At 47.2% G+C, this 72,089-nt stretch overlaps 1 protein-coding gene across 1 annotated transcript; it reads right to left on the reverse strand.

Annotated features, from left to right (window-relative positions):
* Positions 1 to 1,169: 1,169 nt before the first annotated feature.
* LOC138452935 (zinc finger protein 84-like) lies at positions 1,170 to 53,945 on the reverse strand. The gene is made up of 2 exons (XM_069605297.1): positions 53,861 to 53,945; positions 1,170 to 5,160 (listed from the first exon to the last, which is right to left on the reverse strand). Exon 2 carries the CDS (start codon positions 4,261 to 4,263, stop codon positions 2,704 to 2,706), a length of 1,560 nt encoding a protein of 519 aa, XP_069461398.1. The 5' UTR covers positions 4,264 to 5,160; positions 53,861 to 53,945; the 3' UTR covers positions 1,170 to 2,703.
* Between the last annotated feature and the right edge of the window lie 18,144 nt (positions 53,946 to 72,089).

Raw genomic sequence — 72,089 nt, forward strand, 5'->3', positions numbered from 1 at the left:
GTAGTTCAAATGAGGCGGCCATTATTCAGGGGGCACCAGTACCTGAAATCTCAGTCTGGTATATTGTCAGCTTAAAACCTCCAACCTGACTGCCATGAATTTGTCCTCAAGGATGGCCACAGCCCTATCCTCGGTCTGCCATTCACATTCCAATCTTTGTGTGCTACAGGCCTGGAGCTGGATACAATTACATCTTTATCTATTCAACGCGGATGCCGCAGTTCTCTACTTCTTTACTGGGGCCTGGGAAAGGGGCTATTTCTGCATCTATGCTACAGCAAACCATCATGCTACAGTAGGGGCACCCAGAATACACTCAATCCAAAATATATAGCAGTGCCTCAGTCGCTCGTACACCCTAGCCCGGTCTCTTTAGACCTACTTCCACCCAATGCCAATTCTACTCTGAATATAACCACTACAAAATACAACTCATGCCCTATACGTGGGCCTAGTTTAAGCCGCTGCTTATCCTATATTTTCTTGTACAAACTATCATGTGTCAAGCATCCAACTATAATTCTCGCATGTCTACTATCATGTTTGTGACAAGCTAGTACATCTTCCTCATTCTGAACCTTCTGGCATTGCTGGGATGCTGCATGAGCATCCCCAACAACAGGACGCCAATTTCACTGGCTTTTGGCCTTAAAGTGTTACTAAGTGTCGTAGTGTTTCTTAAACATGGTACTTTTATCTCTATTTCTTGAATTCAGTGAAGTGTAGCATTTCGGTTTGGAAAGGCACTATCCCAGTAGTGATGAGGATTGTTACTCATGTTATCAGCAATCTCTGTTATTATACTCAAACCCAAACAATTATTACTGTCATTTATGACAGAGGAGGATCATAACCTAAACAACAGGAACCTCACAGGTATGTCAGAGAAAATAACCATTTATATCATTAGTAGGAGGATGTAAGATCAATAGTAGTGTGCACAATGTAATATATTCTACCGCTCAACCCCACTCTGAGGATATACATGAAGTGTGAAACCTATGCACATGTAGGTTTGCTTCTGTTTTAGTCTTTCCTCAATCATGAACTGTTGTGAGATAATATGCTCTGTTTAATACACATTTTTAGAAATCACGTCATTGGTGAGTTATCAATTACTCGTAAAACATAAAGATTATTGAACTTCTACCAAAGACCTTACAACAGGGTAAACTGAAAAACAAAACACTTTCCTTTTATTCTATACATAAATCATACTTCAAAAAGCTGCCTGTCTGATAATAAGGTTTAGTAACATTACTCTCCAAAAACAGCCTGGGCCCAGTGCAGGAGACATTGTAAGTTGTGGATGTTTTGGGCATCCGAGTTGTCCATTTGTCAACACCTTTCATGAAATCCCCATTTCGCCACAGTTCACAGATTTCCTTGAAAGTCTTTGTTTAGAACAAGTATATGGCTTCACTCCGTGGGAATTTTTTGTGATGTAGGAATAGGTCAGGATTTTGCTTGAAACCCCTAGTGTAATTTCTCTGATGCATCACAAGTTTCTCATTACGCTTGAAAGCTTTATCATATATAGAACATGGAAGAGCAATTTCTCTGGTGCAGCCCTATTTAACCTTTTTGCGTGAAAGACTTTTTGCATTCAGAACATGCTTATGGTGTCACCCCAGTATGATTTCTCTGATGTCTCAAAAGATGACTCTTCACCAAGAAAGCCTCATCGCATTCAGAACATGTATATGGTTTCTTCTTATTGTGATTTCTCTGATGTATGACAAGTGCACCCTTTTGTTTGAAAGACGTATCACATTCAGAACATGACTATGGTTTCTCCCCAGTGTGAGTTGAAAAGTTTACCATTTCCCTTGGAAAGTCTTATCACATTCAGTGCACGGGTATGCCTTCATCCCAGTGTGAGTTCTCTGATGTATAACAAGTGTACCCATTTTTGTTTAAAGACTTATCACGTTCAGAACATGAGCATGGTCTCACCCCAGTGTGAGTTCTCTGATGCCTCACAAGTTCACCATTATGCTTGAAAGTCTTATTGCATTGATATATGTTAGGTTATTTATAACATGCTGAATACACAGAGGTTTCTAAACGTGGACCAAGGATCGAAACTGTGTTGCTCTGTGTTATCTTGCTTCCAAGGCGAGCACATTGCAGCTGAGCTGTCCTCCCCAGCATTGAGGAAATATATATGGTTCCTGCCCAGAGCGATTTCTCTGATGACTCAATAGTTCACTCTTTTGCTTGAAAGCCTTATCCCATTTAGAACAGGAGTATGGTTTCACCCCAGTGTTATTTCTCTGATGTCTCAAAAGATTACTCCTCTTAATGAAAGCCTCATCACATTCAGAACATGAATATGGTTTCATCCCAGTGTGACTTATCTGATGCATGACAAGGTGATCATTTCGCTTGTAAGACTTATCACATGGAGTATGGTTTCACCCCAGTGCGATTCCTCTGATGACTCAATAGTCCACTCTTTTGCTTGAAAGCCTTATCACATTCAGAACATGAGTATGGTTTCTCCCCATTGCAATTCCTCGGATGACTCAATAGTCCACTCTTTTGCTTGAAAGCCTTATCACATTATTTGTTTCTGTAGAGGCCTTGTACCACTCAAAACGTTGAGCTCTTTCTCTTCAGTGTGACATCTCTGATGTTGCCATAAATACCCTGTTTCATGGAAAGTTGCTTCACATCCAGACAATTCAAAGGGGAACTCCATTATGAGGGTTTTTTTAAATAAATGATTTCTTTGTAATGGAACTCCATTGTGTGATTTCTCTGATGGCTCAATAGTTCACTCTTTTGCTTGAAAGCCTTAGCACATTCAGAACATGGGTATGTCTTCATACCAGTGTGAGTTCTCTGATGTATGACAAGTGTACCCTTTTGTTTGAAGGACTTACCACATTCAGAACATGAGTATGGTTTCACCCCTGTGTGATTTCTCTGATGTATGACAAGTTGATCATTTTGCTTGAAAGCCTTATCACATTCAGAACATGAGTATGGTTTCACCCCAGTGTGAGTTCTCTGATGAATGACAAGTTTATCATTTCGCTTGAAAGCCTTATCACATTCAGAACATGAGTATGGTTTCTCCCCAGTGTGATTTCTCTGATGAATCAATAGTTCACTCTTTTGCTTGAAAGCCTTATCACATTCTGAACATGAGTAAAGATTTACCCCAGTGTGAGTTTTCTGATGTATGACAAGTTGATAATTTCTCTTGAAAGCGTTACCACATTCAGAACATGAGTATGGTTTCTCACCAGTGTGATTTCTCTGATGACTCAATAGTTCACCCTTTTGCTTGAAAGCCTTATCGCATTCAGAACATGAGTATGGTTTCTCCCCAGTGTGAGTTCTCTGATGTATGACAAGTGCACGCTTTTCTTTGAAAGATTTACCACATTCAGAACACGAATATGGTTTCTCCCCGGTGTGATTTCTCTGATGACTCAATAGATTTTTCTTTCGCGTGAAAGCCTTCTCACATTCAGAACAGGAGTATGGTTTCTCCCCAGTGTGAGTTCGATGATGTATGACAAGTGCACCCCTTTGTTTGAAAGACTTGCCACATTCAGAACATGAGTATGGTTTCTCCCCAGTGTGAATTCTCTGGTGTATGACAAGTGCACCCCTTTGATTGAAAGCCATATCACATTCAGAACACGAATATGATTTCAACCCAGTGTGAGTTCGATGATGTATGACGAGTGCACACTTTTCTTTGAAAGACTTACCACATTCACCACATGTATATGGTTTCTCCCCAGTGTGATTTCTCTGGTGTATGACAAGTGCACCCCTTTGTTTGAAAGACTTGCCACATTCAGAACATGAGTATGGTTTCACCCCAGTGTGGTTTCTCTGATGAATGACAAGGTGATAATTTTGCTTGAAAGACTGATCACATTCAGAACATGAGTATGGTTTCTCCCCAGGGTGATTTCTTTGATGTCGCAATAGATTAGCCCTGTTCTTGAAAGACTTATCACATTCAGAACATGAGTACGGTTTCTCCACAGGGTGATTCCTCTGATGACTCAATAGTTCACCCTTTTGCTTGAAAGCCTCATCACATTCAGAACATGGGTATGGTTCCCCTGCAGTGTGATTTCTCTGATTTATCAGTAGATTATTTGTTTCTGTAGAGGCCTTGCAGCATTCAAAATGTTTTTGCTCTTTCTCTTTGGTGTGACATCTCTGATGTTGGCATAAATAACCTGTTTCATTGAAACTTGCTTCACATTCAGAAAATTCAAAGGATAACTCCATTATGAGGGTGCTATTTGTTAAATAAGTGATTTCTGTGTAAGGAACTCCTTGCCCAATTCAAAATATGTACATAATGATCTGAATCTCTCCGTTAGTCTCACCAGGTCAGGTGCAGTGTTGCACACATGAAAGTCAAGAAAGAACCCCAATCCTCGGCCAGAGCAGGTAAGTCTGAAAATAAAAGAAAGCTTGTGCTTGCAATCTTTCCATGTCAAGAACGTAGTTTCTAGCCTGGCAGTCCTGTTTTTTAGGCTTTAATTACTGCCAGCTGCCACTGGAACATCAACTGCTACCGACTAGCACCACAGTAGGGGTGCCATGGATTCTGAAGCATCAAGTCCAAGGCTGGTGTTGAGCGCCTTTTTCATACTGAATGTGGTGCAATGCATGAAAATGCACTGCCTCTATTTGTTATGTTAATTACTTTTGTTAAGCGCGCACTCGCCGAAGCATCTTGGCGCTAAAGATGACTGGTAGGATACAGAAACCAATAAACAGTAGAACAGATAAGTGTTTAACAACCGACAGAGTTTTCAAAGTAGCAGCCATTTCCATCTCCACTGTTCATTCATATTCTCTCATATTTTCTTGGGAAGCTTTTATGATGATTGTATTTGTTACATTTTTTATGGATATTACGATGTAATTTGTTGTGTTTTTTATGCTATGTCTTACCTAAATAAACTTTATTTGACTGGACATAGGAACCAGATGTTTCCTACAAAATCATTAATGATTGCCCTTTTTTTAGTGAAATTTCTTCAGAGTCTGGGAAATATTTGTCCAATAGTAAGAGGCTTGAGGCTGGGAGTGACTGCCATGAGCAAGAAAAACTTTCCAAGACCCAACTTCTTTTAAAATCATTTCACTGTTTTCCATGGTTTCTGCTTTGTTGCCCTGTTTGAACGAAAAGAAAAAACAGGTTTAGTGTTCCATAAGTGGTAAATACATATTCCTGGTTTTAAATAAAAAAAATGAAAAAAAGACACTTTTCAGCTTATGAAATCCTGAACTTCTCTTAAAAACACTTATGGACACAGAGTTAAATGGATAGAGTAAGGTGCCCTCAATATCATGGAAAGGATTAACACAGAAATCAAGAACCCTGTGACCCATTGACCATTCCCACATCATGCCTTGGCACATAATCAATACAAGTGTGAACCACTAGCCCACAGCTATGATTAACACAATGTGGTCACTGAGGTCTGGGAAATGGCCCACATGTCAGTCGTGTAAACAAACAAATAGACAAGGCTATTCCGAATATATTATAGACCCCTTGAATTATTCTCTAGGTGATTCACATTCAATTTATGTCAAGACATGTCTGTATGGAACAGTGCACGTTCATTATTTCGAAATGGCAACATACAGTGAAACGTTCACAAAAACTAAAAAACTAGCGACATTGTGAAATACATAGCATGTAAATACGGTAGGGACTAAAATATGGAGTGAACAAATCACATTTCTACTGCCTAACACTTGAATGGGGTAGGCTGAATCTCTATGTCAGGTTAGTCAAACAAGTGCAGTAGTTTACAGTTAACGCTGCTCATATTCTTGGATTGTCGACACAAAGGTGTTTCAGCCTCAGGAGCAGTTCCTGTGTTCCTTGTCTGTGCTCTAAACAAAAAAACATATGGATGTCTGATAATTAAAATGGGGTGTATAAACAGATTTCTTTCAAATTTCAATAAAAAGGTATTATTAAACCTACAATGGGACACATACCGTACGTGCATACTCAAGCATGTATAGTTGGGTGGATGTAACTCAGTATCCAGGGCCAACGGGTATTGTCTGAAAGCAAATAACTGAATATGTCAATTACCGCCTCAGCCTGGGTAAGGGTCTACGGTACCGGTCTAGCATACTATAGATGGAGGAATTTACCTGTTGTTGTCTTAGTGTCAGACTCAGAAAGTTCTCTCTTAGTGAGGTTCCTAGCGTCATGTGGTGGACTCCATCTGTGAAATGACGAATGCCAGTATATATCTGTTAGGCCACTCAATGGTAGTTGTCAGGGGACAAAATATCTGGACAGGGCATGTACCAAAAACTCTCAATGTTCCCACTTACCATGAAAGGCGGTCATGGCATTAACACTGCAGTGCCCCTTTCCTATTAGCCTGGTGCTGAAAAGACACATGGTGGAAAAACAACTGGGCACCATGGTCTACCTATTAGTCTCATATTAACTGTATTCATCCACTTTCAAGGGGTGAAGAAACTCCTCTCTCCTCGTGCTAATTCTCAGAGAGTCCTCCTTTATTGTAGTGTAGGGGAAAACACCTGATCCATATGGACGGCGGTGGAAGTACCGGTCAAGTGCAAGCTATCAGTGCAGGGAGCCGAGTGTGGAAGGGTGCTGCGGACCAACAATGCTCTAAACCCTAGAGCTGTGAATTAACCACACACATCAGACTCAAAGTTGGTACCGATCTGCTGGAGCTCATTGCTGTGGTCAGAAGATTCCATGCGTGTCTCCCTGTGTTGATTATAAGCATTGCCATGCAACCGCAGGGAGCACAGTCATTCCTGGCGGCCATGTTTTAATGGTAGGTATCGTGACAATGCACTAGTCAACGGCCTGTGAAGTGTTCCAGAGCCAGGCTGCTATAAAACTCTTCGGATATATCTCTGAATTTGGCAACAGACAAGTAAATAATTGTGTGTTGCAATTTGAAATGAATTTTAAAAATACATTTTTTGTTTTGGTTTCAGTCACGTTCGGACTCCAGCCCTCCAATCCAAACTGGGAGGGTGAGGGTGGAAAGGGGAGAGGGATGTGGTTTAATGAGACCCATACATCGCTACGTGAATAGCTGGAAAAACAGCCAAAATAGCCGGGCCCAATCAATGTTACAGGAGCATACTATTGTGCGCTACCCTTTCACTTCTCAGTGATGCACACCCTAATGGTCTCCTGCTCACATAGTGTGTAACTGCAAGATGTCACAGAATATCGCCAGAGCATGTTTAACATTTACGTACATACTTTCAAAAAGAAGGATGCTTCTCTCATATCTACATGTATGTCTGTGCAAACTTACTCATAACATTTTTTCCTTAATGAATATGTGCATATAGTAATCCCCGGTGTATAACATTGTTTTACAGATTTTATATACTGGCTGCTGGTATTTTTCTTCATATTTACATGCGCATGTCTTAGACGTCCTACACACCATGGGCAATCCATTAATAAACCAATTGATAGGACATATACCTATCAGTCGGTCAAGGCTGTTTGGGATTATGCTGGGAAAGGGGCAGCCCTGCATCCCCCGACCCCAGGCGCTTTAAAGTAAGGTGAGATGCATTCAAGGCACTGTGTTGGGGGGACAGTGAAAGGGATGCCTTCCCGTTGAGCAGGACCTTAGGCTAATGTAATCAATTATAGTGTGCTCATACGGTGTGGCCCAAGGTGAGGGCGGCATCGCTATGTTGCACAAAAGGTAGCAGGCGCTCCTCTCCATAAAGAACATGGCGTGATAACCTGTTCTGAGATGACAGTTTGCAGCACACGCTTTTTGCTCACTGTACCTTTCACAGATGGGAAATAACTATTTGCATATCAGTCTTTGTCCCACCCACATGGGCAGTCCAGCACCGAAATGCTATGGCAATTCCTCTCTGAACAAGAGTACCGACAGCAACCCCATACACGTGTTTCAGCCTTGTTGGGGCTCATCAGTGAGGTGAAGCTGTGCCTCTCTGAGTACAGTGAGCAGGGAGACCACGTCTGGTTGCCCCCAGGTAACTTAGGGTGACCAACCCTTAGTTCCTTACAAATATTTCACAAAAGGTAGCAGGCATCGCTATGTTGCGTAGATATTAATAATCATAGGTAGAAGAGAAGGATTGAAGTAAAGGTGGTAGTACATGCACTAGGCCCAAATTCACGAGGCTACAGATATCACCAGCCATGCCTGAGCTCCGACGAGGACAGTTCGCACCCCCACCCTCCGCACTATTTATTCATTGTCCTTGAAAGTGTTGCAAAGATGTGTATTTCACCCAAAAGGAATGCGCCCCACAAGGCTGTGATCAGAGGCCGGCGACTGGTATGCGTGTTCGCTCACTTTGGCCAAAACGTGACCCGGCACTGTCCCGAATGGCCACGAGTTATAGCCCATATAACTAACTGAACCCTAAGATCCCTGAATTCCATGACACCAGGGGACCTTTGACCACCAACCCCAAAGTAACAAGTCTTGAAATGTTCGAAGAAGGTGGACGGGATACGTCGTTGAAGCGACAATCATGTGATTTGTATTGCAACATGCTGGGAGGGATACATTAAAGTTCAAAATGATGGCAGAGACCTTGGAGTCGGATGTCAGAGAGGGAGTGAGTGAAATGTGTGTGTGAAGTTAGAGTGCCCTGGAACCTCCCGTCTGTCTGTTTTGAAGCCTGCCAAGTGCACAGTATGAGTGATAAACAAGCTGTATAGTAAAAGTATAGTTCATTTGTTGTATGACCTTCAACGTGAGAAGATGAGCCCCACAGTGCCAACATGATGGAAGACAGACAGACTAGGCTGGGGCCAATAAACCTCCATCCCGTATGGATAAAGTCAGCACCTGTATAGGGTCCATCCAATCATCCGCACAGGCGTTTACCATATGTACTGTGTCGCTTGTGACAATGTTTTGTTTTATACGTTTCTGTTTGTTCCTTTCTTTGGCAGAACGTTCTTTGCAGCAGAGTTCTTTGCTGTTGCCCTCATTTGTGCATGAGATTAAACTTGTAATCCTTACAAGATCGACTTGGGCCTTTCTTACCTAGGGGGTTGTATTTGTTCTGGTGTGAGCGTTCAGGGGCGTCCCAGCACCCCCGTACCTGCAAAGGCTTCCAGGCTGCTTCTCCAGAATGAGCCGCGCTGGCCTACAGCGACCGGCCCCCAAAATAACACGTGTTCTGAGTGGTTTAGTAGATGCCATTGTAAGAAAAGTTCCCTTTGCCCTTTGTAAGGGGGCGTGGCTCCAAGAAGAGTGCAGGCCGGTGTTGGAACCCTGTGACAGAGGAGTTTGGGTGAGCACACACACATGTGAGTAGACTCTTGTAAGAGATAGCAAGTAGGGAACAGGTGCATGGGGAAGCGTGAAAGGTGTGAGCACGTGGCAAGCAAGGTCATTGATGTAACATGGCTGAGGGTAGGGTTATTATTGAATTAGTGTTTGTGTGGTTCGGTATAAGTATTATAAGGTAAGGCATTATGGGGTAAGGCAGAGGTAAGGCAGGAAGTCACTCCTCAGATGGGGAGGGAAGGTGGTACCACAAGGCTGAATAGTATTTAAAGGAAGTCTATGGAACCACAAAGCATGCGTCTCATATAAGTAGTAGGCCTGGAATAAGTAGCGGTTGTTAGTACAGCACGTTGGTTTAGTTTGTTGTAGTTGTGAAGAGACAGCCCTAGAAGGGGCAGTAATTGTGTGAGTCATGGTGTGGCGTGGTGCCGCCCAGTCCAAGCGGTGTATGTGTGTATGGGTGGGTGAGAGAGAAGGGTGGGGGGTTGATTCTTTTGTCTTTGTTGTTACAAGCCAGCTGCATTGTGCGCGGCGTGTTAGAGGGGCTATGCAGATGCAGGGTTATTAAGAATTAGACGTCACTAGTATGGGGGGGTATCACCAATAGAACATATGTATAAGGTCCTGCCACTGTACCGTGACAGGGTGGAGAAATATAACAAGTAGTGGATTGTGGAAACAGGAGGAGAGGGGGGGGGGGAAATCGACCTGCCTATGGCCAGGGCAGGGTTCGCATAACAAAAAGCATTTTGGAACACATAATATTTTTGGTAGCAAATATGAGGGGGGAGAGAACCTTGTTCTGTAATCTGCAGGTTCCATACCTCTTGCAACTGGTGCTCAACCCATGAGTGAACACATACTCTGTGACATTCTATATTATCACCCGGTTGCTTTATACCAGGTACCCTGAAAGTGTGATGATCACAAACTACAATATTCCACCTAGTTTCCCCAGTTCTCTACCTGCTACCAAATCCACTCTGCTTAGTCTCTTTCTTGCCTCTTACATAATGAATACACAAAGCAAACTAGATGGCTTATGCAGCGTAGTGATCAGTAGTTCCATCAAGTCTGTACATCTACAGATCTACTTCAATACCAAACACTGTCGGTCTAGAAAATTGAACACCTCTTAACATTAACGGCAAAAGTATTTTGGTGGCCGAAGGCCAATCGTCTCAGGGTCAGAACGATAGAAATACAGATTTCTTAGCTTGACCAATGAGCGGCCATTTTGATGTAGCAAGGATCGCCATTTTGCTCTCTAACAATTGCTCATTGCTTTCTGTTCAAACTGCTTCGCAGCTTCTTTCCTTGCAAATTCTGCTCGACTGTTAACATTGTTGTCTGAACGTGAAAGGGCAAGGCCGCAAGGCTAAGAAGGAGTTCGATGAAACACAACGTGGGCAGTCCAGAGAGGAATGCCCAGCTCCCTCCTAGATGTAACCTTGAAGGAGAGCTGCGTTGCATTTAATCATTGCACAGCTGCCAGCCAGTCTCGTTATATGGTAGAAAATGTTAGAATAAGGCAGCTAGAGGCTTGAATTATGCTCTTCTTACGGCCTCCCTTTTTTAAGCCCTGTAGAGCATGTCGGCTCCCAGGACACGAATAACAACTCACAGATAGCAAGGTCTGGAATGTGACTCTTCCCCCGTATGTAGCTCGGTTACAAGAACAGAAGCACGATGTTCTGTTCAACAAAGAAGAATGTCTCTACACTTGCAGAATTGCATATTGTTGCTAGACTAGATATTTGAAGGTGTCATATTCGTCAAAACTGTCCATCAGCACACTGAGTTCAAAGAAACCAAATAAAGGGCGGTGTTAAACATGTCACAGCTGATTGTATGATGTGCATTTTGTATATATGTAACTGATGTACGTAATTCACTCTCTTGCGTCCCTCGAGGTCTAGATACACGTCGCGGGGCGTGAGACCGAGTTGGCCAACTGAGACTATTTGCTTTGCAATAAACCCTAGCTTTTGGGAATACAACCTCGTGACTGGCGTATCTATCGTGTGTGGTGATTTGCCTTGTTTCCATAATGCGAGGGACCCCTAGGGGCCCCTTTCAAGATGGCGCCCGAATAGGGACCCTCCCCCACTTGTTCCATCGTGTACGTTGTAATAGAGTAAAGGCGGAGTACGACGAGGACGGGGCGATCGAGCCGGGATCAAGAGGTGTTCGGGCGCCCTGTAGAAGCGATGAGAGATTCCTTTGCAGATCTGCACACATCTGATCCCTGATCGACGTACCGGGCCAGAGGACAAGGAGGCGAGGGTCCCAAAACGAGGCAGAAGCCAAGGAACGCAGACACAACGTCATTTGTTGCGTCTGTATACGGACGAATTGTGTCCTCGAGGGCAAATTGATCAGGTGAGTCATTCCCCGATTCGAAATAACCCTGATATTGGTTGAGAGTTGACTTTGCAAAATCAAACGCCCAGAGTAAGGTTGATTAGCCAAGGGGAAGGTTGAAACATGCCTGGGGTATTGTCCACCCTAGCTGGGCTTTTCCGCTGCGGTAGACAATCTTTGGAGAGTGGCCAAATTGCACCACCTGGGGGAACGCCGGTGTATGCCATGTATGCAAAATATGGTGTGGGAGCGATAATATTCTGTGAGACTTGGCATAGGCAAACCAGAAAGCAACAGGACCATCAGTGGCCGATTAACGGTAGTTTTGAGATGGCAAGAATAGATAACCTGGAAAGGGTGTTGAAAAGAAAGCAAGCGTGTTCCGGAGCATTTGATACTATTAAGGACTGGAGGAGGGAAGCAATGCTCCGTTTTAGAAGTAGAGAGAAGCATGCGCGCAGACATAAATCGAAAGATGAGTTAGCAGAAGAGAAGGAAGAGGAGGAGTGGACAGAGAGTTTAAGGAGGGCAGGTAGACGTGAGCAATTGAGCGTGGAAAAAATATACCCACAACGAGAACTGCATATAGCAGATGATTTGATTAAAAATATGTTAAACACAAAACGAGGGCCAAGACCAGAGGCGAGCACGAGCACGCCAGTAACTTTTGTTCAGATCCCCCCTCCAGCCCAAACCCTCCCTTCCGTAGCTCAAGCCCTCCCACAGCCACACACAGCGCACGTAGTACTGCCTATTGGCCAGCCAAGCCCACGGCAGACACTTCCCGTTCCTGTTGTCCCATCTGCACCTCCCGCTCTAGACACAGACTCGGTACCGTCCGTCCCTCCAGGGGTTGAATTTGAGACCACAGGGGCGAGAGGCGGGACAGAACAAGGTGGATGCACAAGGGTAACTCGCAGTGCGATCAGCAAAGAAAGAAAGGTGGAATTGCAGCAACAGGCAGAGATGTATATAGGCGGGAATGATGGGACGGCAGCATTGGCCTCGATGTATGGTTTCCGAAGAAGCAATGAAAGACAGGTAGTGTTGGAATGCATGGGTGAATATTTGGTAGAAAGATGGAAACAGTTGATTGGGAAATTACCACCGCAGCGATTATTAGATCTGAATGCATTAGCACGCTGTAGAGAAAAAGATGAAGAAGTAAGGGAACATGTGTATGGACTTTTTGAGCTTAAAGATGAATTGGATAATGATTATGCTGAAATGTTTACTGCACCTGGGTATAGGGGTAAGGATATCAGAAGATAAAGGAAGGAAGCGGTAGAGCCATATATACAGCAACAACATTCAATGTCGTCAGTACAGAGGGGTGACAAATTGAAAGTATGTATACGGGAGGCGTTAAAATGGATGTCGAACCCTAGTATCCCCACAATGGAGATACATGAGATATTTGATGAATATACCATGCCTATGAAAAGAAAAGCACTGCAATTGATGGCTGAACATTTAATAGATAAGGATATAAAAAATGACAAGGCTAGTCCACCGGAAATAATAGCGGTATATAGAAGAGCATTTGAGCGAGAGACAGGAGAAACAGCCCTATCGCTTGATCTGGGAATATTGTTGCACATGAGATAAGGGGGAGGGACAGTGAGTGGGGTATTTCCTATGAGAGAGGTCCCGCCTACCTTTGTGCCAAAAGTAGAGATCTCTGCAACAGCTACCGCAGTGGCGCAGGTAACGCCAGCCCATTATACTGCCCAATATGTGCATGTCCCGTTTTCTAGACAAGAGGTGAATAACATAAAACAGACGATTCCCGACATAAGAAAGAACCCTGCAGGATTTTACAAAGAAGTAGAGTCCTGCCTGCAATCAGCCGTGCTTACCATGGGTGATATAGATCTAATATTCCCAGTGATCCTCCCAGCAGACATATGGAAGCAGATAAGGAAGGTGGATGACGCAGTGGCCTATGGCGCCACATGGGCGGATTTGCTAATAGAGGACAGGAATAAGGCGGTTGGGGGGGGACACCGGGAGCACAAATGGCAGAATTACCAGCACACATGATACGGAAATTGAAGGAAATAATTCCAGAAAGAAGAATCCAATGGGACAAACTGACTGCATGTGTGCAGGGCAAGGATGAGATAGCAACAGACTATTTTAATAGGTTCGAGGAAGTATTTACAGATTTCAGTGGGCAGGATGTGAGCTCAGAAGCGGGGAAAAGGCTATTTGTTTATAAATATGTGAGAGGGTTAATACTTCCAATTCAAAATCTAATAATGACGTCAGAAAGTGCATGGCAAGCGAAAACGCTGGGCGAAGTATTACACATGGCCCAGTATTACGAGAACAGAGTGAACGCGGAGAAAGAGGCGAAGGATAGGGTGAATCTGAAGACGAGGGTGCTACTACAGCAGGTAGCAGGACACAATAGGGGGAGAGGGAACGCACAGGGGAGGAATAATTTGAATATGCATGGGGGGTCATTGGGACAAAATCAGTGTGCGTACTGTAAGGAGGAAGGACACTGGCGAGCGCAATGTCCACATCTGCAGAATAGAAATGGGTCTGGCCAGAGAAGACAGCACAGAGGGCACCAAGGAGCGAATGGACCAAATAGGAATAGCATGCAGCAACACAATAATAATGACGGTAACCAGAACTAAGCTCAACACCAGAGTGCCCCTAACCAGAATCAGGGTTAGCAAAACCAACAGAATGGGAACCAGGGTGTGGGAAATAGAGGGAAGAATGGGAAATATTTTCGATATGCAGCCAAATACTTACTACAGTAATAGCAGCGACTACACATCCGATGATGTATTATTTCCCCAACAGGACAACCCAGGGTAGGGGTCGGAACCAGTGTCTATTCCCGTGAATCAGAGAGGACCCTACGTAGAAATGAGAGTCGGGAATGAGGAGCACCGCTTCCTTATAGATACAGGAGCGCATAAGTGTTCATTGGACCATCACTTGGTTCCGGATATACCACTGACAGGGCAAAAGAATATTTCCGTAGGGTTCGCAGGTACACCAATCATTAACCCAGTGTCCCAACCAGTGCCAGTTAGGATAGGCCCATTCACTGAGCATTGTCCATTTCTCCTAACAGAAAATTGTGGGGGAGAACCTGTTGGGATTGAACTTGTTGAAAAGACTAGGTGCGATTATACATTGCACGTCAGACGGGGTGTTTCTGACGATTTGGCCACAAGATGCCCCTGTGTCAGAATTCATGTCTGAAACTTTGCCTGGAGAGTTAAGTAAAGTGCCAACTTGCATATGGGTGACGCATGACAATGATGTGGGATGCTTGAAAATAGAGCCAGTAAAGATCATTTTGAAGGAAGGTGTTACACTGCCGCGAATTCCCCAGTACAAGATTTCTGCTGACGGTGAGAAAGGATTGAAATGCATGCATTGTTTCAGATTTGGTGAAATTAGGAGTAATTGAAGAAATTACAGGCAGTACATGTAACAGTCTGATTCTCCCCGTTTATAAGAAGGGAGGCAATGCAGTACCATACCGTTTTATAATTGATTTGCACGCGCTGAACAACGTAGTAGACCCTCAATTTCCTTTGGTCCCAGACGTCACTACAATATTGACAATGATACCTGGCTCAGCAGAATACTTTAGTGTAATTGATCTAAAAAATGCTTTCTTTAGCATTCCGGTGGACAAGGACAGTAGATATAGGTTCGCGTTCACATTATGAGGACGATCATTTACATTCACGCACATTCCACAAGGATACACGGAAAGTCTGAGTATTTACAGTAGAGCACTAAAAGAGCAGCTAGACATGTTAGAATTTCCAGTGGGTTGCGTACTCTTACAGTACATAGACGATCTGTTGTTAGCTGCTGACACAGAGGAGATTTGTAAAGAAAGCACTGTATTACTATTGTCACACCTAGCGGCACATGGCCATAAAGCTAGTTTGAAGAAATTCCAATATAATCGAAAGGAGGTGGCTTATTTGGGCTACCTACTTTCGAAAGAAGGGAGAAGGCTAACGCCAGAGCGCATTGAAAGTATTTCTTGTATGCCTATTCCAAAGACACAAAAAGGAGTCAGAGCCATAATTGGCATGGCTACGTATTGCCGACAATGGATCGGTAATTTTGCGTTGATTGTGAAGCCAATGGTGAATTTGACTAAGAAGGGTGCGGTTATGCCTTTGCAGTGGGATGAGGAATGTCAGAGAGAGTTTGATCAATTGAAAACTGCATTGTGTTCTGCGCCAGTTTTGGGCACACCAAATTATGAGAAGGTTTTTAGATTGTTTGTGTGTGAAAGTGAAGGATGTGCATTGGCGATTTTGACACAGGAACAAGGTGGAAGAAATAGGCCGTGCGGCTATTTTTCTTCTGCGCTGGACTCTGTAGTGCGCGCACTACCACGATGTTTGCGATCTGTCGTGGCGGCTGCTGCGTCAGTGAAACAAACGGAAGGGATGGTATTGGGGCATACTTTAATTCTGATGGTGCCACATGCCATAGACGTTCTATTAAATAGGACGCAGACGCAACACCTCACCTCTGCTAGACTAACAAAATATGAGATTATCCTGTTCACGCCCCATATACAAATTATGAGGTGTAGCGCTTTGAATCCTGCAGAATTAATGCCACTGCCCATAGAAGAAATTGGTGACAACGAATCACCACCCCATGATTGCTTATTGGTCACTGAGGAAGAAACAAAGGGGAGAGTTGATTTAAGTAACACCCTGCAAAAGGAGCCAGATGGAGAGTTATTTTGTGACGGCTCTTGTTTTAAACTACCTGATGGCACATCAACTGCCGCGTACGCTATCACTACCCTAGAGAGCGTTGTAGATAGCAAAAGAATCCCCTACAACTCGGCACAAGCCGCAGAAATAATAGCATTGATCAGAGCCTGCGAGCTTTCTGAAAATTTGAACATGAACATATATACTGATAGTCAGTATGCATTTGGGGTGGTTCATAACTTTGGTCGACTCTGGGCTGAGAGGGGTTTCTTAACATCACATGGGGCCAGGATTCAACATGGCCCTTTGATTGTACGATTGTTGTCTGCACTTACGTATCCAAAACGCCTAGCAATAGTGAAATGCGAGGCACACAAAAAAGTAACATGTAAAGTAGGAGAGGGAAACGCATTTGCAGACAGGATTTGCGAAACAAACTGACACTGATTTGAATAATACAATGATGACAGTCCAGACTGAGGAAGTACCCTGTATGGTAGAAGATGGAATTGCCACTGTCAAAGAAATGCAGGCCGAAGCCACGGCCGATGAGATCCAAGGTTGGGCTGAGGGCTCTGCTGAGTTAGATTTGGAGGGTTGCTGGGTGGACAAGGTAACAAAAAACTGGATGTTGCCAAATTCTTATGTAACTGCAATGGTCACAATGGCGCATAGCCCTACCCACATCTGTGCAAAAAAAATGATACAGCACTTATCCACGGTATGGAAGAATGTGAACATAAAGAAGAATGCAGAGAGGTTGGTGCAGAACTGCATTACGTGTTTACAACACAATGTAGGCAAGGGAACAGTGACTCCGACAGGCAGTTTTGGCCCACCCTCTATGCCGTTTGAGGTAATCCATTTTGATTTCATAGAGATGGAGAGGTGCCAAAACTTAAAGTATGTCTTAGTGGTGATCTGTGCATTCAGCAAGTGTGTGGGGGCATATCCCTTAAAAGACTGCACGGCAATGAGCACGGCAAAAGTAATGCTTAAAGAATATTTTTCCCGTTTTGGCTTGCCCCATGTCCTATGGTCAGACAACGGTCCACACTTTGTGGGCGCAGTGATATTACAGATCTGTGCAGGTCTTCAGATTGATAAGCGATTTCACAGTTCAAGGAATCCGAGTTCGGCAGGCCTTGTTGAGAGGCATAATGGGATCCTTAAGACAAAAATAAGCAAGATTTGTGCAGGAAGCAAGTTGAGTTGGGTAGATGCATTACCCATAGCGCTATTGTGCATGCGCACGTCTGTGCAGGCTAGAACTGGGCTCTCCCCGTATGAGATTGTAATGGGGAGGCCGGCAAATGTTTGGTGCGCACCTCAGCCAAAACTACTTAGCGAAGTAGAACATCCTGTGCTTAGTACTTATTGTGGCCTTTTAATGCAGAAATTGCGTTTGATTCATCAGCAGGTGCAGGAGGCTCTACCTATAAGATACACCGGTCCGGGGCACGCGCTGGAGCCAGTAGACTGGGTGCTACTCAAGAACTTTGAGAGGAAAACATTGTTAGCACCCAGGTGGCGCGGCCCCTATCAAGTTCTACTGGCAACTCAGACGGCAATACGGGTGGATGGGAGGAAGGCATGGATCGATGCCACCCATGCCAAAAAGATCCCATCTTCACTGAAAGACTTGCCTGATCCAGACGACCGGAAAGAGACAACAGTCTCAGAAACGAAAGAAGCTGCTGCCAGTCAACTACCACAAAATTTGCCAGAGCGAGAAGTGAAACTCGAAACAAAGCCTGAAAAGATTGCCAAAAAAGGGGAAGGGCAAAAAGTGCCCCAACGTTGTCCAGCAGAAACAACATCACTGTTGGTCGACATGAAATCTGCATTGCAAATACGGACAGACATAAAACGTGTAACCCTGTGGCGCCCACCAGCACATGCTATTGTGCCAGAACCAAAGACCGAGTCAGCATCACTGCCGCGGCGCACACCAGCACCTGCCATTGCGCCACAGGCCGACTCTGAGCCTAAATCTGGAAGTTCACCGGCATTGTTCACGGATCATACAATACCAGGAGTGAGGCGATATGATTTGCGGCCTCGAAAGACCAAGTGACCCACAGTTCGTTGGTGTATATGCTAACCTCTGGTTCTGCTCATGGACGGAGAAGGAACTAGAGGTGCAGAGGAGAGAAGCGTGAGAGTTGTGCAAATCGGACAATTCAAGACTCGCGGCTCCTCGGTGCGTTCATAATAAAGTACATGTGTCCTGAGCCAGAGCGGACAAGCTGGACGCACATAGTACTAAGGCAATAGAGAACTGTTCAGAAGTCCTCTGAGCAGTGTGAAAAGAGACCAGAAATCTTGCCTAGAATGAATAAGCAATCCAGGCTATAAAGGGCTGGTAGACTAAACTGTGACAATTCCTTTGAACTTATTGACATCTGAACAAGTACAACGAAGAGAGATATCCATGACGAACTTTGTCAGGAAGAAGGACGATGAAGAAAATGTCGGGACCGGTTCCAGCCTCCTCCTGCACCGCTGCTGAGAATGAGTTAGTTATAAAGACTGTAAAATCAGGGAAAACGCATGGTATAAAGAATTGTATGCTGCTTTTGACAGTAGTGATGTGCTTCATGAGTGTGGTAGCACCAATAACGACAGCCTTTGTGTTATGGTATGTGGAGTCAATACACCCATTGGAAATGTTCTTACTGATGGATAATATATCCACTACTGAAAGCCTGGTCCAGGTGATCACTTATACATTGCCCCCGATGGAAGAGAGACAGAGAAGAGTATGGGAACAATACACTGTTACTCATTATGAACATGACCCATGCAATTCTAAAAAAAAAGAAAATTGTTGGGTATGCGCCCATTTACCGCAGCATGCAGGAAAAGGAATAGGCTGGTATGTACAACCATTACCATTAAGTTCTGCACGCAGTGCGTCCTTAGGTGCAATGTTTTACGGGAAATGGAATAAGAGTAGTACGGGTCAATTAGATAGAACAAACATGAATGAGTTTGAGGAAATAATTATGAGGCCTGTTGGTTGTTCCATATTCCATAAAGCTCGAGTAATAAGCCCAGAACCTATGCCTAAGGATACGCGGAAAATAACACGACAAAATAGACGAGATAGATTGTCCCCGTCAGTTAAAACATCTGTGATGACGTTTCGTGTAAGGACAGACGGGAACAAAGATGCAATTCCCCCTTCCTACACGGTGAATTATAACCCAAGAACTGTCCCTTTTTGTCTGAAAAAGAAAGGCTCCTATTCAGTAGGAACATATACCGGATGCATGAATACGGCGGTACTAAAATGGGAAATAGAACCAGTGTATGTGGGTGATCCTTTCTATTTTATATGCAGAGAAAAAGCATATCCATGGTTGCCTAGAAATTGGGGAGGTACATGTTACCTAGGTCTACTGTTCCCGGGAGTGTTCCTCTTAGAAACAGCAGACATAGCCAGGCTATCTATATCTAGACCCCGAAGGAGTAGTGAAGATGTCTTGATAACGATGGACGTAGCAAAATCCTTCGTACCATTTCTGTCCCAGATAGTAAACTCCTATAACATAAGGCGGCTGTCGAGAATACTAAAGGATACGATAAACACAACAGATATTCTATTCAACATGACATTGGAAGAGAAGGGAATTAGGTTAATGGCGCTGCAAAATAGAATGGCTCTTGATGTAATATTAGTTGATCGTGGGGGAGTTTGTAAAATTGTGGGATCAGCGTGCTGTGTTTTCGTAGATGATTACTCCCCTACGGTTTTTGAGGCGATAAAGAAATTGCATTTCCTAAGCTCCGAACTCCCTACTGGAGAGGGGGGATGGGGAATAGGGTCTTGGTTTTGGGGAATACTGCGTTCTTGGGGATGGAAGTTGAACGCGATATTGGTAGTAGTGTTTGGTATATTCATAACGTGTTGTTGTTGCATACAGTGCCTACCGATAGTTTGCACTGAGATAACTGAGGGATGTATGCATATGATAACAAAAAGAAAACAAACCTATGGCCAGAATGACCGAGACACCAATTAAATGCAAACAGTGAAAGAATTAATGGCTATAGATATTGATGACAAAGATGATACTGCCAATAGCATGCAAAATTCAGATACAGGTATTTCAGACACCTCGTCATCAGAGGAGGATACAATGAATGAATGAGACGCTTGGCATACGGCCAAAAGGAGGGTTTGTCGGTCTAGAAAATTGAACACCTCCAAACATTAACGGCAAACGTATTTTGGTGGCTGAAGGCCAATCGTCTCATGTGCAGAACAATATAAATACAGATTTCTAAGCTTGACCAATGAGCGGCCAAGTTGATGTAGCAAGGATCGCCATTTTTCTCTCTAACAATTGCTCATTGCTTTCTGTTCAAACTGCTTCACAGCTTCTTTCATTGCAAATTCAGCTTATTCTGCTCGACTGTTAACATTGTTGTCTGAACGTGAAAGGGCAAGGCCGCGAGGCTAAGAAGGAGTTCGATGAAACACAACGTGGGAAACCCAGAGAGGAATGCCCAGCTCCCTCCCAGATGTAGCCTTGAAGGAGAGCCGCGGTGCATTTAATAATTGCACAGCTGCCAGCCAGTCTCGTTATATGGTAGAAAATGCTAGAATAAGGCAGCTAGAGGCTTGAATTATGCTCTTCTTACGGCCCCCCTTTTTTAAGCCCTGTAGAGCGTGTCAGCTACCAGGACACGACTAGCAACTCACAGATAGCAAGGTCTGGAATGTGACTCTTCCCCCATATGTAGCTCGGTTACAAGAACAGAAACACAATGTTCTGTTCAACAAAGAAGAATGTCTCTACACTTGCAGAATTGCATATTGTTGCTAGAATAGATATTTGAAGGTGTCATATTCGTCAAAACTGTCCATCATCACACGGAGTTCAAAGAAACCCAATAAAGGGCGGTGTTAAACATGTCACAGCTGATTGTATGATGTGCATTTTATATATATGTAACTGATGTACGTAATTCACTCTCTTGCGTCCCTCGAGGTCTAGAGATACACGTCGCGGGGCGTGAGACCAAGTTGGCCAACAGACTATTTACTTTGCAATAAACCCTAGCTTTTGGGAATACAACCTCGTGTCTGGTGTATCTATCGTGTGTGGTGATTTGCCTTGTTTCCATAACGCGAGGGAACCTAGGGGCCCCTTTCAACACTGTAGTTAGCCTCCAGAGCTCACTTTGCATTATGCTTATGATTTTATTATTTGATTGTAATATATATTACCCCCTCTGGGAGACAACTGGCCAAACTGTTTTCAGAGCCTTTTTGATCATATCTATTTATTTGTATCCATTCATGCAGCTAACCTTTTACATTTAACAGACTTATCTATGGCTCGCAAAGTCTTTTTGCCCACTTGCATAGTCGGGTAGATTTTATGAAGGGCGAGTAGCATTTACAAGAATAGTTTGAAACTTTTATTCACAACTTCTTTGTTTGCAGTAAATATCAAATGGCCAAACTCTTTAAAATCTGCATGGAGCAAGCCAACACTGCTGCAGTCTCTAACCATCCTGTTGCCTCTCAGGCTCTTTGCAATGCCCTTGCCTCTCACTTTATCACAAAAACCCAGGACATCCTGTCCACCCTCTTCACCCCTACTCTTCCTCTCCCCTCTCCGTCTGTGCTTGCTGACCCTCCTTCAGCCACCCCCCACCTTACTTCTCGTCCTTTCCTCTTTTCTCCCCTGATGAGGTTGCTAGACAAGTCTAGCTGATTTTTGTAACCACCGACTTTGCCTCAGGATCCTTCCCCTCCCCTCTGAAGCACTCCCTTGTGCATCCTCTTCTCAAGAAGCCCACATCCTTCTTGTCTGGCTAACCATCGCCCAATTTCCATTACTCCCTTTCTGGGAAAACTCCTGAAAAATCTAGCCATCTCTCGGCTTAACCTTCATTCCAATTCTGTTGGCTGTCTCCGTGACCACCAGTCTGGCTTCAGAGCTGCCAGAAGCACAGAAACTGCTTCCTGAACATCCGTGAAGATCTGCTCTCCAACCTTGACTAACATTCCCTCTGTCCTCATCCTACTCTATCTATCTCTCTTCTGCCTTTGACACGGTCAACCATACCATCCTGCAAAACCATCTCCATGATAACCTGGGTATCACTGATCAGTCTCTGGACTGAAGAACCTCTTTCCTCTCTGATCGACCCTCCCAGGTCCAACTTGGGTCCTTCCTATAATCTATCTTCCTCTCTACCTGTGGTGTTCCCAGGGGTCTAACCTCTCGCCCTGGCTTTTCAATCCAATACCTGTCAACTCTTGCCCACTGCATTGCCATGTTCTGCTCAAATTTCCAGTGCTACGCTCACGACACTCAACTCATTTTCAGGCCACCTCCTCTCCCTCCCTCATCTCTGATTGCCTAACTGCCATTCAAGATTGGTGTGACGCCAATGATCTTTGTCTAAATGCAAGCAAGACGGAGATCCTCCTCATCTGCACACCTTCACCATCCTTTCCCCTGACTCTCTGGCCGGCCTCCCTTGGCCCTCCTCCTACACCCACCTGCGAGGCTAAGAACCATGGGGTCATCTTTGACGCCACACTTTCCTTCTCTGCTCACATCTCTGATGTCTCTAAAAAGTCAAACTTCCTACTGCACCTCCTCAGAGGTACTCTGCCTTTCCTCTCCTTCCCCCAGAAACTCATGGGGCTTCATTACGAGGTTGCCGGTAAGGCAAAAACGATGCCGGTATGGTAATACCGGCATCATTTACCGCTCCATTGCATTCCAACCCGCAAACCCGGTATTAGCGGCACCCTAAATAACGGTGCCGCTAATAGCGACATAGGCGCGTAAACGCGCCCCTTCAGGGAGCAAATACCAGCATGCCGGTAATAAGGGGGAATCTCAACCTACATAGACATGCAAATACCGGCATCGCAAAACCGGTAATCACGGGCTGCACGATGCCGGCCATACAGGCATCGCGGACCACCCGCAAATAGCAATCAGGATACAAGGCAGCTGCCACAGGTGCACACAATCCCCACAGGTGGAGTCAATGGAGGCTGGGCCAGTATAAACTGAGCACACCTACACACCACACCCCTTCCTACACCAAAATGCTACCACTAGCTGTTGCAATCATGGCGCTGGAGGACATGCCTATACTGCTACAACTACAGCAACAACAGCAACAACAACAACTACTACAGCAGCAACAACAACAGGCAGCACAGAGGAGACGCAGGAGGAGAAGGAGGGTGAGACAGGCCCAGCAATTACTACAGCGCAGCCACCAGTGCCTCGTAGGCAGCCACCAGTGCCTCGTAGGCAGCCACCAATCCCTCGCACCAGACCCAGCCCATTTAACCTAACCCCTGAGCAGATCCACACCCTGTACCGGTTGGACCATGACACCATCACCACCATAGTGGACATGATACAGAACGACATTGCCAGCCACATAGAAATACGCACTGCCATCCCCCCACTACTAAAGGTAGTGTCTGTGCTACACTTCCTGGCCACAGGCACCTACCAACACACAGTGGGCCAGCTGCATGGCATTTCACTACCACTATTTTCACGCATGCTGAACCAAGTGCTGGATGCCCTCCTGAAGCACGCAAGCACCCACATATCCCTGCCACGGACTGCCCAGGAGATAGCCAAAACCAAAGTATGCTCCATGCACTGGCAGGCATGCCCAATTGTGTTGGTGCCCTCGACTGCACCCATGTGGAATTGGTAGTCCCCCATGCCATAGAGGCAGTGTACCGCAATTGCAAGCTATACCACTCCATCAATGTGCAAATGGTATGTGACTCCAGCAAGATCATCACCCATTGCTGCGCCCGATTTCCTGGATCCACACATGATGCCATGGTACTGCGCAACTCCATGCTATCCTGTTACATGAAGCGACATGCTGGACCACGTGCCTGGCTGCTTGGTGAGTTGCACAACTGTCCCATGGCTGTGCTGTGGGGTACTGATGTGTGCGGGTGGAGAAGGGGGGGGGCGGCTACTGCACCTGGGTGGGAAACGGGGGGAAATAGTGCACCTGGGTGGGAAAGGGGGGGACAATGCACCTACGTGGGAAAGGGGGGGGGGGAATAGTGCACCTGGGTGGCAATAGCCAGTGAGTGGAGAATGCATGCAGAGCTAAACACTCCAGACCTGAACCAGCCAAACGGAACATGACACATCACTGGGCCACATATCACAAATAATGCATATGGATGACAACAAGTAAGAGGCACAACCAGGCAACCATGGTGATAGAAAGCAATGCATGACTGAACAGGACGGCAACTGTGGCAATGTGGCTAGTGTGACCATGCATAGTGAATAAAATGCAGCATGAATTGGAGGCGAAACATTGTCGCACTACCACAGCACATCTGCCTCAGCATGCATGATTACACCCTGCATCATCTATTAAACCCCATCCAGTGTACCACACCTCATTACAGTATACATAGCATCTAGGTAACTATTTTGTATACGTACAGGGACATGTGCATGCCCACACCAAATAGCTACTGCCATGACTGTGCTCCCTGAAGGTGGCAGTTCAGAGTGACACACACCTATTTGTATCTGTTTGCAGGTGATGGAGGATATCCCTTGAGGCCGTGGCTACTTACCCCTGTGCGGAACCCGCAGAACAGGCATGAAGAGGAGTACAATTGTGTGCACACTCGTAAACGTGTTTTGATTGAGCAGACCTTTGGCCTGTTGAAGGCGCGGTTCCGCTGCCTAAGCAGGTCTGGTGGGGCACTCCTATATAGGCCTGAGAAGGTGGCAAAGATCACCATGGCCTGTGTCATGCTGCACAACATGGGCGTCCGGTGGAATGTACCACCGCCACCGGACATTGACATGCATGGGCCGGGTGAGGATGAAGGGGATGGAGACGGAGGCGAAGGAGCCCCCCTGCCAGTACGTGATGCACGGGATGGCCATGCTGTACGCCAAGCACTAATCCACGAATACGTCTGAAACGCAGGGACCATGAAAGTAATGTGCCAGTGACACACTGGCTGCATGTGGACATGCACACTTGTTTTGTTTGAAGTTGCCACTGTACACCATCACACATTAAATGTACATGCACAAAATGAAGTATTTCCAGCCATTGATTTTCTTGCAAACAACGGGTGTATTTTTCAGACACGTGATAATGTAAACATTCCCCTCACAACCCCCAGTGAACTCCCTCACCCACCCTACAAACCCGAAAAATGCCCCAGTGAACTCCCTCAACCACCCTACAAACCCCGAAAATACACCAGTGAACTCCCTCAACCACCCTACAAACCCCAAAAATACCCCAGTGAACTCCCTCACCCACCCACCCTACAAACCCCAAATGTCCCCAAATGTACACCAAACACTGTTCCCTTGACCAACGTCCATTTGTCCAATGGCATTGTCCGCCCACTCTACTTCTTCGCTATTTTGGGATCCGGGGGTGCCATGTCCAAGTGCTGTGCACACCTCTGCGTCATCCGCACGGGGCTTGATTGGGATGAGGTCGAAGGGGTTGTGGCAGTGGAGGCGTCAGTGGCCGGTCCCATGCCTGCCCCAAGGTGTGGGCGCTGCATTTGCGGCAGGTTTGACATCAGGGCTTGCGTAAGTGCCCCCAGACACTCCCTCATGGCAGTTGTGGATGTCTCAACGGCAGCAGTGTTAGCAGCGATAGCTGTAGCGATGGCCCCCATGGAGTCATTACCATCGGCAATTTGTTGCCGCATTAGTTCAAGCATCGACTCCTGTCGGGCCTCAACCCTCGACAGGCGAGCCTCAAAGGAGTCGTTGGCAGCAGGAGTGCTGGTGGCCGGGGTGGTGGTAGGCAGGGTGGTGGATGGCACTTGCATGGGGCCCCATGTCCAGGGCACAGTCCTCCTCAAAGAGGCATATGTCAGACTCTCCGAGGTCCGAGTCATGGAGGCATGGATCGTCGCTGCTCTCGGCCTCTGTAGGGGGGTGGAGGCTGGTAATGGGGTTTGGAGTGGGTGTGGTGGACACGACTGTCACCCTCGTTCTCCACATCAGCATCCGCAACGTCCGCGGTGGTTGGAGCGGGAACGGATACGCCTCCCACTGTTGTGGGTGGCTGCTGCTGGACTCTGGCTGCAGGTGTTTCCTGCTGGGTTTCTGCCCGGTGTGGCACACTACCTGTTGGTCTGGGCAGTTACTGGGGCTGGGGGGTGGCGGTGGTGGCCCTGGTCCCTTGCCGTGAAGTAGATGCACTTGCACCCCTGTCCTGCCTGCCATCTTCCTCATCGGTGCCTGGGGGATAGAAGAGATGCAGGTCATCAGTGATGGTGTCACATGGCAGCGATAAACTATTGCGCTGTGAAATGTTCATACATTCATGCATCCAATTATTCCAGGGGTGTGGCATTTGGTGTTCTGAGGGGGCATGTGGGCAATCAATGCATGGCTGGTGGCATGGCATTGGTATGGTGTCTGTGTGGTGAGTTACATGGGCACGGTCGAGTCATGTTGCACATGTGTTGGGACTGGGATTGGCACTCATGCATTTGTGTGTGGCAGGGTGTGGCACACATTCTTTACTGGATATGTTGATGTGGGCCTGGGACATGCATTGCCTTGCCTAGTCTCACTTCCACGTCACTTGTGCCACATCATGGTTTACCCTACAGGGATGTGATTGGTCACTCACCTTCTTCTGGGGATGATGCGCTGCCCACCTCCTGGTCTCCGAATCCCTCTATGGACTCGGGATCTATGAAGGTACTGGCTGTCTCCTCCCATGACGTCAGCTTCACTGGTGAGTGTGCCCCCCCCGCCTGTCGCCATGGCGGCCCTCCTGTTGTCTGCCAGGATCTTCCTCACCCTGAGGCGGAGGTCATCCCACCGCTTGCGACAGTCGCGCACACTCCTTGTGGTGGTTCCCACTGCCGACACCCTCTGGGCGACCTCCTGCCAGACTTCCTTCTTTTTGGTCTGGGCCACATGCTTGATGTTGGTACTCCTGATGGTGTCCGCATGCTGGGCCAGGGTGTCAGCGAGCATACTTAGCTCAGCGTCTGAATAACGCTGTTTGCGCTTCCTGGGGGTCATCTTCCTGGTTGCCTTGGACATCCTGGTTATTTTCTGCCACAGCACAACACAAATGGACTGGTGGTTGGGGAGGATAGCAATGGATTGTGTTTTTAAAGATGGCCGCCGGCCCATTTCCCGTTCCTGCGCGATGACGTAATTTCCGGGTCCGTTTTTTGCGAACACGGTATTACCATGGTGGTATTACTGTGCCGGTATTTAGGGGTTGGTATGAGGTGGTACCGCTATGTGCGGGTCCCGCGATGCCGGTATAGGGGGGTTGGAGGGCCTTTAGCGGCTTGCCGGTATTACCATTTCCGGCATGGGGGCTTGCGCACTTGTAATCACCCGCTATTAGCGGGTTCATACGAGCATGGACCCGCTCTTACCGGCATGCCGGTAATGGACCCGTTTTTACCGGCCAACTCGTAATGAGGCCCATGGTCTCCCAAGCTCTGTTTCTTTCTAGCTTGGACTATTGTAACAACCTTTTTCTAAATCTACCTGCCTCTACTCTCCGCCCTCTGCAACTAATCCAGAACAGGACTGCAAGACCTGTCCTTGGCCTCAAGCCCTGGGATCGTATCTCTCCAGCTCTGAAATCTCTCCATTGGCTCCCAGTAGATGCACGGATTAAATTCAAAACCCTCTGCATTGTCCACAAAGCTTTCTGGGGCCTGGGTCCAAAAGACCTTCAGCTATCCCTCTGCAAATACCTCCCCTCTCGAGCTCTTAGCTCCTCTACCTCTAACTCCCTCAGGGTCAGTCTTTTTTTCAAAGAAACGAGCTGGGGGTAGATCTCTGTCTTCGGCTGGGGCCTCCCTCTGGAACAGCCTCCCACTCTAAAATTTGAGGAGAACCATCTAGGGTTCCGGAAGCACCTCAAGACCTTCCTCTTTGCTTCTGCCTTCGCTCCCCCTCTCCCCTGCTGATCTGTTCTCTCTTGGCACCATGCACCTGGCCCCCCTCTGTCCTCCAGCAGTCCTTATTGCCAAAAGACTACAGTGGAACTATATTGATCTGTAGAACAACTTAAATTGTCAATCATTGAACCTTTACTTTGGAACACTTAATTTGGTCGAGAGCATTTTCCCACTAGTCTTGTTGTAGTTGTGAGAACAAGCATAGGTTTTTGGCACAGACAGACTTTTGATTTTGACTTACAGACCTAGACTTTCCTTAGGTTTCTGTAGGCAGGGAAATCCCGCCATGGCATAGGGTTAGTTAGGCGTTACACCATCCTGATTATTAATAAAGCTTTTTTTAAATATACTTCTGTTGTCTTTGTCATCTCTTGATACCATGCCTGTCTCACATCCCCCCCACCGAGCCATGCTGATGGGGGCCCCTCCCATGCTCGTTAAAGCACAGGGCACACCACACTCTGGGCTGGCCCGGACCACCATGTGTGTGCATTGTCCATGATGATTATGCTGCTGCAGGGGCATGCACTACTGGTGATAGAAGTAAAGCTTAAATGTTTCACGTAACCTAGAAAGAAGGGGGCTGTGACTGGTCCCCAAATATACCAGCCACCAGTGGCGGCTGGTGAGTAGTTTTTTTGGGAGGGTGTAAATATTTACCACAAATATGTGACTGAGACCAAGCAAAGCGAGGGTGCCCGAACCAACAAACGTTTTTGGGAGGTGGGGCGGGTGGGAGCGTATGGGGCGCGCAGCCCTACAGATAAGGTGGGTATCTGTAATTTCACTCCCTAAAAATAGGCAAATTAAAATAGAGAGTAAAAATACTCCATATAAAAAATGAGAAATGGACACAATTTAGTGTATGCTCCTGCTTTCATCCAAACCGCTTCATGGATGTGTGCACCAGTAGTGCATCTAGTGCCACAGGTAGAACTGCTATAATTATGGAAGAGGTCAAATGTATCTTTTAATGTACATGAATAACTTGGTGCAACAAAGTATTTGTCCCAAAAATATTTCTATTTTACAGTTTAACTTATTTTTGCTCGTTCATAAAATATTCCCATTGGGAACAGGACTTCTGTTTTTACTCCCATAAAAATCACTTTACTCCCAAATTTTCAAAATAGGGAGTAAAATACTCCTACTTCTAAATCTTATCTGGAGCACTGGGGGCACTCGGGGGGATTCATCCCCCTCTGATAAAATGTTTTGAATAATGGGTTAAAAGGGTGCGTTACACGGCACACTTTCTGTGATCATTTGGGTAAAAGGCCAGTTTACAATCGGTCTCGTAGGGTGTAGGGTAATTGATGAAAAAAAAAAAAAAGTACAATAGATGCAAGTTACAAAATGTGCACAGGTGCATTTCCCAATGCATTGTCAAGCCGGTCGGGGCCTGCAATATATATCAGTACAAAAAACATGTTTATGCTGGCTGTGCCAATTCATTTCCATGCTGTCTCCACCAACATATGCTAGTGTTCCCACATAAAAACATACTAATATACGCTTTCAGAGGTTTTTTTATAGTATCACTACTGGCACTAGGCACAGAGTTGGCTCTGCCAATATATGCCAGTACTCCTATGTAAGAACATACCCCCGGTGTCCCACTCCCTGAGGACCCTGCCCCATCCAGGTGATCCTCCCTTACTAGTCCACCCAAAGGAACTGGATCCAGTAGCGATGGGTGTGTCCTGGCAACCTGGATGACAGATCCCTGGGGGCTAGTTAGGGAGACACCTTCAGGTTTCTCACAGCACCCACAACATAACATTGCTGCTATAACACTAATGCAGTTTACGTATTGCACAAGCACAATAGCACTTTTGGATAGCTGAAGACAGTCGCCCTAGAGACAATCTCTTAACACGACTGGATGCGACCATAGCACGACAACACCACATGTGCCGACCTACATCAACATGGTCTGCTGGAGCAGCCGTGCATCATCTGTAGCCCTCCTTCTGCCCACTGCAGGTGAGCCTGAAGCCCACCGGCGGTGCGCTTCACCCCGCGCATCCGCCTAGCAGGCACCCGGAATCAACACGAAGCGCATCCTAAGATGTCCGCCGCCATCATTGTTTATTGTGTTGCCTAGCAACACTTACTTTTGGCCCAGAAGGCCACCGGCAGGCGGAAGCCGGCCCACTCGAGCAGGGGCGTTGCTAGGGGGGGGCTAAGGGGGCTATAGCCCCTGATCTTTTGGTTGTAGCCCCGGATAGAATCTCAGGAGCTACAGCCAAAAGACTAGCTAGCCCCCAGTCCCAACAGTTCCGACATCAGCTTAGCCCCGGGTCTTTTCCAGACCTAGCAACTCCCCTGCACTCGAGGAAGGCCCTCGAGAGTAAGGCCCCTTCCTGTTTGCCCCTGTTCGCCTCTGGAGCCGTGGAACCAGTACTCTTTACCTGCATTGTCAGGACTCAACCCACTGTGAGTAAAGCATAATACCCTTAGTCTACCCTACGGTCCTCATGGGAATGTCTACTGCTAATTGCTAGCATAAACACACAAACTTGGTTAATTCACTTTTGCTAACTTTTTGCTGCTCATGTGCATGGTGCTATTGCTACTGCTCTTATGCGCCATATCGCGCTGCACCTCACTGATGCCACTGCAACTGTGTTGTGCCCTGTGGTCGCTTATAGACTACAGTAATTGTGTTGTGCCCTATGGTCGCTTATAGACTACAGTAATTGTGTTGTGCCCTATGGTCGCTTATAGACTACAGTAATTGTGTTGTGCCCTATGGTCGCTTATAGACTACAGTAATTGTGTTGTGCCCTATGGTCGCTTATAGACTACAGTAATTGTGTTGTGCCCTATAGTCGTTTATAGACCACAGTAATTGTGTTGTGCCCTATGGTCACTTATAGACTACAGTAATTGTGTTGTGCCCTATGGTCGCTCATAGACCACAGTAATTGGCCATATATACACCATACTGCCATTTGTTTGCGCCCTATGGTCACTGCAACTGCACACTGTGTGCTTGACCTCACTCACTAGATAATAACACAGCAGACTTAGCAGCTACTCTGCCTGCACACTACCCAGAAACTTGAACTCTAGCCATTCATCTAGATACAGGACTCTCACGCATTATATAATGTTCCTTATACTATCCTATCTAGTATACCTGGCCACCTCACTCGCCCTACTGGAACGACTCACCATGTCGCCTCTTATAGCAACCACAATACAACAATCCACTACACAATGTAACATAGCCGACAGAAACCTAAGACTACGAGCAAGACTACCCAGAATCTTTGATCCTCTCATCAAATACGAAACTAACACCATTCGAGCCAAAAAGGAACCTACTCCCAAACCTTTCACCCATAACTACATCAAGCACAACAATTACCAAACAAACAAAGAAACAAGTGCCACTCCTAATGCAGCAATAAATACTGCTACACACCCAAACCGCACACCTAAACTCAAAGGAGCCTTAATAAACACTAGATCCTTAGTCGCCCATGCCATAGAAATATCTGAAGTCATCTCGACTGAAGACTACGACTTCCTAGCCATTACAGAAACTTGGCTGCATGAGGCATCAGGCCCAGCACTATCCCTAGCTGTGCCCAACAATTATACTATCCTCAGAACGGATAGGTGCGGAGCTCGAGGTGGCGGACTAGCCATCATCGTCAAAACTAAACTTGGGATGAGACTCACCCCTTCACCAACCATTGAATCCTGTGAGATAATGTCTACCAAGACCTCAACAGCTAACTCTCAAACTCTTAACCTTTACTTGATATACAGACCTCCAGGTCCTATCAAGAATTTCATAGAAGACTTAACTACCATCCTATCAGAAAACCTCAAAGATACTACTCAATCAATACTACTAGGTGACCTCAATATTGGCTTCAATGATATCAACGACTCACAAGCCACAGCAGCATCCAACACCCTAACAGAACTGGGATACACCCAAAGAGTGTTTGAGCCCACCCATATCAAAGGGAGAACCCTTGATTGGATTGCTGACCACAACTGCAATATATCCACTCTCACCATCTCACCCCAAATCTGGTCAGATCACCATCTAATCTCATTCTCCTTGGACACTGCCACCCCTAAACTGCAACAACCGTGAGCACCACCTGCACTTACCAGAAACAAAAAAAACATGACACTAGACAAACTACTTCCCGGCATCATGCCCACTTTGGACGCTTTACCTGACAACCTTAACCCTAACAGCCTAGTGGAAGAATTTAACAACATCATGAACAAAACCCTTGACGACATCGCACCACTCAAGCTCAGAAACAGCAAACCACAGAGCCACCTGAACAACTGGTTCACCCCTCTCCTAAAAAATCTGAGATTAGAAAAAAGGAAATAGGAAAATACGTGGAAAACTAACCCCACTCCAGAAAATAAACTGAAACTAGTTAACATCTCTTCTCATTATAAAAAAGAAATCATTTTAGCTAAAAACAAGAAACCTACAATAACAGAATTACACAAGCTAATTCAAGCACAAAAGAACTGTTCGCCATACTCAGAGAACTGGAAAACCAATAACACCTCAAGATAACTGTCTTAAAGATAAAAAGTGGTGCTCTGAAATCCAGCACGCTCTCTCTAACAAAGTCCGAAACCTTCAAAAGAAAATAGAACCATAAAGTCCTATGTAACCACCTAGATTCTGCAGCACACTTCTCCACTGAGGCTATAGCATGGATACAATCCTTCCTTAGTGACCGCACCATGAGGGTTTTCTCACCTACAGCAGCTGCAGACCCCATCCCTATTACCTGCGGTGTGCCACAGGGATCGTGCGTTTCACCAACGCTATATAACATATTCACTAAGCCCCTGTTTGATGATTTGGACCATCTGGGTTTCACGTATACTAACTACGCTGACGATACCCAGATCCTCCTCCCACTCACTGGGGTTTACGAAAAAGATCTAGCACTGGTGAACAAAATATACAGCATCGTTCAGGTATGAATGGCAACCCATGGCCTATGCCTGAACGATGATAAAACTGAGCTTCTTATCCTAGGCACCGCACCCCTCATCAATAAACTAAGCACAAATTACTCCTCCTTTATCATAGACGGGAACTGCATACAAGTCGCTAAAGAAGTTAAAACATTAGGGATCTACCTTCATTCTACCTTATCATTCTCCAAACAGGTAAATTCCCTAGCTTCCTCAACAGCCTACACATGTAAGCTCATTAGAGCAGGAAAACAATTCCTATCCCAGCACAGTCGTCTAACCCTAGCCAGAGCCCTTATCATCTCTAAACTAGATTATTGTAACGCACTGTACATAGGAGCCACTAAATCCATCATCAACAAAATCCAGATACAGCAAAACAAGGCCCTCCGAGCGGCACTGGACATCCCCAGGAGAGAACACATTACAGAAACAAGAAGGAAACACAAATGGCTTTCCACCCATGAGAAAATCAGACTTAAAACTGCATCTCTCACTTACAAATCTCTACACAACAAAGCCCCACAATACCTTAAGGACAGATTCACCAGATCACACTCCACAAGACAAACCAGACTTGCTTACACCAATCGCCTCCAAGTACCTCGTTTTAAACTGACCACCATAGGCGGAGCTAGCTTCCCAGTCAAAGCTGCTCAATTGTGGAACGAATTACCTACTACCGCGAGGCTAGAACATTCTTTTCCCAAATTCAGGCAAATTGTAATTAACTGGCTGACGACAGCTACTGCTAAATGAATATATGAAAATGCTCACGCCTGTTGCTACACAGCATCTGTACCATATGATTGTAAACTTGTATTTGTAAACTTGCATCTGTAACTGGTAATTATCTGTAACATGTAACTGTAACCTGTAATTTATGCTCTAGGCTGGACATCTTCTTACTTTCTGCGCCCTTATACCCATGGTCCGGTGCGCATAATAAATACTAAACAAACAAACAAACAAAAAGCATGATAGAACTTTACAACCTACACGGTTGCTAGAATCAACGCATTGACACAGTATCATCCTACAATTGAAGATATGCTAGCACATGGCAGTCTAAAACATATTAATAACCTACAGCTCTATCTCAAGTACACAGATACTAGCAACAGTGGACAAGTAAATTGACCTAGAGTAAGGGGGCCGACATACCAACACGATTGCACTTTAAATCACAGTTGACAGCGATTAGGCAGCCCGTCATATATATGACGCGGAGACGCCACACTACAGGAACACGCCAGATTACATTGCCACTATCTAGTGCCGTTCGAGGATCTATTTATGTCAGATCAGTACACAAACATCTAGATGTATCATAAATATTAAGTTTGCTACATCTTTGACATACAGAATATCTTGCACACAATGACATCCACATGAGCAGTGACCCTCTGCCCCGAGGTCAAATCCCAGGCCAAGATGGCGTTCCGCCAAGCAAATATCACTGTACCAGACACAGAGAGCACTACATAGAGACTGAAAAGGGTCTAGTCTCACAATATACCATAGAAACAGTACATAAGCACGGTGGACAACTACATAGGCAATTCTGATGAAACCTTGGCGGCGAAACGCGTTAGTTGACTCCACAGAGTCCTCCTTGCTGTCTGCCATTGGACACTGGTGGTTTTTACATATTTTCATTAACTTTTCTGGGTTTTAAAGACATTTTGTCTAATAAAGCCACTATACGTATACCATTTGGATTGGGATTGCTGTCAAAGTTCTTTCAACAAAGCTGGCTGGAACACACCCCTTCAAATGTGGATATACTGAGAGGGACCACAGAGTGTGAAGGCAATACAGGGAGCCGCCCATGTCCTTTCTGACAGATATATATATATATATATATAGAAAACTTGGTCAAAGGGGCGTTATGGTCAAGTTGCACTAATAAAAACCTATGAAAGTATGAAATTTAGTGAAAAAACTTTCAAAATGGATGTTATGGTTACAAGAAAAATTGAAAACCCCCAGAAATGTATGTACCAGTTATGGTATGCAATGCAACCATAACCCGCTAGTCTCCATGCACTGCTAACACTAATATTAAAGATGAAATCACAATATTTGAGGCATTCCATTTTCTTTTTTTCACAAAAACGGTTTCACAGCATTCTGAATATTTGATAGAAAATCTAATTTCAACATCTGTTAAATGAACTCCATCTCTTTGAAAAATGTTCTCAGCATCAAACTTTATACTCTCATTGTGGAAAGATGCCACTCCTACATCCGGTAAAAAAATCACATACAGCTATATTCACATTTTGCCTGGCTTTTTCCATTTGTGGTCCAAACAAGTTTGATCTTTTCACACATTTGCCTTGTGGAGTTATAATTAAATTATCTTTGAAGCTGGAAAGAGTTCCATTAGTCTCTTAAGCGTATCCTTCATGGAAAACTGCAACAATACCCCAGTCACATACCCCAAACTGTTGCCTCCACAATGTACTATAAAGATGTCTAGATGTTTAAATAAAACCATATTTTCACACAATGGCAATAATGACTCCCAGTTTAATCCTCAAACACCATACCACAAGACCTCCACTTCATCTAATCCAAGATTAGCAGAGATGCCATGTAAACCTTCAATCAATGTATCCATGAATCTCTGTAAAGACTGGTAGGGGGTGGTCTGTACTTCTGCTCTCTATATGGTAGAGGAGAGGCACACAGGACCCCAGCCAAGATTCCCTATTATTGGTACGTGGTCGAGCAATCAAGGCCTAGCTTCTCAGGAGGTGATGCAGGCTGGTTCTTAAGTACAGTGTAGACCCCAAGCCCCCACAAAGGAATGTCCACACACTGTATTACTGAAAACACAGTCTTTATATAACTAATATCCAAAAGTTATGTACACTTATCACAATAACTCACTTTGTGCTCAGGAAAATCAACAATGGTAAATATATAAAATTCTAAAGTGGTACCACCAATATTATCAGATCTCATTAAAGTGCATCAACTATACTGTTAGAATGTCACACAGATCAATAACAAGGAAACCAGCAATAGAGAGAGGAGGGAAAGCAAGATGGTTGAAACAATAGGCAGAATACTGGCCCCGTTACCTAGACACAGCTGTGTGGAGATCCCTCCACCTGGGCAACCTGTAAAATAAAGATATATAGCACAAGCCTAGTCCATATATTGCTCAATAGTCTTATTCTCTCCTACAATGTTTTTACCTCCCCAATGTACCTGGTGGAGTCGAGTTTGTCGACGAGGCGTCGACAGATCCTTCTTGAGTGACTCCCTTTAAAGCAGGAGTCACGGATCGTCGAGAGGCGTCGAGGAAGGTGAACTTGGCGTTCGGCGTTGGGGAATCGACGACCGTTCTCGAGTGCCCTCCCTTTAAAGCAGGAGTCACGGGTCGTCGAACGTCCGACAGTGAACAGGGTAGAACGGTGTCGATGAGGCGGCAGCTTCGATCCGAGCGGTACTCGTCGACGACTGAGCATTGGCGTCCTGCAAGGAAGAGGCGTGCAGGGCACCTCAGTGACAATAGTTCTGGACCGCAAAGAGTGTGAAGAACTGTGGCCCAGCAAGGGCGTCGAGTCGTTCGAGTATTTGTGGTCGTGAGGGGGTCGGGAAACCAACCGGCGGATTCTCCTCGGCGCGTTGGTCGCCCTCGACTTTCTCCGGCGGGACAAAGTGGTCGACGGCGCGGACAAGGGAGTCCTTCGATTCGAATGTTTTTAGGCAGAGGAGCGCGCGGCTCCGGTCGTCGGCGACACGGCGTCAAGTGGTCCCCGCGTCTGGGCAACACAACTTCGATGGGCCTCCAGCGGTTACACAAACCTGCGAACCCTGGTCGACGGCAATGGACTCCAACGGTGGCGAAGTCCAGGTGCTTCACTTCGATCTCCTCGTCGGTCCCGTCTCCGGTCGGCAGCCCTTCGAGGGTCTGGCTTCCAGGGAGCTTCGGCGAAGGTCAGCGGTGCTCGATGGTCCCTCAGAGCACGGGAAGAGGGCGCCTTACCAGGTCCTCTCTCGGATCAATCTTCGACGAATTCGGCAGCTTTCAGATCAGGTCGAAGAAAATGCAACAGCAAGTCGTCTTCTTCCAGCTGGGCGTCGAAGATCAGCAGTTCCAGTTACTCTTCAAGTGTATACACAGCTTCTGAATGCTTCTGAACAATTACCAGTGGTGAGAGGTCCCCAGATATACTATTCTGCCTCTCATCCACACTGCTGGGTCACACTCAGCAGCCAATCATACATAAGGGCATTCATGCAGTCAGTCAGCCAATCAGGCACACGGTGCATTCAGGCCATCCTCCTCCCTCTCAGACACTCACAACAAGGAATGTGGATTGGGACAAGTACCCAGCCATTCAACACTACACAGTGCATTCAGGCCAGTTTCGGGCAGGGCTGTCTCAGTCTTTGTCTCTCATGCCAGAAACCAGACAACCACAACAAGAAGTGCATATTGGTCACACACTCCATTCACCGAGGTCCCACCCACAGGGTGTACCCACAACATACAGTCACTGGGAAGGCTCCAGCCAGTCTGGCCTGGACTTCACAACAACACCATATATGGACTTCCACACAACAGTCAGTCAGGGGGAAGGGATAGAGTCTGGGCTTCCCAGGACTTTGGGAAAACAAGGTAACAGGCAATAGAAAGCAAGAGGCCACAGGGGCCATCTTGTTTCCTATCAGGAATCAACTGATTCCAATGGCAGGGCCTGGGTATCCCAAAATGGAGGATACTCAGAGCACCTGTCAAATTCCGCATGGAGCTGCCACCAGCCTATACCCTGCTCTGTGGGCCACCCACAGGTGCCCAAAAACATACACTAGGGGCACAGGGTTGCACCCCCACCCATGGGTGCCATAAGGGTATCCCATGGGTCTGTACACCAAACCAAAACCAGGAAGAGCTGCACTGCCAGGAGTCCCACATGGACTCCTGGGCAGAAAATAATACAGAACACAAATGAAAAAGGACTACAGGACAAAGACAGGGAGGCCCTGTCCCTCCAATGCATTTCCAGCATCACAATCTCCTATCATCAACACACTCTGCTTCTTCATAGTCATAGCCATCCTTTCACCACTTGTTAGGCAGAATCCTGTGCAGTGCCGTTAGGGACCACTACACACAATTAAGTCTACAAGTGGTAATACAAATTCACCTTTGGTACAAGCCTGTACTACTATGTTATAGTGGTAGCAGTAGCAGAGCAGCCAGGCCTATCTCAAGAGTATATGAGCAGTAGCAGAGATTACACAAAGGACCACAATTACTGTGACTCAAGCAAACACTGACTCAAGGTTTCAGGTAAAAGATTTAAGTACATTTATTTTAAAACCATCAGTAAAACACACACTTCTAGAAATTCAAAAACCACACGTAAAATACACCATACACAACCAATTCTCTTGGCATAGAATAGCTCAAGGTAAGTACCCTGTGTTTAGGCAGACCAATGTTGTGAAACAAATGCGTTACCGTTAATACAATTGCGATCACTTTTTCACAGTAATGACAGTTCGGTCTTACTAAAGATAGGCTTATCCGCGGCGAGAAATGTTACCGGGGCAAAAACACACTTAGCACCTGGGCTAACCAGAGAGAGTTGGGGGCAAAAATCAAATGCAATACTTTTGTCAAGGCAGACAGAATCAGAGAACACTTGCTGACAGAAATTCAAAAAGTCAAGAGGCCGGAGCCAGTGTCAAGTGGAACCGGGTTCCTGTTGTCGAGGATCACACCATCAGACAGTTCAAGATTCAACGTAGCCAGGAGTACTTAGATATTGTCACAAGAGGAGGCCAAAGTTATAAGAAGGAGGGAAGATAAGGGCAAGCCTTGGAGGCGAGCAAAAAGGGATTCACCCTGATTCCTCTGGCAGAACACAGTACCTTATTCAAAGGAAGAAGCTGGTGCCACGGCAGTTGTTCCTGTTGGTTTCCCGCAGACCCACGGTTCCTGGAGCTTCGAGGTGAAGGAGGACGTCTGGAGGGGTCTGCACCACACAGGGATGAAGCCAGCAGCAGCGACGGCGAATAAAAGGTGCGTGCCTTAAAAACAGGAGAGGCTCTTCAGGTGGCTATCCGGACCCCTACAGCAGTGTGCAGCGATTTCGACCACGAAGAGGATCCTCTGGCTGTGGAAGATGAGCTGGTTGAGCCCACCAGGCTCAAGGGAAGAAGACTCCGGACTGGATCTTCTCTGGTCGTCGAAGGGTAGATAGCGCAAGACTGCAGCAGGGCTCCACCGGGACGGGGTAGTTGCAGCAGGCGTTGTTCTCTCTGCTTCTCTTAGGTTCCTTGTAGTTCCAATGGCGACTGACTTCCAGGCCAAGAGACCTGCCTTTCATGCGCAAAACCCCCATTCACACAGCATGGCTGTCAATCACGCAGCAGGGGGGTTGTCCAGCCCGGACAACCACTTCAGCCAATCATGGCAAAGTGCGACTTGGGTTTCCTAGGATACCCTGTGCAGGGGGTGACTACACCCCTCCCTCACATTCAGCCCACCTAGACACCCAGGCGCCTGGTGGAGGGCTTCTGAGCAGAAGCCCGCCAAAAGACGGTGAACAAAGAAGGCGAACCTGGTTTGCCGCGCAAAGTAAAACACAAGAAGGACTTTAACAAAAAGAAATGGCGAATAAACCCGACCGGAGCCAAAAGAAAGACAATTTGGTCATGCGGGTTTATGCTCAAGGCTGCTAAAATAGCCAAAAGCATTACCACGTTTATATAATTGCGGTAGAAAAGTTAGGGTAGATACCACTACAACCAGCCAAGTCTAAACGTTAAAAGAGCGAAACAATGCTCTACGAGGTACAGATACAAAGGGATAGGAAGTAACCCTTTCCAGTACTCCATGGAAGATGGGGTATACTGGATCTGTGGTAATTTGACTAGGTAAAGTAAATGGCAACTTTACCTTTCTCTGGGGGACAGTAGTCAGCCCCAGAGAAATGGAGTCATGGGGAAGTCTCAAAGACAACCCTGTGTTACTGCACTGAAGGTGCTGTGCAACACATACAATAAGTTGGGCTCCTGGAGTGGTGTGCTCCAATGCCCAAGATCACACAAATAGGAGAAACACACATGGCAAAACACATATAAGAGTGGAAAAAGGTGTACACTCTTACCAAGTGGAAAAAAATAAACTCCAGAAATCCAGCAAAGCTGCTGGGGGACTCACTAGGTGAGTGAAATTAGCCCTAGAAGGAGAATTCTCCCTAACACCACTTCACACAAGAAACAAAACACTTGTTATCCTATGCTCCTGTACACTTCAACTCCCCCTCTATAACCACGAAATCTCATTGGCTAATCTCCCAACGTCTGCGGACGTTCACGACAGTCTGCAGTCTTCGCAGTCCTCTTTCCATGCAGGGCATCCTAAAAAGACCTGGATGGCACATGCAGGTCAGTGAACTATCACGGACCTGATCGCACAGGGCAGCTCTTCTACCCTTTTTTACTTTTATCTATGTAACATTACCTTGCTGACTAAGTCACACAGCCCTACAGATAAACCCCTTATCAGCCACTTTTACTTCCTAAAAATAGTCAAATACGCCCAAAAATAAAATAACAAAGTTACTCACTGTAGTGACTATCTTACTTCTAGTCCATAGTCCCCTTTCCTCCATACTTGTGGGGAATTCCGTCTTTCGGGACGGAACCGGAGCACTTTTGTAAAAAAACATCACAAATATTTGTTTTAGTCTTCCTTTTATTTTTACGCAGGGCCACCGCACGTGCCAGTAACCCCACCCTCCTGAGCTCTGTCCCACGCATCGCCCTTCCGTCCTTTTCTATCGCCAGTCTGAGACCATTTAAACAATAATAGAGGATACTTTTTAGAGGGGACGGCGGGCATATGGAGGAAAGGGAACTATGTACTTAGTGCGAAAAGCAGTCTTCCATTCGTCGCCTTTCTTTACACGTACCAGATGATATGCCCCTCGGAGATCTAATTTAGTGTAGATCCAAGCGTCCTTTACTTGGTCTAGTAATTCGGGGATCAGAGGCAATGGGTATCGGTTCTTAACCGTGATCTGATTTAATGCGCGGTAGTCTATGCACGTTCTGAGGTCACCTTCCTTTTTAGGCACGAAGAACAAAGCTGAAGATGCAGGGTCTTGGATGGACGAATGAAGCCATTAGCAAGGTATTGGTCCAAGTATTGTCGTAGGTGAAGGTTTTCGGGTTCCGTAAGAGCGTAGATCCTACTACATGGAGGTTGTGCACCGGATATGAGATCGATTTGACAATCATATGATCTGTGAGGTGGTAGGGGGTTTTCCTGTTCCTTTTGGAAAACATCCTGGAATTCTTGATATTCCTGAGGTAACTGCTCGACTGGAGTAGCGAATGTGGCCAGGCCTTGGTTCAAGGGTTTTTTCGGGTAACAAGTATGTGCACAATCCGGTAAAGTTATTCTCTTCTCTCGCCAATCAATACAAGGATTATGTGTTTCCAACCAAGGTACCCCCAGTATTATTTGGAACTGCGGGGCTTTGATTAAATCAAACACAATAGTCTCTCGATGCCCATCCTGACCCAATAGTGTCATCTCTGCGGTGGAATGAGTTACAGGCCCAGAGGCAATTTCAGTTCCATCGACTGTGGCGATGACATCCGAAGTGGTCTTTTTGCAGAGAGATAGATTCATCCTAGAAGCCAACTCGTGGTCCACATAGTTTCCTATGGCCCCGCTATCAATGTATGCCCTCACTGCGTGCATACGTGATGGCTGCCTTGGATCTATAAGGACCATTAGTATGATGAAGTGCGAGGTCTGAGTATCCTTCTTCAAGCTCGGCAAGCAGACCTCTACGCTTGTCGGGCATGGTCATTTCCCGAATCAGGCTCTGTTTGATTTTTATCAGCAACTCCGACTACTTTTTTAGATGTTTTTATAGGGCAATCCCGTAGAAAATGTCCTGAGGCCCCACAGTACAGACACAATTGCATCTGCCGTCTTCTTTCTATTTCCTTTTGAGTTAAGAGTCCCTTGACCTCCCAGATCTGCATCGGTTCTGATACATCTGTTCCTTTGAGGGTAACATTGGGTTTAAGCAATACCCGATTCTCGAACTTTGCTCGATCAGCCTTTCTATTCTGAAGTCGGTGGTCTAACTGGACCACTAAGTCTATATATTCTGCACAATCCTGAGGTGGGTTCACAACTTGGGCCAAAACATCTTTGAGTTCACCCCGAAGTCCACGATGAAATAATGTAATTCGTTTTACCTCTGGCCATCTGTTTTCCACCACTAACCTATTGAAAGTGGCGATATAGGTTAGTAGATCCTGGTTACCTTGTCGTAATGATAAAAGTTTGTTATCGAGGGCCTGTCCCTGTGAATGTCTGTCAAATAGTCTTTCCATGCTCAATTGAAAACCTTGAAAATCCCGAAGAAGAGGGTCATCCTGGTTAACTAATGGAACTGACCAATCCGCTGCGCTGCCACCAAGATATGATAGTACAAAGGCTACTTTGGTTTGGTCGCTCGGAGAAGCTCCAGGTCTGCATAAAAAGTGCAAGCGGCATTGGTTCATGAACACGGCAAACTTTTTTGGGTCCCCAGCAAAACGTTCGGGTGGAGCTAAAGGAATGCTCCCTGGTAGAACCACTTGCACAGGAATGCTTGATGAAACAGGAGTTGGATCCCCCCCCTCCACCGTGTCCAGGTAATGGTGTTTGCCCAGCTAGGTTTTGCAGTAATTGTCTAGCAAGATTATCAGTGCGTTCCTTTGACACAATCAGTTCTCTCCTGAGGGCATTAGTCTCTTAGCACGCGGAGTGCACTTCTGCCCTAAGTTCCCCTAACAATAGGGCTAGTTGGTCGGTTTCTGAGGTTTCCATAACGCCCGGGTGGGGATTTGTAGATAGGCTTCGTGTTCTGTTACGCTCACCTGGCTCCCACAGGGGCGTCGGTCGGACCCAGACAGCTGCGGTCTCCACCCACGTGATGCGTAGTGCAGCGATGACTGACTGGATCTGCCCTCCTAATCTTGTCTTAACCCGTAGAAATATTCTCCTGCAAGTGGAGAGATGGAATTAGCCACTTGTGGATTCAAGTGATGGCACCCCCACAGTCCTCCCCAACTAATCACCTCCGAAATGCCCTCACAGCAATCTCACCTTATACTCTTGAAAGATGAGCACTCCATCCTGCGTGGATTTGCAGGGGCACGTCGATTCCAGTTACTTCACTGGTTTGAAGGCTCAGGAGAGTTCCGGAGAGTATTGACTCTGAGGTTCCTGGTGAGGACCAGTAAGTATTAAGTTCATAGAGTTCAATATGTCCGATGTTCACTCTTGTTTTCCCCCTTGCTTTCTTGTCTTGCAGCTGGCTCGTGAAAAGATGCTCTTGTGGCAGCTGGTGGTGCTCAGGTAAGAGTCTGTATTACCCGGCGCTGTCCGGTAAATGTTGCACGTGGAAAACGTGTTGTTTTGTCTCTCTTTACAGATGCGGCACTTGAAAATATGGAGAGTCACAAAAGGATGCCTCTGGTGGTAAATCAGGTAAGTCTTTGGTGGTAAGAATTAGATTTGTTGGTTCCCTCGGCTCACCTTGTGGTTTTCTTTTGTCTCCTAGGTGCCGAAGTTCGGCGAAGAAATGATGGAGGCAGTGCCAACCCGAAGGATGCTGTGAAGACTGGTGAGTATGGCGCGGCGCTGCAGCTGGAGGTGCGGCACATGCAGAAATGATGTTCTTTACAGGTCAGTTGACGAGATGGATCCAGAATCAGGTGTGGCATAGAAATAAGTACGTTTTCTAACCTTGTCCCTTTCTTTCCTCTTTGTTTTAGGAGCTCCGGATTCGAGGCGGGCGTGGCAGAAGACTGGATGCAGGCTGCAGGCACGGTGAGCGTTACGCTGCTGGATGCAGAATAACACGAAGCGTGTGTTGCTGGTCAGGCGTGGTTTAAATAGCCTCAAAAGTAGTCCCAGGTAAGAAGTCCCTAGAATCACACCCGAGTAAAAAATGGTCCCTGTAGAAAAATAGTCCATTTCAGGCTTCATGTTGGATTGGAGTCATTTGCAGCATGGTCTGCCTGAGGTAAGTAATGACTATGAGCCTGGTGCCTTAGGCGCCAGGACTGAACCCAGATAGCCCCTAGCCGGGGCTGCTGAGGTTTTACTAAATGTCTAGATGCCTGCTCCCGGGGCTGATGGGCTTGGTCCGGATGCCTGGGGGTAGGCATCATGACACTACCTATCCCTGGAGAGGAGGCTGCTGGCCAAGAGAAAAACCAGTCACCTTGCTGCTGTTGTCTACAGCAGGCCCGCCAATCGGAGCATCAGATGGGCGCGCACAGCGATCCTGAAACCCCCTGAGCCCAGAGAAGTACAGAGTTTAGGAACCTGACCTCTGTGTATAAGGGGCCTTAGCTGGAGCTTTCGCCAGGACCGATCAAGACCTGGCGGTTTGGGTACTGGCCTTAGTCAGCGAGTTCCTCATCTGTGGAAGGAACAGACCTTTTGCCATCAAAAGGAAGGTCTAGTACCTTGTCCTGCACTTCCTTTGAGATCTCTGTCGCATGGAGCCACGCTTGGTGGGAAATGTCAATCCCGGTCATCACGCCTCGAGCAGAGGTATCTACATGGTGGGTTGCAGCCTCCAGCAAATCCTGTGCCAACACTTTGGCGTCCGGCTTTGAAGTCGTCTAGCATATCCACAGGAATACATTCTTGGAAACTGGCTAGTTCCCTCCACAGCTTAAGATTCGCCGCTGTCAGGATAAGCTTGGTGTTAGCATGAGGAAGTCGGAGCACCGAATTGGAAAAGACTTTCTGGCCAATGGCGTCAAGGAGTTTATCCTCTTTAGAAAGGAGTTGGGCAGCTGCAGTAGAAGACACAGAGGCTGGCTTGGACTGGAGGATAGCAGCTGCCACCACCATTGACGATGGGAGCAGACAAGCCAACAAGGCAATATCTTCCGAGGCGTGAAGCTTGTAATGAGCGTCAATCCTCTTGTTGAGATGCATCCCGGAATCAGTTTTGTCCCAGACCTTACGGGCCTCGGCCAAGACGTCCTTTTGGAGGACCAGGCTGGTGCATTCCTGAGGTGATGGAGTGAAGGCTCCAGAATGTACCCCCTCCTGTGGAGTGGGGGCATCGGGCACTGGAGTATCAAGACATCATATCCAGTAGCCGGTCATGAAATGCTCTAATAGAGCGGGGCTGTTCATCCCTGTCCCGGTCCCTTTGGCCCTCAACCAGTGAAGCGGGAACAGATGACTGATCCACTGCACATGGCGCCTCAGGCTTAAAGTGTTGTTTGGCCACTCCTCCGTCGTCTTTTCTATCGGGGAAAGCAGAGGCAGAGGAGGAAGTGTTGGAGGAGGTCCTTCAGGTAGAGGTGGAGGAGGTGGCACCACCGGGACCTGCGTAGGAACAGCCAGGCCGAAGGTGGTACAGGAGGGCCTGGATATATTTCCCTAAAAAGGCCCTTAAGGTATGCCTTCATGGGATCAGAGTGCAAGAGCATCTAAAATTTCCCAGAAAACGCATCCTCAATAGTCTAGGCGCTGGAATCGGTAGTGGCCACTCGAGGGGCATACCACCATGAACGCAATGAGGATGGTTGCCAGGAAGGTCCACCACCGGCTGGGTCCACAAAGATAAGAGGTGTGGAACCAGGGGGGGAGCGACACTGTTTGAGGCATCAATTAAAGGGCGGAACGAGTTCTTGTCAGCTGTCATGAACGTTGGTGTAAGAGAAGTATCCAAAATGGCCATCGTAGACCATAGGGGTTGAGCCGCCATTTTGTCGACACCTGAGATGAACTGCATCACAGGATAAGGTGAGGCAACTGTCTCCTCAGGGGAGTCAGGGGTCTTAAATGACATTTTAGCCTTGAAGCAGGGATCCTCGGCTGAGCCGGTACTTGCAGATCTAGGAGGTTTACTCGACATCTTAGGGACTGCCCCAGAATTTGCCTCCAGAGGAGGAACCTCGGCAGAGCCGGTATCCAAAGGCCTGTGGTGTGTGACCGCCTTTTTCGCCCCCTCGGCAGAACCGTTACCAACATGACCCTGAGGATGGGAAGGTTGAAGAATGTACCTCACCGACAGTACCCTCAAAGAGGAAACCTCGGTTCTGCCGGTACTGGATTTAGCCCCAAGAAGAGGAGCCTCGGGTTCTAACCGGAACGGTTAGCTCCCTCAAAAAGGGCCTCGAGTAGCAACTGAGTGTGGAAATCTCCAGAAATGGAGACCTCAGGGCAAACCCCAGTGTCGTTGTAGAAAGCTCCAGAAATGGAGACCTCAGGGTCAACCCCAGTATCCAGAGCCATAGATGAACTGGGCTGAATTTTAGCCCCCTCACGGGGAACCTCAGAAAAATATCCAGTTTTGGCAGGCCCACTGTGTCTGCCTCTTTAGACTGATGCTTTCTAGTGAATCTTCTGCAATGATTCTACCAGCATTATCTGCTGCATCTAAGTTATCTTTTAAGATGCAATTAGACACCGCCTTTCCTTCCGCTACCGTGAGGGACTGTTGGGACTTTAGAGGCTCTGGGGCTAAGGCCATGAAAGTTGCAATCTCCTCCCACTTGTGGCAGTTGTAAATTGCCAGCAAAGTGGTGTTGTCGGCAATTCATGTGTGATATGCCACTGAGGTGGCCACTTTTCTTCCGAGAGTGTACATCTTCTTGCTCTCTTTATCGTGGGGTGCTTCTGATGAGGCTAGAGGTGTTTCCCCCCTTTTCCTTGAGGTGGTGACTACTAGCGAGTCTGGTGACTCCTGATGTAAAGGGTGAATGTGGGCGCTGGGCAGAACATTTCCTCAATGCGAGGGTTTACTGCTCGCGTGTGATTAGGGGTTTCTAGAGAGGATTGTATTCTTCTCTGTACTGATTGCAGAATGGGTACAAATTGGGTGACAGCCTTTTTGTTACCAATTATGTCTTCGACAAAATCCTTGTTGAATTGTGCTTCCTGATTTTGAATCTGGAAATGATCTGCTGCTTTTAAGAGCATGCATTTAAATTGTTGATTATCTACTGGTGAGTCTGCCACCGGCGGGTCTCCGTGATCTGGAGAGGGTAAGACGTAAACATCTTCTTCATCTTCATCATAGTAATGATGTACTTCCCCTAGGGTTTCTTGCTCCTCAGGGTCTTCATTGAGATCATAGCGATAAATTGGTCTAAGTCTTGCTGAGGGGGACCGTGTAGGGTATCTGGCTGTGCCCTTTTTGCTGGGGGTTATGAAGATGTGGCGCCACTAGTTGGTGGCGTGTTGTGTAAGCTTTCTATTGCTTGGGGATTTTTCTCAAGAAAAATAAATCGTCCATAAAGGACATGTGTCTCATAACTATAAATATCCTCAGCAGACCACTGATAGGAACTTGAGATACTTACAGGAGTGGGAGTTAATTCTGGAGCAGGCTGCCTTTTGTGTGTCATAGTTGCAGACAGAGTACCCTCTCCAAGGGAAGCACTCTCTTTCTCCCTATGGAAATGGTGGCTCTTCGGAGTGCGTTTCTTCAAAGTTCTCCCTTTAAGAAGTGTTTCAGGGATATGTTTTTGCACCAGATGAGACATTTTTGATGTCTGCACGTGTTCTGCCGATTTCGGCGTTATTGAAGATTGTCGAATTTCGGCGGACAGGAGAGCCGGAGCCACATCTTTCGACGCCCTGTCTTCGGCTGCTGTATTGGACACAGCGCCCAAGTCGGATTTACCTCGCAACTTTTGGGGTCTGTCGTGAGACGAACATGTTCTCGAATGCCCAGAGAACAGGGAGCTAGAGGACCTTCGCCTAAACGCTGTGTGCAGCCGTGTAGACAGTGGTATCATCAACTTCTGGCCTTGGGTGATGTGCTTTGTGTGGGATGATTTGTGTGTGCTAATGCCACCAGGTGTCGTCCCCGTAACAGCGCCGCTGGCCTGTCTGATGGGGTCGGGGGCTAGCACATGGGAACGAAGGTCTGAAAAGATGGCGATACTGCCGTCGCTGGTAGCACCCTCCATGTCCAATGCTGTAGGAGTGTCGTTGAGGCAAGTTCTGCGCCCGACGACGTTTGTCCTTGAAACCGTTGTTAAAGATGATCGAGGAACCGCAAGAGTAACTAGTTCTAATTACGGTGTTAATCAATGGCATTAGCCGAAAAGGAACTCTGCGTTTTAGCGTCTGACAATGATGGTGGAAAAAAACAATCTGAGGGACCTCGACGCCTGAAGGACCATGGGTACAGTGGATGTCACACTAGGCATAGTATTACTGCCACGCCCTGTCGACGTCCCTGTTCGTGTTTCAAAAACAACTGTAATACTCTGCAGCTTCCACTAGACGTCGGCCTATGCATAGCATGTGATCTAACCAAATTTCACAAGCCTCAGAAATATATATATATATATACACACATATAAATAATTGGTTATTTATAAAACGTGCTTAATACCCAGAGGATTCTAAGCGCAGACCCGGGGATCGAACCTGTGCTGTTCTGCGTAATCTTGCTTCCAAGGCAAGCGCATTGCCCCAAGCTATCCTCCCGAGACAATGAGCCAGCCAATCAGAAAACATATCATCAAATTACCCACAGGATAATTATTATTATTATTATAACCTTATACAGAGTTAAGCCCCAAACACGGCCCCTGCCAGGGTATAAAAGGGGAGGAAGCACAACAGTAGAGTGGGAATTGGAAGAAGAAGCACATTTGGAGACAGTTGGAGAGGAGAGAAGGAGGAGCTGGCACAGGGGACAAGAGAGGAGGAAGAAAGAGGCATATCAGGCTCATGTAAGAATGATGTGGAAGGCTGTACAAGAGGTTTAGGGGCCTAGGAAGAGAGTGGCCCATGGGAGATAGAGATGCAGAGGGCTGGAGAGAGGTGTTTAAAGAGGAGGTGAACATTAAATAAAGAGAACATATGGAAAACCATCAAGGAAGTGAAAGGGGGTGTGACAGAAATCTGAGGATATTGTTCCTTCTCCTCTAGGGGGAGACCTTCAAGGGACCAGGGTGGTGTGTCCTGTGAAATACCTCCCTAGCAAACCTCAATAGTCCCTTATTCAGGTGGCCAAGAAAGGGAAGACCTCCTCTTATCTCGACCCAAAAGGCAGACGAGCGGGAAAAGATCACCTGGGTAGCGGAGCCCGGGATTATGCTCAGGAGAATTCCCACAGGGAGACACCATATCTTGCAAGAGAAGGAAAGGAGGGCAAGATATCTGAGGCTTTCATGGGCTGTATTGCATCTGCCTACCTTCCTCCTGTTAGGACTCTCCTGCCCTGGGCCAACATCCCCTCTGTACGTAATCAATCCTCTAAGGTCCCCAACCAAGTTACACTCAAAAGTACATAACTCCCCAAATCATTGTTTCACCTGTATCCATTCGAATACTCCCCATCCTACTCCTTCCCGTCCCTCCGATTATCATTTTCCGCATTCACAACCTACGACAAAACAATTCCCACAATCCGCTTTGTTCATGTCACGAACCACGCTATTTCAGCTTACCCAGCAAACCCTGCCCATCCCGACCCTCTGACTGTCATCGTTTGAAACCCCAATCTCTTATGACAGAATATTACCGGTTCCACGATTCCCTATGTTCTGTTCTGCATCACGGTCATTCTCTGCCATTTCGCAAACCTTTCCCAATACTCAAAACCTCTAACAACTTCTTTTTCCAATATGAATACTTTTTGTTACTGTGATAGAAAACAGAGTAATGATGAAAAAGTTTACCTGGCATGTCCCAACCCAAGGCAGCGTCAGGTATTTACTGGCGATAAGCACACATACCTGACAGCCATTTCTTTTCCCCACAGGGATAAAAGGTGGAGCAAGAGAGCACACTATGAGCATGGCAGACAGCACAACGAGACGGCTAACGAGATGCGGCAGTTCAAGAGAAGGAGAAAGGCGGCGGGAAGCGAGAGGGTGGCGAGGAGAGAAGTCACCTTGACCTTTTTTGTCCCAGGCCTGCAGAACCTGTGTGGGAGAAAACCTAACACTGCGAACAATAGCACAAGTGTCTTGCAACAGATGTCAACGGTACACAGAGTATGTTGACGCCGATAAGCAGGAGCAAGGGAAACTCCGCCTACCGTGGTACCGGCCTTGACTCCAGAAAAGCTGAAAGCCAAGCGGTTCATCACAGCCTGTGAGTTGAGGGGAGAACTGATAAGAACCGGGCTGTGTTGAATGAATAACTCGAAGTGGCAAGTTTAAACCTAGTTCAATGAACTGTGAAAGAACTGTACAAGTATTGAGTGGAGACCAGCTGCAGAGGGAACTGGCAACACATGGGTGTTGCTCTGAGAGACTCTGGTCAATCCCCGTTTGAATAAAACTATAGAACCAGAAGGCCATAGGAGAGCCGCCAGAGGAGGTCAAAGAGGTCATACTGAAGTTTTAGTAAAATCCATGTACAATCGAAACACTTTGATCTACAAACTTGAGAAATTAAGGGAAAGTGAATCCCATGAACATTACAAGTGAAATTGAATGTAAACTTAGCAAGAGTGAAGAGGGATGCTAATGAGAAGGGGCAAAGTCTAAAGTCCCGAGAAACAGTGTGTGGACAAGGCAATTAATGTCCACTATGAACTGTTAGAAAAGACATTGAGACGCTAAGAAGGTGACAGGAGAAGTACACTGTCCCGCTGGTCATTTTGGAATCCGAGCCCGGTGGAGGTAGAAACCAATAGACACTATAAGACCGGAGAAGTACACTGTCCCGCTTGTCAAAGAAGGGTCAGCCCCAGAAGAGGGGGACCCAGGGGTGAGCCGATATCACCCTGATCACGTGAACCTGAGAAAGGGAGGTTCACAGCCAACTGTTGAAAAGACTTTTGTGGTACCCAAAGCAGAAGACTGTTGAAAGCCATAGGGAACCAGGTGGAGGAAGGCAAACAGTCGAGACGTGTCAGAGCCCGAACGAGGTAGATCCAGGGGTGAAGACATCACCCAAAAACCTAATAAGAGAAGGAACTGTTTTGAAGGGACAGCCCAGAAGAGGGCGACCCAAGGGTGCAACCATCACCCGACATGAACTGCAAAGAGAACTTTGTGTTTGTTTTGTTTGTGAATACTTCAGGCCTTCAAAGGCAAAAGACTATTTCAAGAGGAACAAGACTTGGTCATAGACGGTCCCGATTACTGCCACTGAACTGTTAACTAGTGCTGGGTAAGCTTGAGAGTGTGCTGCGCTCCAAGCTCCCATTTTACCCCGTACATAAAACGTGGGGAAGGGAGTCCCAGGCTTCAACATCCAGACATATTATTTACGAACCATTCATTCTTTTCTTAAAAACGATCCCACACCCTTTTTGTATTAGTTGTGAGGTTTGGCAAAAGGTTTCTTAGTATAGGCCTTTATAATTTGACACAACCCCACTAGGATTGCCTTATTTTTCATTTGATGGTCAACATGTGTTCCCATCTTAGATTTAGGTTTAGATTAGGAGTTTTTCCACCCTGCATACAGTTAAATAAACACCCTTGAACTGTGATCACGTGTGTCTTTCTTACTGTTGTCACCATGAGTTCCTCACAGTCCATAGTACAATAATCCACCTGGGGGCTGTGGGGGAGGGAGGGGACAGCGGGAGGATCCCCTGGGAAAGGAAGCCTGTTATGGAACCGGAAACAACCATCTTCAGGAGAAGCAGTATAACAACACTGAAAGTTCTTTAACCCCTTTTCAGGAATTAAATTCCCCTTCCATCGACCCTGATGCGACTGATAGGACCTATCCAACTAATTTGTTCATGCAGAGTAAAAAGCAAACCAGTAATTGACTTAATATGTTTTAACCCATGTACTGAGATGAGAAAGAGTACTGCGAGGATGAACATCACTCCGGTAAACCGAAGTGAGCAGTCTAGTCCTTTTGGGAAGCTCAATGGTTCAGAAGAACTCCCTTTAGAGTTTAAATGTAGTACAACTGAGAGCCAGAGAAAGATCCCTATGGGTAGTTGTGACTGGAAAAACAAAGCTGTCAGCTGGAGAGCAACGCACTGTGAGGAAGACATGGTATCGCAAGTAGACACTAACACAATATGAACAGTTTTCAAAACCTTTATTTTCTGTGTAAAGGGTGGAGTAACTCCTATCTGGACCTATGACTAAGATGGGAGCTCACCTCTACAATCTAAAGAAAAAGTCAACGATCCTCAGTCGTGTCAAGAAATAATAATCAATTAAACTAATAAACCTAATGCCTGCCCTCAGTCTATTACAAAATGTGTACAGGAAAATGTGCTTTGAAAAGAAACATCAATGTGGAACAAAAGTATCAGGAAGGCAAGTATGTGTGCAACTAGGTCTCCTCTTGCCCACGTTGTATAGCACGCATGTTTTAGGTGGAACACTTGCACTTGGACATACTCTGGCTGGCAAACACCTCCGCAGTCTGCTCTGTCCTCAATTGTCTCTTCCCAGCCAAAATAGTAGATGAATATATGTAGCTGGGAATATTTATCAATAATAACAAGAGAATCGAGCAGTTACGCTGATGAATGATAAATAAGCTGCACCCTCCTATGGGCGCAATAAAGGGTTTCCAGGCCCTTGAAATGTGAGGGTTCTTCATCGACCCAAGAGATGCCACCTTTGGGCAGCTAGCAAGTGGCATCGGATGAGTGCCCAGAGTCAGGATACTGCGAACAGGAGTGGCCAGGGGAGAGCAGGAGAGCGGCCAAGAGTTGCCAGGTGGGTGCTGGAGTGGCCAGTGGGGGAGCAGGAGCGGTCAAGGGGAGAGAGCAGGAGCGGCCAAGGGGAGATACCAGGACGGTCAGGGCCAATGGGAGATACCAGGAGCAGCCAGGGGGAGCAGGAGCGGCCAAGGGGAGAGGCCAGGAGTGGACAAAGGGGTGACGCCAGGAGTGGACAAAGGGGTGACGCCAGGAGTGGACAAAGGGGTGACGCCAGGAGCGGCCAAGGGGAGAGGCCAGGAGCGGCCAAGGGGAGAGCAGAAGCGGCCAAGGGGAGAGGCCAGGAGCGGCCAAGGGGAGAGGCCAGGAGCGGCCAAGGGGAGAGGCCAGGGGGAGAGGCCAGGAGCGGCCAAGGGGAGAGGCCAGGAGCGGCCAAGGGGAGAAGCCAGGAGCGGCCAAGGGGAGAGGCCAGGAGCGGCCAAGGGGAGAGGCCAGGAGCGGCCAAGGGGAGAGGCCAGGAGCGGCCAAAGCCAAGGGGAGATACCAGGAGCGGTCAGGGCCAAGGGGAGATACCAGGAGCAGCCAGGGGGAGCAGGAGCGGCCAAGGGGAGAGGCCAGGAGTGGCCAGGAGGGAGCTGGAGCGGCCAAGGGGAGAGGCCAGGAGCGGCCAAGGGGAGAGGCCAGGAGGGAGCTGGAGCGGCCAAGGGGGGGGGGGGGCAGGAGCGGTCAAGGGCAGGACTCAGGAGCGGCCAGCGAAGGGGGAGCAGGAGTGTGAACATATGAAGAAGAGGTATGTGAGGCAGACACGCTCTGTCCTGAAACTTGGTGAACGCGAAGCGGATATATCAGCCCCAAACTAAGAATAAAAGCTAGAACGGGGAATATTAAACCTCTCACCTCCGAACCCGGCCCTCTGCCCCACAGGCAACGGACAGGACATGCGGTGCGCCGCGTCCCTCCAGTGCGCATGCTCAGAAGCCGAACACCAGGCACTACGCATGCTCAGAAGCTGAACACTTAGTTTTGCGCATGCTCAGCAGCCGCACCCCTGGTACTGCGCACGCTCAGAAGCTGAACACTTAGTATTGCGCATGCTCAGCAGCCGCATCCCTGGTACTGCGCGCGCTCAGAAGCTGAACACTTAGTATTGCGCATGCTCTCCGCCTCTTTTCCTGGCTGCGGTGTGGTCCTTTCTGCAGCAGATGCTGGCGCGTGCCTGCAGAGCCCCCCCACCCCCCTCCCGCATCTGGGCAACACTGTCCCTGCCACTGGTGATTATCACACAGTGTGGGACGCACCACCACACACGTGCTCCCTGGGATTGAAATTAAAAGAAGTTTCCATGTGTAAACTAAGAGGCAAACCACTTTCTGCTGTGCAATGCATACATGGTCACTTATTGCACTTGTAGCAACTCCAGTCTAGCCAACAATGAGAGCAGATAACTAAACATTTGCCCAGGATCACACACTTTGTCTAAGTTGTGAAACCCGCATTTAGGCCCAGTGTGCCATGTAAGCAGCATTTGATCAAATATCTTCCCACCTTTAATTCATATCATTACTTGTTACATTTTGGGGTTCACAAATAATAATCCATTTTATTGCAATGTAAAGTTATGTAATGAGTCGAACCTGACAGTATGTTGTCATACAAACGTGACAGCAAAAGAATATGATTATAACTCTAATCTTCATCCTGAATGCAAAATTACAGCAGCAGCCTGGACAAATATGTGAATCTAAAAAGAAAACTCATTGGGATTTTAAACCTGTATCCAGAGTGAAATGAAATGTACTGCAGTGTGAGGGCGTCATCAGGAAGCATTATTTCCCACAGCCTGCACTGTTATCTTTCCGTCCTATTATCAGTCAGCATTTGCACATCCTAAGGAACATTAGTCCTTCCAGGCACTGGGTGCCTGGACACAACCTTTACTAGATCTTTCTGTCATGCTTTGGTAACACAAAGCAAACCTCAGTGGCTGTGCTTTCCACGGGTGTGAACGATCACACGAAAACGTGTGGCGTTCAGCTGGGAATTAAGGCTTTGGAGAACTTATCCTTCTGCATAGGAGGTAAATCGGGACCTTTAACAGCCCCGGGCAGGCTCTGTGCGAAATGTGGGACCCAACTCACTAAACCGGGACCGTCCTGCAAAATATCGGACGGTTGTCTCTTTCACTTGTGTATTTATTGTGCTTACTCTGCTGCTCATCATTGTGTTTTTACTTATATTACTTCCACCACATTGAATATTTGCACCCTTGCTTTTAGCTTTATATTTTAACTTAGTTTTATTTGCCCTCTTCTACTCGTATTAAATCGCTGACTTACACAAATGGGCTGAAAGCAAGGCGAGGCTGCCTTATACTATTAGGCTAAATGTGGGATACGGCTGACTAACACAAATGTGCTGAAAGCAAGATGAGGCTGCCTTACACTATTAGGCTAAATGTGGGATATGGCGAACTAACGCAAATGGGCTGATAGCAAGGCGAGGCTGCCTTATACTATTAGGCTAAATGCGGGATATGACTGACTAACACAAATGTGCTGAAAGCAAGGCGAGGCAGCCTTATACTATTAGGCTAAATACGGGATATGGCAGACTAGAACAAATGAGCTGAAAGCAAGGCGAGGTTGCCTTGTACTATTAGGCTAAATGTGGGATACGGCTGACTAACACAAATGTGCTGAAAGCAAGGTGAGGCTGCCTTACACTATTAGGCTAAATGTGGGATACGGCTGACTAACACTGTTAGGGAGAATTCTCTGTTTAGGCTGAATTTCCTAACCTAGTGAGTCCCCCAGCAGCTTTGCTGGATTTTTGGGGTTTCTTTTTTTCTCCTGCCAAGAGTGAGACTCTTTTACCCTCACTCTTGGACATGACTTGAGAGTGTTTCTGTGACTTGCTATGTGCTTACGGGCTATGGGGTATTTTTTCCCCATAGGCTATCATTGGTTTTTGAATGTGTGTTACACAGCAACCTCAGTGCAGTAACACAGGGGTGTCATAGCGACCCCCAAACATAGACTCCACACCCTGGGACTGACTACTGTCTCCCTGGGTCTGTAAAGTCACCATTGACTTTACTAGTCTTAACTTAGGAACTTAACCAGTACAAACCATCATACTGTGGAAGTACTGGTAGGGGCAATTAGATTGCCCCTGGGTCTGTTGTCGAGGGGGTACTGTCCCATCCCCCCTCGCCGAGTTTCTGGCTGGTGGCAGTGGATACCACGGAAATATTCCACCGGAATATTTCCCAATGGGATTTCCCATTGATTTTAATGCACCACTTTTTGGTGCAATGCTAAAGATACCGCCGGTTTATTTATTTAATATAAATTCACCGGTTGGGATTTTTTGCCAGAACTCGCTGCCAAAATGGCATCTAGGTTCACTTCAGTAACCCTGAACCCGAGTCGAGCCTTTGTTCCACTTTTGGCGGGCTTCTGCACAGAAGCCCTCCAAAGTGGTGCCATTCTGTCTGGGTACCACAGGGGGTGTGGGAGGGGGTTAGGCACCCTGGACTGAGTTGCCTTGCCAACTCATGTCGCACTCTGGTGTGATTGGCCCAAGTGGTGAGCCGCCCCGCTCACCACTTAGCATGTTTGAGTGACAGCTAGGCTGTATGAATGGGGGTTTGCTGCATAAAAGCAGGGTTTTTGGGACTGGTTCTTCAGAAGTCGCCACAGGACCTAAGAAGCCGAAGAGGGAGAAGCCGAGCCGACCTGCCAAGACGACACCACCGGTGGAGCCCTGCGGAACCGTCTCACCACTTTTCCTAACGACAGAGGAGATCTCCAGCCGGGAGAGTCTTCTTCCCTTGACTGGTGGGGGCAACCAGTTTCTGCCTTCTTTTCGCCTCCCTGAAGCATCTCGTGGCCGCCTTGCCTGTGCCAAGCACCCCGGCAACCAGGATACCACTTTTTACCTCAACCGCGAAAGAGGGGTAACATCCTTTTAACCGGAAAACTCCACGGCTGGTTTCTTCCCTGGTAGTGCAACGACCTTCAGCTTTCCTCCACGTCGAGATCTTCTCTTCCTCTGGACGACGCCGCGACTTGCACCCACTACCAGGAACAACTGCCACCGCTGGAGGATCCTTTCCATTTTAAAGGTACCGTGTTCCGCCCAGCTTCCCTTGCCACCGATTGTACGGGGTAGATTTAGCCCTCGGCTCTCGAACCTGGGTAAGCCTGGGACACCCTAACTAACTTTTCTAAACTTAGTAAAACCTTTCCTACTCACCTGTAAAGACTTGTGACATTGTGTGATCTTAGACATCTTTTCGCCTGGCTTTCCCTAGAGTGGGCCTGGCAACCGAACTTCCTTGCTCCGCAATAGACTGCCTTTCTAAACTTACTGTGAATCTCTGAAAAGTGTTTTACCTTGCTGTTTTCATTACTTCTGCCTTTTCCCCTCCCTTTTTAACTAACTTGTTGGAGTGCCATCTAACGTTAAGCGCTCACCTCTGTTTGGAAATAAGTGGTGTTAACTTAGACTTGTCCAACAAATAACTAGGGATGTACATATAAGTAATAGTGACTGTGTTTTGACTTACTTACCTTTTCTGTGCTAGTGTAATTTATGAGTGTGTCTTTTAAATAAATAATTATATACTTTTACACCTAGCTCTGGTCAGTGTTTGCTTGTACTACTGTGCCTCTGTACCTATTATGTATGCTTTATATACTGCCTAACTCTTCTTGAGGGAAGTCTGACTGCTCAGCCACAGCTACCAGGTAAATCTGGGTGGTACAGACTGCTACCAAGTGGGTTCACTGCCAAACACCTGTAGTCTTAAATCTTTTGCAGTGGTCCCAGAGGGAACTGCACAGGTTTCTGCCTAACAAACACAAATGTGCTGAAAGCAAGGCGAGGCTGCCTTATACTATTAGGCTAAATGTGGGATATGGCAGACTAACACAAATGGGCTGAAAGCAAGGCAAGTGTGCCATATACTATTAGGCTTATGTAAAGACTGGAGGGGGTTATCTGTACTCCTGTTCTCTATATGGCAATGGAGAACACATAGGACCCCAGCCACGATTCTCTATGCAGTAGCGAAGTCGAGCAATCAAATGCCGCAGCGTCAATCCAGGCGGTGCTCATCGGCGATCTATATGAGACGTCCTGCGAGGATGAGGCGTGTGGGGCACCTCTGGGTTGTTAGTTCGGGACCGCAAAGAGTGAATGAAGAACTTTGGCCCAGCTAGCGTGTTGGTTCTTCGGCGTCTCTGTAGTCTTCTGGTGGCGGGAAACCCACCGGTGGATGCTCCTCGGTGCGTCAGCAGGCCTTGACTTTCTCTGGCGGTACAAAGCAATCAGCGGTGCTGGCGAGAGCGCTTGTGACTTCAAATTGTCTTAGGCAAAAGTGGAGCATTGCGGCTCCGGTCGTCGGCGGCTCGGCATCAAGCGGTTCCTGTTCTTGGGCAACACGGCTTTGAGGGGCCACCAGCGGTTACAGCAATTCTCCAAACCCTGGTCGACGGTAATGGATTTGGCGGTGCTGATGTCGGGGTGCTTCACTTCGTTCTCCTCAGCGTTCCCAGTCTTCGGTTGACAGTCCTTCGGGGGCTGGCTTCCAGGGCGCTTCGGCGAAGATTTGGCGGTGCTCGATGGTCCCTCGTAGCTCGGGAAGAGGTCTCCTAACCAGGTCCTCTCTTGGATCAGTTTCGACAGCACGGCCGCTTTTCGGATTGCAGCAAAGGTAACAGCGGTTAAACTTCTTCCTTAGGCTCGGCTTCGAGATTAAGAGTCAGTTTAGACTTCAGCTCCTGAACAATTTCCAGCAGTGAGAGGTCCCCAGTTATACTAGTTGGTCTCTCATTCATTCTGCTGGGTCACACTCAGGCAAGCAATCACTCAGAAGGGCATTCATGCAGTCAGGCAGCCAATCAGGCACACTTTGCATTAAGGCCATTCTCCTCCCTCTCAGACACTCACAACAAGGAATGTGGATTGGGACAAGTACCCAGCCATTCAACACTACACACTGCATTCATGCCAGTTGTGGGCAGGGCTCAAATACTAGAAACTAGACATCCACAACAAGAAGTGCATATTGGTCGCACACTCCATTCACCCAGGTCCCACCCCAAGGGTGTACCCACAACAAGCAATCCCTGGGAAGGCTCCAGCTAGTCTGGCCTGGACTTCCCCACAATACCAGAAATGGAGCTTCCACCCAACAGCCAGTCAGGGGGAAGGGACAGAGTCAGGGCTTCCCGGTTTTGGTCATTTTGACTGAATCTGATGGTTCGGATGAACCATTAGATCTAAAAATGCTACCACCAAAGGTTCGAACACCAAAAGCTCGTACCTTTGTTGTTAGCATTGTAAAAAAAGACAGGGGGTGCGGGGGTGTCCCCCGAATCGCCCCGCTCACTATGCTTCATAGTACAACCTCTGCAACCTTCCGTTAAAAAAAAGGAAAAAGAAAAGGACCCTGCAGCGCCAGTTCCCGATCACGGAAGTGAAAGGGAACTACCGCTGCAGGAACCCAGCGTGAAGAAGGTAAGTGGGGTTTGTTTATGTTGGGGGTGTGGGTGGGGGTGTGCTGAGGGTGTGGGTGGGGGGTGTGTTATGGGTGTTTTGTGTGTGTGGGTGTGAGTATGTAAGTGTGTTCGCATGAGAAAGGTGCAAACTTTTGGTAGTTCCCACCTTTCTCATGCGAACGTTTCGGCCGCGGCAAATTCAGCCACGGTTGGATCACTTAGAATCTAACTTCCCAGGACTTTGGGAATACAAGGGAATAGGCAATAGAAAGCAAGAGGCCACAGGGGCCATCTTATTTCCTATCATGAATCAACTGATTCCAATGGCAGGGCCTGGGTAACCCAAAATTGAGGACCCTCAGAGCACCTGTCAAATTCAGCATAGAGCTGCCACCAGCCCATACCCTGCTTTGTGGGTCACACACAGGTGCCCAAAAACATACATTAGGGGCACAGGCTTGTACCCCCACCCATGGGTGCTATAAGGGCATCCCAAGGGCCTGTACACCAAACAAAAAACAGCTGCACTGCCAGGAGTCCGACAAAAAAATACAGAACACATATGAAAAAGGACTACAGGACAAGGACAGGGAGGCCCTGTCCCTCAAATGCATTTCCAGCATCTCAGCTTAATGCAGGATATGGCTGACTAACACAAAGGGGCTGAAAGCAAGATGAGGCTGCCTTATACTATTAGGCTTAATGCCGGATGTGGCTGACTAACACAAATGGGCTGAAAGCAAGGCGAGGCTGCCTTATACTATTAGGCTAATTGCGGGATATGGCGGACTAACACTAATGGGCTGAAAGCAAGGCGAGGCTGCCTTACACTATTAGGCTAAATGCGGGATATGGCAGACCAACACAAATGGGCTGAAAGCAAGGCGATGCTGACTTATACTATTAGGCTAAATGCAGGATATGGCAGACTAACACAAATGGGCTGAAAGCAAGGCGATGCTGACTTATACTATTAGGCTAAATGCAGGATACGGCTGACCAACACAGATGAGCTGAAAGCAAGGCGGGGGTGCCTTATACTATTAGGCTAAATGCGGGATATGGCTGACTCACACAAATGGGCTGAAAGCAAGGCGAGGCTGCCTTACACTATTAGGCTAAATGCAGGATATGGCAGACTAACGCAGATGGGCTGAAAGCAAGGCGAGGCTGCCTTATGATATTAGGCTAAATGCGGGATATGGCAGACTAACACAGATGAGCTGAAAGCAAGGCGAGGCTGCCTTACACTATTAGGCTAAATGTGGTATACGGTGGACTACCACAAATGGGCTGAAAGCAAGGCAAGGCTGCCTATACTATTAGGCTTAATGCATGATATGGCAGACTAACACAGATGAGCTGAAAGCAAGGCGAGGGTGCCTTATACTATTAGACTAAATGCGGGATATGGCTGACTAACACAGATGGGCTGAAAGCAAGGCGAGGCAGCCTTATTCTATTAGGCTAAATGCAAGGTATGGCGGACTAACACAAATGGGCTGAAAGCAAATCGATGCTTACTTATACTATTAGGCTAAATGCGGGATATGGCGGACTAACACAAATGGGCTGAAAGCAAGGCGATGCTTACTTATACTATTAGGCTAAATGCATGATATGGCAGACTAACACAAATGGGCTGAAAGCAAGGCAATGCTTACTTATATTATTAGGCTAAATGCGGGATATGGCAGACTAACACAGATGAGCTTAAAGCAAGGCGAGGCTGCCTTATACTATTAGGCTAAATGCAGGATATGCCGGACTAACACAGATGGGCTGAAAGCAAGGCGAGGCTGCCTTACACTATTAGGCTAAATGCGGGATACGGCTGACCAACACAAATGGGCTAAAAGCAAGGTGAGGGTGCCTTACACTATTAGGCTAAATGCGGGATATGGCAGACTTACACAGATGGGCTGAAAGCAAGGCGAGTCAGCCTTATACTATTAGGCTAAATGCGGGATATGGCAGACTAACACAGATGTGCTAAAAGCAAGGCGAGTCAGCCTTATACTATTAGGCTAAATGCGGGATACGGCTGACCAACACAGATGAGCTGAAAGCAAGGCGAGGGTGCCTTATACTATCAGGCTAAATGCGGGATATGGCTGACTCACACAAATGGGCTGAAAGCAAGGTGAGGCTGCCTTATACTATTAGGCTAAATGCGGGATATGGCTGACTAACACAGATGGGCTGAAAGCAAGGTGAGGCTGCTTTATACTATTAGGCTAAATGTGGGATATGGCTGACTAACACAGATGAGCTGAAGGCAAGGCGAGGCTGCCTTATACTATTAGGCTAAATGTGGGATATGGCTGACTAACACAGATGGGCTGAAAGCAAGACGAGGGTGCCTTATACTATTAGGCTAAATGCGGGATATGACGGACTAACACAGATGGGCTGAAAGCAAGGCGAGGCTGCCTTATACTATTAGGCTAAATGCGGGATATGGCAGACTAACACAGATGAGCTGAAAGCAAGGCTAGGGTGCCTTATACTATTAGGCTTAATGAGGGATATGAGGACTAACACAGATGGGCTGAAAGCAAGGCGAGGCTGCCTTACACTATTAGGATAAATGCGGGATATGGCTGACTCACACAAATGGGCTGAAAGCAAGGCGAGGCTGCCTTATACTCAGTGCTTAATTTGTGGGGGTGGTTGCCGGTGCCCAACACCGGCACTCTTTTTTGGGCACCGGAACTCATGCGGGGCCAGCGCACCTGCCATTGCTTTGTTTGTTCTTCCACTTCGCTTTGCTTCGATTATAAATCATTGGGATTTGTCATTCTGATCTCGATCTTTCTCGTGCTTACAGGTTGCAGGCTATGGCTGGCTGGGCCTGGGAGGGGCCAGCAATAGCAACTAACAACAAACTGTTACAAACAGCCAATGAAAACTACCATTCTGTTGTTACTATGCAGTATTTGATACATTCTGTATAGTAACACAGAATGTGCAGTTTTTATTGGCTGTTCTTCTGAGCCAGTGAAATTACATGGTGACGTGTTGTTGTTGCCACAGGAGGCAGCGTGGCGCCACCTTCATTTCACAAGTTACTGTGAAGTGCAGGTGTCACAACTGAACGTAAGGGAGGAGGATTTCAATCCCCTCTCCCGAACCACAGAAGCCGAATGGATCGACCCCTCCCACCGTGGTTGGCACGGGCGCCTGGATGTTCGAATTACAGGTAGCCACGTGGCAGTCAATGGGGGGAAGAAGGAGTTAGGGAAAGGGGATGGACCAATAAAGGGAAGGACGGGAAGACAACAAGATATAAAACGACAAAAGACCCCTACAATTCCTGACTAGATAGCTTAATACTCCTGCAACCTGACCTGACTCTATCTTCAGTAATTAATTAACACATAACACGCCACCCTACACAAATCGTGAGCAAACATGGATTAGCACAACATCATGCACATAGAAAGGCGCTTTTCTCCATTTGGGAAAAGCGAATGATTTAAAACCATAATACACTGATAATGAACTGAGAACATTGAGACGTTCACATGCCTCACAAAACATGGATTAACATAATACACTGCACATAGAAAAAACGTAATACTGGAAATGCGGATTAGAAGAGTTGAATTTTCCCTGGTGCTTAGAACGTGAGGTAAGCAATGTGCCGGCTACCAGACTGGCATTTATCTTGCCCAAAAACCAAGGATTTATGTGCCTGCACTTAACTTTTGCTCCGGACGTTTTCCTCAGATGTCCAGACATAAATTCTTGAAGCTTTTGATTTACTCCATGTTAATGCCGTAAACCGGCCAAATAAACAAACATAGAAACACTTAACTGATGGTCCGGGAGCCTACTGCGGCTGACCCGGATCTGTAGTTCTGGAGCAGATTAAGGAGCGTGTGCCGCCGCACCCCGGGATATAAAGATGCCTTGCGACATAACCGGCGTGATTCCTTCCCGCCACTCGCTTACAGCTTCAGCGTTCCTGCTTCGCTCCTGCCACCGTCGCCGCCGCCGCCCATGCTCTCCAACATTAATCAACAGCACATGAGCACGGGCGGGCGGCCGTTAAGAGCCCAATCCCTAATTGCAAAGTGCCGGCAGCTGAGTACCGACAGGCCCAAGGAACTACACATTTCCCCATGCCTGTTGGGAATTGTAGTTTTTAGATGTGCCGTACCTGCTTCCTCCTGCACCACAGGCCCTTATTCCTGACAGCAGGTGTCGAGGCGTGGCGTCGTCGGTCCTGACTTGTGAGAGAGAGCCTGCCCTGCTGCACTGCGTGGTGCGGCTGAGTTGCTTCCTGGGGGCCCCTCTGCCTGTTTTTTAATTTGTGGGGGTGCCAGTGTGTGCACCTGCCCCCTCCACCCTGAGGCCCCGACAGGAGACCAAGTCCCAGCCGGCAAAGCAGGTAAGTCATTTGTTGTTGCGTGCTGTGCATCCTGAGCCTGTCACAGTCAAGTGATCAGGCAAGGAAGGCCCAGGTCGGGGCCCAGGCGGCGGCACGGTCCCCTGGTGGTGTCCTGACTGCCCAGGAGTCAGGACCCCACCAGGGGCCCGTCCGCGCCCGGGTTTCTGTCTGTGTGACCTTTGTGCAGTGTGCTGCTAACTGTAGTCAGTGCCAGGCCCCGGCCAATTTCTGTGACCAGGGACTGCCGGCTGCCGCAGATTGAGTCGGATGACTCTGCCGCGGGCAGCCGGGCCTGTGGATTGTGCCCAAAAGTATGTTTTTTACTTTTTTCTTTGAAAACCTGACCTTCCGTGGGGCCGATGGCCGGGACCCCGCCCCACGGAAGATATGTTTTAAAAGAAATAACTTATTTTGAGTGGCGGCTTTGGTCCATCACTTCGAAAGTGATGTGCCCCATCCGCCCAAATATATGTTTTTGATTTTAAAATCTTACCTTCCGTGGGGCCGCTGTGCCGCGCACCTATTTTTGTCATCATCAGGCTCAACATGGCATGGCCCCACGGAAGGTAGCCTAAGTGATTGAGGCAAGGTAGGGCAAAGCCCAGGACCGGGTGGGGCACGGGCGGCACTGTGGTCCCACTAGTGTCTGTCACAAAAGGAATGAATTGTCATTTGCAACTTTGGCCACTTTTTCATTGGTGCCGAGCCCGACTCGAGACAATTGTATGCCCCAGTCCGACCCTTGTTAGCATTCATCGAAGCGAAACATGAACTGTGAATTTTTGACTTGGTGTTTCCGTTCTTCCTTTTAATGTTATCGGCCTCATTAGTTCACAAACGAGCTTCAGCGAGGGAAGCCAGAACGGTGCACGTATTAGGCCGGCTGCACTTCGCGAGTAAAGCCCATGCAAAGACGAACTTCTGAAATGCCATTTCAGGCTTGAAGATACACACATGGAAACTAGACGGGGATAAACATGGTGCACATGCCCACTTATCTGTCGTCATAAATAAAAGCACTAGTTGAGTATTCGTGTATAATTCTCAACCGTCTTTTGCTGTAATTTTTTTACATAATTCCAGCGCATGTTTTCTATCCTGATGTGTGGTTTATACACCAGATGTGGCCCCTTAACCTGGGTACAATACTCTCCGAGCATGTGCTTCGAATGAGAGCACATGCAATCCTCAGATAGGAATCCTCAGATAGGGGGAGTGGGTGCCTGTTACACCCGCAGTTTAGTGAAGTATGTCAAGAACATGTCAGTGGGAAGGAGATATCCGAATATGCATTCTCCTCTGGCTCCTGAATATTGGGTGACAAAACATATTTAGTTTTTTAATATGTGTTAAGGTGGAAAGAGGCCCTAAAGCAAAAGTAGCACAGGCCGTTGATTTCACAACAATGTCTTGCAGAAATGACTTTTTCCAAATTATACAACACCATGCTCGTGCTTGAAGGAAGGGTGAAGGGGGATGCATTTATGAGATGTGATGACTGATAAGGGCTTGAGAGTAAATTGATTACACAAAACACCTGGATGAGGTGACTGAAGAACGGGCTGAGGGGAGGGTGCTCTTCCTGGAAGTAACCGAGTAACAATACTTGGTGTACTTACCTGACTGTCAGATGGGACAGAAGGGGTACAGACAAATACAGTGAAACAGTGACTGAAACAGAATGCTTTTTTATTTATTTGCATTTTTAAAGCGCTCACACAGCCCGGGGGCATCGAGGCGCAGTTACAGGAGGAGCATGTCTTAGTTGCGTATTTACTACTGGCCTGTGCCAGCAGTTGCTGCAGCGCCAAACATGTGACATGGAGCAGCAGCAGTGTGATGGGCTGGTGGTGGGCCGATCTAGGTAGGTCTAGCACTGAACTGGCGCGGCAGGCGCCGTGCCCGCGCTGAGGGCGTCGCTGCGCCCAGCATTATGGGGCCAATATATTTTGGGCACTGGCACTTATTTTTTTACAAATTAAGCACTGCTTATACTATTAGAATAAATGCGGGGTACGGCTGAATAACACAGATGGGCTGATGGCAAGGCGAGGGTGCCTTAAACTATTAGGCTAAATGCTGGATATGGCTGACTAACACAGATGGGCTGAAAACAAGGCGAGTCTGCTTTATACTATTAGGCTAAATGCGGGATATGGCTGCCTAACACAAATGGGCTGAAAGCAAGGCGAGGGTGCCTTATACTATTAGGCTAAATGCGGGATATGGCAGTCTAACACTAATGGGCTGAAAGCAAGGCGAGGGTGCCTTATACTATTAGGATAAATGCATGATATGGCTGACTAACACAAATGGGCTAAAAGCAAGACAAGGCAGCCTTATACTATTAGGCTAAATGCAGGATATGGCTGACTAACACAGATGGGCTGAAAGCAAGGCGAGTCTGCTTTATACTATTAGGCTAAATGCGGGATATGGCTGACTAACACAAATGGGCTGAAAGCAAGGCGTGGCTGCCTTATACTATTAGGCTAAATGCGGGATATGGCAGACTAACGCAGATGGGCTGAAAGCAGGCGAGGGTGCCTTATCCTATTAGGCTAACAGCGGGAAATGGCTGACTAACACAGATGGGCTGAAAGCAGGCGAGGCTGCCTTATACTATTAGGATAAATGCGGGATATGACAGATTAACACAGCTGGGCTGAAAGCAAGGCGAGGCTGCCTTATGCTATTAGGCTAAATGCTTGATATGGCAGACTAACACAGATGGGCTGAAAGCAAGGCGATGCTTACTTATACTATTAGGCTAAATGCATGATATGGCAGACTAACACTAATGGGCTGAAAGCAAGGCGAGGGTGCCTTACACTATTAGGCTAAATGCGGGATATGGCAGACTAATTCAGATGGGCTGAAAGCAGGCGAGGGTGCCTTATACTATTAGGCTAAATGCGGGAAATGGCTGACTAACACAGATGGGCTGAAAGCAAAGCGAGGCTGCCTTATACTATTAGGATAAATGCGGGATATGACAGATTAACACAGCTGGGCTGAAAGCAAGGCGAGGCTGCCTTATACTATTAGGCTAAATGCTGAACGTGGCGGACTAACACAGATGGGCTGAAAGCAAGGCGAGGCTGCCTTATACTATTAGGCTAAATGCTTGATATGGCGGACTAACACAAATGGGCTGAAAGCAAGGCGATGCTTACTTATACTATTAGGCTAAATGCTTGATATGGCGGACTAACACAAATGGGCTGAAAGCAAGGCGATGCTTACTTATACTATTAGGCTAAATGCATGATATGGCAGTCTAACACTAATGGGCTGAAAGCAAGGCGAGGCTGCCTTACACTATTAGGCTAAATGCGGGATATGGCAGACTAACACAGATGGGCTGAAAGCAAGGCGAGGCTGCCTTATACTATTAGGCTAAATGCAGGATATGGCAGACTAACACAAATGGGCTGAAAGCAAGGCCAGGGTGCCTTATACTATTAGGCTAAATGCGGGATATGGCAGACTAACACAGATGGGCTGAAAGCAGGCGAGGGTGCCTTATACTATTAGGCTAAATGCAGGATATGGCAGACTAACACAGATGAGCTGAAAGCAAGGCGAGGCTGCCTTATACTATTAGGCTAAATGCAGGATATGGCAGACTAATGCAGATGAGCTGAAAGCAGGCGAGGCAGCCTTACATATTAGGCTAAATGCTGAATGTGGCGGACTAACACAGATGAGCTGAAAGCAAGGCGAGTCTGCTTTATACTATTAGGCTAAATGCGGGATATGGCTGACTAACACAAATGGGCTGAAAGCAAGGCGTGGCTGCCTTATACTATTAGGCTAAATGCGGGATATGGCAGACTAATGCAGATGGGCTGAAAGCAGGCGAGGGTGCCTTATACTATTAGGCTAAATGCGGGAAATGGCTGACTAACACAGATGGGCTGAAAGCAGGCGAGGGTGCCTTATACTATTAGGCTAAATGCGGGAAATGGCTGACTAACACAGATGGGCTGAAAGCAAGGCAAGGCTGCCTTACACTATTAGGCTAAATGCGGGATATGGTTGACTAACACAGATGGGCTGAAAGCAAGGCGAGGCAGCCTTATATATTAGGCTAAATGCTGAATGTGGCGGACTAACACAGATGAGCTGAAAGCAGGCGAGGGTGCCTTATACTATTAGGCTAAATGCGCGATATGGCTGACTAATGCAGATGGGCTGAAAGCAGGCGAGGGTGCCTTATCCTATTAGGCTAATAGCGGGAAATGGCTGACTAACACAGATGGGCTGAAAGCAAAGCGAGGCTGCCTTATACTATTAGGATAAATGCGGGATATGACAGATTAACACAGCTGGGCTGAAAGCAAGGCGAGGCTGCCTTATACTTTTAGGCTAAATGCTGAATGTGGCGGACTAACACAAATGGGCTGAAAGCAAGGCGATGCTTACTTATACTATTAGGCTAAATGCATGATATGGCAGACTAACACAGATGGGCTGAAAGCAAAGCGAGGCTGCCTTATACTATTAGGATAAATGCGGGATATGACAGATTAACACAGCTGGGCTGAAAGCAAGGCGAGGCTGCCTTATACTATTAGGCTAAATGCAGGATATGGCAGACTAACACAGATGGGCCCTCATTACGACCCTGGTGGAAAGGGGTTTACGCCGGCGTAAACCATGGCGCCCCTTTCCGCCTGAGTACGAGTTCCCTTAGCGCCATGGTGATTTTAACGCCTGCTTTTAGCAGGCGTTAAAATCCATGGCGCTAAGGGACCTTGTTGTTAATTACGCCACCGTAATTTACGGTGGCGTAATTAACGCCTTCCCCACTCCCATTATACCCTATGGGGCAAAAATGGGAATGGGGAAGGGTAAATGGGGATTGGGGACTTACCGCCCCGCCAAGGTCGGAATGGGGCGGTAAGTCCGCCAACCACCATGGCGGAGTTGGCAGCTTAGCGCCATGGACCATGGTGCAAATTGCACCATGGTTCTCCGCCAAGGTCGTAATGAGGGCCATGGACTGAAAGCAAGGCGAGGCCTGCCTTATACTATTAGGATAAATGCGGGATATGGCAGACTAACACTAATGGGCTGAAAGCAAGGCGAGGCTGCCTTACACTATTAGGCTAAATGCGGGATATGGCAGACTAGCACAGATGGGCTGAAAGCAAGGCGAGGCCTGCCTTATACTATTAGGATAAATGCGGGATATGGCTGACTAACACAGATGAGCTGAAAGCAAGGCGAGGCCTGCCTTATACTATTAGGATAAATGCGGGATATGGCTGACTAACACAGATGGGCTGAAAGCAAAGCGAGGCTGCCTTACACTATTAGGCTAAATGCAGGATATGGCGGACTAACACAGATGGGCTGAAAGCAAGGCGAGGCTGCCTTACACTATTAGGCTAAATGCTGAATGTGGCGGACTAACACAGATGGGCTGAAAGCAGGCGAGGGTGCCTTATACTATTAGGCTAAATGCGGGATATGGCAGACTAATGCAGATGGGCTGAAAGCAGGCGAGGGTGCCTTATACTATTAGGCTAAATGCGGGAAATGGCTGACTAACACAGATGGGCTGAAAGCAAAGCGAGGCTGCCTTATACTATTAGGATAAATGCGGGATATGACAGATTAACACAGCTGGGCTGAAAGCAAGGCGAGGCTGCCTTATACTATCAGGCTAAATGCAGGATATGGCTAACACAGATGGGCTGAAAGCAAGGCGAGGCCTGCCTTATACTATTAGGCTAAATGCAGGATATGGCAGACTAACACAAATGGGCTGAAAGCAAGGCAAGGCTGCCTTATACTATTAGGCTAAATGCAGGATATGGCTAACACAGATGGGCTGAAAGCAAGGCGAGGCCTGCCTTATACTATTAGGCTAAATGCAGGATATGGCAGACTAACACAAATGGGCTGAAAGCAAGGCCAGGGTGCCTTATACTATTAGGCTAAATGCGGGATTTGGCTGACTAACACAGATGGACAGTCAGCCAGCCAATCACGCCAGAGTGCATTTGGGTTTCCTAGGAGATGAAGCACAGGGAGCTTCGGGCACCTCCCTCACTTCCTGCCCACCCCAGACACTCAGGCGCCGGTGGCGGTCTTCAGTCCTGAAGCCCGCCAAAGGCAATGGAACGAAGGGACAAAACCTGGTTTGGCGCGCAGAGACAAACTCTAGAAGGACCTTTCCAAAAAGAAATGGCAAAAAAAGAAGACAGGGACCTGTTTAAACAAAGGGGGCTCAGACGCCTTCTTGAAAAACATGGCTCTCCCGATTTTTATCTACCGGAGCTACGAAGAGTTTGCGGTCGGGAAGTGAAATTCTAAGTGGAAAAGGGTAGCATTTGACTTCTACATGAGTATTTAGACACAGGGGATACTAAGTAACCCCTCCAGACCTCCATGGTAAGATAGGGTGTGCTGGGTCTAAGAATTTAAAAAGACTAGTAAAGTCAATTTCACTTTACTTTATCTTGGAAACACAAAATCCTCAACAAACACTGTGGCACCTTCCTCCCGTAAGAGGACACTACAAATGCGGCACGTGTTCAGTTTGTTGCCTTACTAAAAACAAGAAATGTATCACAATGGCAAGCCTTGGACATTCAATACGTTCACCAATTGCAAGACCAAGGGGTCAGTATACGCCATCAAATGCCCCTGCAACTTAATATATGCAGGCAAATGCAAACGCAAAATTAAACAGCGTACATGCAAACACACATCCTGCTTAAAAAACCAGGTAGAGGATAAACCTATGGTGGCACATTACAGGCAAAAAAACACAGCCACAACGATATATTCTGGTTCATCTTACAAACAGCCAAAAATCCGTTCTGTGGAAGGAACCGCGATCTAGCATTATGTAAACTCGAAAAGCAATGGATCTACCGCCTTGATTCTGTGAAACAAGGTCTAAAAATATCAATTGAGTGGAACCTTTTCTTTACCCAGTAGCTGCTGGGCACATCTAGTATAATATGACATCTTCAGTATACCAGCCCCAACCTCTCGAACAAAACCACCAACTACTTACAGTTGTGTAAAGGAAAAGAACTCTCTTGACAATGTTGGGATGTCTTTATGACCCCTAACTCTTGTCCCTTTTATAAAGGGATTGTAAACACAATCTAATTGACACCACTGTTTTTCTCCCCATGCCACTGCTACTCTACATAGAGCTGTATAATATGTGGAGCTAATACTCTGCCGCTCCTGTGAAAAGACTGTAAAATATAACAACCATGGGATTTATCTCTTTCAAGTATGTGTAAGATACCCCAAGTATGTGCCCTACCACTGCAATCACATGAACTCTTTTGCCAATATTTTGATGTTTTCTCTAGGCTGTAATCACTGCAGTCATTTTTGTGCAATCCTAGCACACATATTGTGTAAAGAACATTGTACGTCATCTATGATAAATGACGGCATTCGAAGCCACGGTACCTGATGTATGAACAATCTTGTAAATCTACTCTGTGCTAGAGGGCCCGGTAATTCCCTTTCCCGGGACCCGGACCCGGTACATCCCCATTCCCATTTGAGCCCCCATAGGGTTGTTAGCATCCTGGTCTCATAGCGGGTCCCGCTAAGGACACCTGGTTTTACCAGACGTCCTTAGCGGGACCCGCGAGCAGACCTCATAATGAGGCGGTAGAGGGTTAACGGCACCGGCAGCTCTTCCGGCGCCGTTAACCCTCTACCGCCTGGGTTGTAATGAGGCCCACTGCCTTTCGAATGCGATACAGCTCGCAGCACCCGAGGTAAGACTGCGACTGCAGCGCCCTGTTTTCTGATCTGTTTAAATTCCTCTCGCTTTGCCAGCCATCTCATTATGCACAAGAGGGCAGGTGCTCCCGGGCCTGCAAGGCGGTTTTGATACCTGGCCCGTTAAGTGGTTGGGGTTCCTCAGGTGTGGGGCCCAATGCCGGCGCCCCACAATGGTTCTGGGAAGACCATGCAGATTGGGTCAGAGGCGTGCTTAAGGTCTGGATTATCCAGGGGCCGTAGACCGCAGCAGCGTTCTGTTGGTGGGGTAATCTGGTGGTGATGAGAACAGGCCTGGGGGTCAAGTCCAGGTGGGAGCCACCCTCTCAGGTGCGATGGTTGTGGCAAAGAGGGCCTGCGTCCCGTAGTAATGCTGTTGCAGCTGTCCCAGAGTATGTGCTGCCGTTAGCAGGCGTATCAGTGGACCTTACAGAGGTTATCCAGCACAGATAGT

This window comes from Ambystoma mexicanum, chromosome 4p (genome assembly GCF_040938575.1).
Source record: "Ambystoma mexicanum isolate Mex_15411 chromosome 4p, UKY_AmexF1_1, whole genome shotgun sequence".
Taxonomy (NCBI): Eukaryota; Metazoa; Chordata; class Amphibia; order Caudata; family Ambystomatidae; genus Ambystoma; species Ambystoma mexicanum.

Coding starts and splice junctions, on each gene's coding strand:
- LOC138452935 (XM_069605297.1), bottom strand. CDS start 4,263: ATGGAGTTATCCTTTGAATTTTCTGAATGTGAAGCAAGTTTCAATGAA.